A 72,089-nucleotide genomic window follows, 5' to 3' on the forward strand; every position below is an offset into this window, starting at 1 on the left:
CCCACGACCCACCGACCCTGTGTCCTCGTCGCCTGCCGTCGTCACTCAAACCACTCAGGAACAGCCGTGTCAGAACTCGTCCTTCGACCCCTCAGAAAGCCCCCACATAGCAGGTACCAAACCCCCACCTGAGGTTTATTTCTTATAGCCTCGTCTTAGCTTGTGAATGGAAAGCGATCATATTTCACATTGATCTTTCAAGCTTAGATAGATGCTCACCCTTGAAAAGTCCTGCCTCTCCATCGTGTCTCCATAGAAACCGTCTCTCTGGAAATCAGGAAAGATCAGCTAATTGTGTGGAATGTATTCCTGGCATGGGAAGAAGTCGTCAAAACACACGGTACGCCATCGCTTCTGAGTGTATTGTTTAGTTTTATTTACAGCTTGCTGCTAGCTTGTTGTTGTTGCAGATCAAAGCAAAGCGCAAGATAACATCCTGTCTTCCAGCTTAGTGGCATTTTAAGTGGACCAGTCAGTCAGAAAAGAGCTGCAGTCCTATTTTAGTTGTGTGTGTGTGCACGCATGTGTGTGTAAAAGGGGCAGGGGTGTACGATGACCCCTCAGACTTTTGATAAATGTGCGGTCAAGATGATGACAAGAGTTTAGGGTGTCCCGAATAAATAGCGCACATTAATCTATTGGAGCATCATGTTTCTACACTCTTTGTCACTAGGCTCTGCTACCACACATGAGACCAATAATAGATTGTATCATACAGTCAGTGGTTTTCCTTTAGTAATTTGTTCTAAGGATCAGAAGAAAACCAAATCGTACAAAACGGGAATGTGCCGATTGATCCAGTATGGGACGGTTTTCTTGAAATTGTACATGATCGTCATTGTCAATTGTTGCCTTTCAATGCCGATCACAAACGCAAATCCTCTCTGGCCATACTTGCCAACCCTCACGATTTTCCCGGGAGAGTCTTGAATTTCAGTGCCCCTCCCCAAAATCTCCTGGGGCAACCATTCTCGCGAATTTCTCCCGATTTCCACCCGGACAACATTATTAGGTGCGTGCCTTTAGCGTCCTCTCTCACCTAAAACCTTCACCCTTTAACGGCCGCATGCTGTCCTCAGTCACGTCCGCTTTTCCTCCATATAAACAACGTGCCGGCCCAGTCACATAACATCTATGGCTTTTGGAACTCAGTGCACACACAAGGCGCACACACAAGACGCACACACAACAACCTATCTGGATTCCATAAGAGATTCGATAAGGAATCGGTTCGATAAGAGGATTCGCTAATGGCATCAACATCGATAATTTCTTAACGAACATCATCCCTATCCTCCTTCTTTTATTAATATATATATATATATATATATATATATATATATATATATATATATATATATATATATATATATATATATATATATATATATAATATATATATGTATATGTATATATATATATATATATATATATATATGTATATATATATATATATATATATATATACATACTGTATATATACATATATATATATATATAAGAAATACTTGAGTTTCAGTGAATTACAGCTATATATATATATGTATATATATATATATATATATATATATATATATATAATATATATATATATATGTATATATATATATATATATATATATATATATGTATATATATATATATATATATATATATATACATACTGTATATATACATATATATATATATATATAAGAAATACTTGAGTTTCAGTGAATTACAGCTATATATATATATGTATATATATATATATATATATATATATATATATATATATATATATATATATATATATATATTAGGGATGTCCAATAATATCTGACCGCCGATATTATCGGCCGATAAATGCTTTAAAAAGTAATATCGGAAATTATTGGTTTCAAGATTATCGGTATCGGTTTCCAAAAGTAAAATTTGTGACTTTCTAAAACGCCGTTGTGTACACGGACGCAGGAAGATGTACAGAGCGCCAATTAATCCTTGAAGGCGCTGCCTTTGCGTACTGGCCCAGTCACATACTATCTATGGCTTGACACACGCACTAGCGAATGCAAGCATACTTGATCAACAGCCATACAGGTCACACTGATGGTGGCCGTATAAAAAAACTTTAACACTGATACAAATATGCACCACACTGTGAACCCACACCAAACAAGAATGACAAACACATTTCGGGAGAACATCCGCACCGTAACACAACAGAACAAATACCCAGAACCCCTTGCAGATGCTTGTTTTCATTCAGAAAAAACTACCTCTCACACGTGATGACAAGGAGAAAAAGAATTAGCCCACTCTTTGAGCTTCATCTGTTGCACAAATAGACTAATAGTCTGGACTGAGTGAAGCTGTTTTATTTATGTTTTGTGCCTTTTTTCCCCATGCACTTTAAAGGATGGCTGTGTTATCTACTAGTCTAGACTCAAGCAGTTTTATTAATGTTCATGCACTTTAAAGGATGGCTGTGTTATCTACGAGTCTAGACTGAAGCAGTTTTTTATTTTTGTGCCGTTCTTGTTTTTATTTGCACATTTTTGTTACTCATACGAATACGTTAAGAACAGGGCAGATTGAGCCCAGTTTATAGTATACTCTGGACTGAAGCTGTGTGCCTTCATTGTTTTTGTAGCTGTTGTTTTGAGGCATGTTTAAAAAAAAAAAAAAAAAAAAGCACTTTGTGAAAGTCAAAGTACAGTGTTTCCCATAGTTGTAGTGGGTATCAGGATTATTTCAGGGAGAGCATGTCCCACATTCCAAGCTGCTGTTTTGAGTCATGTTAACAAAATAATGCACTTTGTGACTTAAATAATAAATATGGCAGTGCCATGTTGGCACTTTTTTCCATAACTTTAGTTGATTTATTTTGGAAAAACTTGTTACATTGTTTAATGCATCCAGCGGGGCATCAAAACAAAATTAGGCATAATAATGTGTTCATTCCACGACTATATATATCGGTATCGGTTGATATCGGTATCTGTAATTAAGAGTTGGACAATATCGAAATATCGGATATCGGCAAAAAGGCCATTATCAGAAATCCCTAATATATATATATACACCCCCTCCCCAGCGGGCCTTTTGAATACCTCCCTAATTCTGAGGTCTCAAGGTTGGCAAGTATGTCTCTGGCTAATATTGTATTTATTTTTAGTCCCCTGGCTGACAAGCTAGCACATAATTATACACAATTACACAGTGTGGAGCCACTCCCTTAAGCTAATAATAATCACCTCCATTACTACAAATAAAAAGCATGTCTTAGTATCTTAAGTATCATTGTCAAGTATTATTATCAAGATTTAGAATGAGGCTCATAATGTTACACACCGAGAACAAGCAGGAGTAGGCATGCTAATAGCTAAGCTAGCTAGAAACAACACCAAGAAATAAGTGCTCAGAAAAGTTTAAGAAGTGTAGATGGAATCGCATTACAGCAGAAAGTAAGCAGTTATTAGCAGGAAATTGACAAGTAGATTCATAAGAGTCGAGAGAGACGATAATATGACAACTGTTTGTGTTTCAGCATCGTCACCGTCAGTACACGAAACGTAAGAGAAGGGCGGATTAACCCATAAATTGGTGGTGTAAATACCCAGGTTAATATACATTTTTATGATCGATATTAGAGTGATTAGATCAGTATTGTTATTTACTCCAAATCATGTTTGATTGTTTTTGTTAATGTTTACAAACTCAGAGAATAATTATTGTCCCTGGATACATGAGGGGATGATTTCAATTAGTAATATATTTAGATTTTTGTTTTGGTTTTTGCTTAGTTATTGTTTATTGTTGAGAGAATAAGGAAGAAGTATAAAATGTTGTGTTGATATTAGGGATGTCCGATAATGGCTTTTTTGCCGATATCCGATATTCCGATATTGTCCAACTCTTAATTACCGATACCGATATCAACCGATACCGATATATACAGTCGTGGAATTAACACATTATTATGCCTAATTTGGACAACCAGGTATGGTGAAGATAAGGTCCTTTTTAAAAAAATTAATTGAATAAAATAAGATAAATAAATTAAAAACATTTTCTTGAATAAAAAAGAAAGTCAAACAATATAAAAACAGTTACATAGAAACTAGTTATTAATGAAAATGAGTAAAATTAACTGTTAAAGGTTAGTACTATTAGTGGACCAGCAGCACGCACAATCATGTGTGCTTACGGACTGTATCCCTTGCAGACTGTATTGATATATAATGTATTAACCAGAATATTAATAACAGAAAGAAACAACCCTTTTTTTGGGTTGGTGCACTAATTGTAAGTGTATTTTGTGTTTTTTATGTTGATTTAATAAAAAACAAAAAAACAATACCAATAATTAAAAAAAAGATGCCGATAATTTCCGATATTACATTTTAAAGCATTTATCGGCCGATAATATCGGCAGGCCGATATTGTTAACTGTCAATAGCACTCACCATAAATACCATAAATATAAGTACAGTTAATACATGTAATTGGTATCGGCCAATCTCACTCATGGATAATCGGAATCGGCAGCATAAATTACTGATCGGAACTTCTCTAGTTCAAAACGCATAAGAAATAATGTTAATCCAATAAATCCATTTATCTGCCCTCAAATTTTACCACACAACACATTTTATTGGATAATTCTGGTCTTACATGCATGAAACGATGTGAAGTAAATGATTAATTAAATAGATAAATGAACATTTAACATCACTTATTGAAGGATCCTGTGGGCAAAGATGGTGACGACGGGAGAAGGAGGATGAGAGAGCCAAGCAAACGCCACCTTCTTGCTTTGCTACAAGTTCGTTCTTAAATACAATCGTGTTTCTCACATTCTTTATCAAAGTGCCTTCACTTGTAAAAACGTTTGTCCCACTAGTGGCTTATTTTGCAGCTATACTCTGTAAAAATGTGTATCACAACCATTTAAAATATCCAAAAATGTATTTTTGATATAATAAATGATTTAATATACTTTCAGTTGATGTTCGGTAAATTTAAACAATATATTTGCCTTGTTTTCGGCTAATTGTTAAAATGGGTTCACATGGTGACACAATTTAACTCCGCTTCTCATCGGGCAAAACAACACTAAGCATTTTCCTGCTGCACTTTTAAGTAACAGAGGCTTTCGTGATCGTCTGAGCAATTTGCCACTGTAGTGTCTTCACGCGTAACATCCCCCTCCCACACTTCTTCAGTGTAGACGTGGTGGCTGTGGGCGGACCTGCAGGAAAAAAAAATTTATTTTTGGGCTCTCTCAGCTTGGGGCTGCTGATCAGGCAGGGGCTGGCCAAAAACAGCTCTCAGGGGGCGCTCGAGGGGAACACGGTGGCACAAGAGAGGGTGTAAGGGGAAGCGCCTGAAGCGGCTACCAAGATGGCCAGCAAAGGTGAGAAAAAAGCAGAAGTAGTAGTAGTTACTGTTATTAATTATTACTTAGAGCTGTTTTCAGCAGGTGGAAAGAGAGAAACTTCTAGTCGTCTTGACTGTTTGGCATGAATGTGTGTGGAATTAGTCAGGAAACAGCTGCTCCCTCAACTAGGGAGCTATGTAGATATGTCTGCAATTTACAGTTTCACCATGTATTCATTCATTCAACAAATTTTAACGTGGCAGCAGTTGCTGAAATAGGAATGATGTCATGTAGCGTGTGCACCATGGTGTTGTGTTGCTATGTTGACTTGGCTATATACATTTTATTTATTTACATCTGATTATATTGCATTGCCCTAACTAGTTATAGGCAGGTTACTTACATGCTTACATTATTTCCTTTAAAATCTGTGACAGTTTTGCGGATTAGGAAAAGGTAGCTATTGGTTTCAGATGCATCTGTATTGAATGCGGTGGAAAAGTTGCATTCAAGCGAGCTACTTTGCAACATATTCACTACAAAGCTGGCTTGGCATCAGGACTGCAGAGTGGATTTTGTCCCAAAATGAGTTGTCATCTGCTGTGACACACACACACACATCGCGCTGTGATACTTTGGATTTATCCACTCTGCTGTCAGGCCAGTCCATTCTAGGAGCCCAATGTTTTATTCTACAGCCGTTAAGACTTAAGAGTGTGGCAATTATCAGACCATTTCATTAGGTATCGTCAGAATTGAGCATCGGTTGTACCAGTGGTTTATTTTGGACATGTTGAAAACAAAACAAAAAAAATAATATTGAGGGGAAAATTATGGGAGTAGGAGTTTATTTTGAACATGCTTACAAAGTTACATCAAAATCAAAATTGATGACAGTTCAACATGTCCGAAAGGGGGTAGGAAGAAGCAAAGCTTATTTACTACTACCCCTAGTAACAATACAATGAAGTGCAGATACAGAAACCAATACTTCACAATAAAAACACTTAAAAACCGAAAACAATACCTATCCCACTCCTTCGTGAATGAACCACCTAGCTTTCTTGCCATTATCATCTACAGCAGTGGTTCTCAAATGGGGGTACGCGTACCCCTGGGGGTACTTGAAGGTATGCCAAGGGGTACGTGAGATTTTTTTTAAATGTCTGTCAAAAAGAACTGTGAAAACAAATGCAATATTCAGTGTTGACAACTAGATTTTTTGTGGAAATGTTCCATAAATATTGATGTTAAAGATTTCTTTTTTTTGCGAAGAAATGTTTAGAATTAAGTTCATGAATCCAGATGGATCTCTATTACAATCCCCAAAGAGGGCACATTAAGTTGATGATTACTTCTATGTTTAGAAATCTTTATTTATAATTGAATCACTTGTTTATTTTTCAACAAGTTTTTAGTTTTTTTTTTTTTTTTTTTTCCAAATAGTTCAAGAAAGACCACAACAAATTAGCAATATTTTGCACTGTTATACACTTTAATAAATCAGAAACTGATGACATAGTTCTGTATTTTACTTCTTTATCTCTTTTTTTCAACCAAAAATGCTTTGCTCTGATTAGGGGGTACTTGAATTAAAAAAATGTTCACAGGGGGTACATCACTGAAAAAAGGTTGAGAACTATTGATCTACAGTATACCAGTGTTTCTTAACCATGGAGCCCATTGTTGGGCCGCGAGCGCTGCCAACAAATACCGTATTTTTCGGAGTATAAGTCGCTCCGTAGTATAAGTCGCACCGGCCGAAAATGCATAATAAAGAAGGAAAAAAACATATATATTAGTCGCACTGGAGTATAAGTCGCATTTTTTGGGGAAAATTTTTTGATAAATCTCAACACCAAGAATAGACATTTGAAAGGCAATTTAAAATAAATAAAGAATAGTGAACAACAGGCTGAATAAGTGTACGTAATATGACGCATAAATAACCAACTGAGAACGTGCCTGGTATGTTAACGTAACATATTATGGTAAGAGTCATTCAAATAACTATAACATATAGAACATGCTATACGTTTACCAAACAATCTGTCACTCCTAATCGCTAAATCCCATGAAATCTTATACGTCTAGTCTCTTACGTGAATGAGCTAAATAATATTATTTGATATTTTACGGTAATGTGTTAATAATTCCACACATAAGTCGCTCCTGAGTATAAGTCGCACCCCCGGCCAAACTATGAAAAAAACTGCAACTTATAGTCCGAAAAATACGGTATGTGTTTGTGGTACTCAGTTGTAATACACGTTTCCACCACTTGTGGCAGTAATGACAATATCAAACAAACAGAAGAAGTCTGGAGCTGAAATCTTAGAGAAGTTTCTTATGCTCAAAAATATGACTTTAGTGGTTAAGCTGTATTGTCATTTGCACTTTAATTTTATTGACAGTTTAGTTAAGAAATATATATATATATTATCATTTATTCATTTAGTTAGAATTTATTTATTTTAGCACTGTGTAATTTTATGTAAATTTATTTTACCTCAGTTTCTGAGTCCTTTCCTTTTTAGTATATTTGATTAGGATTTATTTCTGTAATCAGCCTGACCTAAGCCTTGATAATAATTTTTGTGATCCACACATTCTTTCCTTTCATTTTACAAGGTTTATGCTGTTAAACTGTAACTGAATATTGAATATGATTCAAATCAAGAGTAAGATTACTAATTCAGTGTTAATATTTGAGTGGGTCCCGGGCCCCTCTGTAGTGGCCCCGGAGTCAAAAGGTTGAGAACTCCTGATCTGTACAATGATTTATTCACTGCTCTTATTCTAATATGTTATAAATAACCTTTATCGAACACATTTTTTGCCACAACCATACACATATATTGGCACATACGAATACAAGTAACCCGTTTCCTCTTTGTGAATAATTATCTGAGATAAGATTTCAAGTGTATTTATTTAAAATACACAGAGTTTAGATGACACATGCAGTATTATGGTGTACCATGACTGTAAAGACGCTGCCTACACTGCAAAAAGTCAGTGTTCAAAAACAAGAAAAAAAATACAAAAATTAGGGGTATTTTATTTCAACTAAGCGAAATTATCTGCCAATGGAACAAGAAAATTCGGCTTGTCAAGACTTTCCAAAACAAGTAAAATTAGCTAACCTCAGTGAACCCAAAAATACCTTAAAATAAGTATATTCTCACTAATAACAAGTGCACTTTTCTTGGTAGAAAAAAAAGAGACCTTTTTGCTCAATATGTTGAAAAATATTCTTAAATTAAGTAAATGCTAGTGCCATTATCTTGACATAATAATATGCATTCGGCATCATGATTTTTTTTTTCATGCTTGAAGTAAGAAATTATTACTTTAAAAAAGTAGTTTTATACTTGTGAGTGTTGATGACACAGCTTTGCAACAGTTGATATTCTAGTTTCAAGCATGTTTTACTCAATATAGGTCATAAAATCTCAGCAACAAGCTGTAATATCTTACTGAGATCATTTAGAACCAAAACCCTTAAAACAAATAAAACACTCTAACATAAAATCTGCTTAGTGAGAAGAATTGTCTTATCAGACAGAAAATAAGCATATATCACCCTTATTTGAGATATTTAATCTTACTTAGATTTCAGTTTTTGCAGTGTATAGTCTCCACGGCAGCTGTTGCCCGGTGACGACGAAGACTGGGGAAACCAAGCCGGTGTCAGGGTGGGAGAAAAAAAGTGGGTGCCGCTCACGGCTTGACGCCTGGCAGCAGGTGCTGTGAAAAGGCTACATTTAAATTCTCGTCCGTCGCTTGCTCCGCTCCGTCATCTGAGGGCTAATTTTAGCCCCAGCTCAAGCCTGATGTGTCCTCTCAGCTTGCTCTGGGGTTCTCATGTTGGAGTCTTCCTCACTTCGCCCCCTGCTGTTTCTATAGCTTGCTTCCCACATACTCGATGTCACTTAAAAGACAGCTGTGTTATGGGGCTGCAGCCACGACATGTCCCAGCATCCTTTGCATGAACTTACTGTAATAACAAAGCAGTGTGGCGGAGACTAGGGTCCAGGTCTCACACCCAGAGGTCTGAGGTAGGGGTGAGATTTAATTGATTCAGGCGCGCAATATAGAGGCGCCTTTAAGCACTTCCTGTTAAGCATTCTTATGTTAGCAGTTCACCATTAGGGACGTGTTTGGAAAAGCAACCGAGTGTTTCCTCAAACCGCCGCATTGGTAGCATCCGCATATGCCACATTGGTGACCCTGACGTGATCTGAACACGCACGCAACCTTCTGATTTGGAATCAGCAGCATGTTAAAAATGAATTGTCTTCCCTTCTCTTTCCAGTGATGGACTTGATCTACTGGAAGGACACGGAGCGAACGGGCATAGTGCTGACGGGCTTAGTGGTGGTTCTACTGAGCTTGTTCCAGCTCAACGTCATCACAGTGGTCTCCACGTTGTCCCTGATCATCATGTGTGTCACCATCCCAGTGCGCTTCTACTACAGAATACTCTACACCCTCAATTGGGGCGACGGAGTACACCCCTTCAAGTAAGTCATTGAAGGGGACCAGAAGTTGGGTTTTGGTGTGGGCTTGGGACCTACACTATACTTAATTGAGTCAATTGTATATTTTTAAATATATTCAATATTATAGGATTGAAATGCAGTCCAGTAAAGGTGTGTTTAAAATATAAAACACGTCAACATATTTGAAATCCGTCTGCTACGCAACCAGTTATTGCACGAGTTGATAGATGGAACAAGTTGTTGCACATTAGCTAAATATGTTAGGCTAAATAAATTCACCAGTGAAGCAGCAGTAAAAACACTGTAAGCTAATTAAGACTAATTCAGTGGCCTGGATTCTAGCTAAAATAACTTTGCCTATAATTATACTATTACACTCTGTTTTTGGTAGTAATCCGTTCCAAAAAGTCAGATGAAAACCACATTTCCCATAAGTTAAAGTTAAATTACCAATGATTCTCACACACACTAGATGTGGTGGAATTTGTCCTCTGCATTTGACCCATCCCCTTGTCACCCCCTGGGAATCATTTTTGGTGATTTAACCCCCAATTCCCACCCTTGATGCTGAGTGCCAAGCAGGGAGGTAATGGGTCCCATTTTTATAGTCTTTGGTATGACTCGGCCGGGGTTTGAACTCACAACCTACCGATCTCAGGGCGGACACTCTAACCACTAGGCCACTGAGTAGGGTAAGAAATTAAATGCATACAATTAATCCTTTTCCAGACCTCGGATGTATTACCCACATATTTTATAGAGAATAATCATAGTTTTACATGCAGAAAACAATGTGAAATACTTATAAATGACGAAGGAAATTAATAAATTAACATTCAACATCCCTTTTAACATTTTATTTAAAATCCACACAGATGCAACTGTTGCAACTGAGTTCTTTCTTGAATTCAGTAGTGTTTCTCGCCTTCTTTATCAAAATGATGTTTAAGGCACATAGAAAAATTCTACCAAAAATGTTCAAAACAGATTTGTAAAAAAGAAAGTAGGTACAGTCGTTCCTCTTTAATTGCTGTTAATTGGTTGCGGACATGACTGCGATAAATTAATTTCCGCAAAGTAAGAATCATTAATTATAAATAAATATTTAAAATATTGTCATAGCTAAAGCATAATAACCCGGTTTGTTCCCGACTTTCAAAATATGTTTCTCTTAACATTATGAGAGCCCTTTAGACATAGAATAACACCCTTTAGTCACCTTTGCACTCTTTCAATACAATATAGTAGTGCTGCCTGATGCTGTGCCAATCGGTGGCCACGATACTGTACAGTGTGCCGAGATTGGTTTGGACTCTTCTAGTGGCCAATATGTAGAGTTGATATTTCTAGTTCATTCAGTCGTTTTTATGCTTGAACATTATTGATTTGGGGCCAAAATATTGTACAATATGTTTAAAAAAATACAAAAATACCCCAAAGGAATCAAGCAATGTGGTGAAGCCGCATTTGATGCATGATGTGGCAAGGTATGACTGTATAACCTAAAAGGAACTGAGATATATAATTTTAATCTAGTTTTAAAACAGAAAATTTGACAGTACAGCAAAACAATGTAAATCTATTTCTGTATTTTTTTTTTAAATTATAATGATAAAAACATATGACTTTGAGTAAGCTGATGTTTTCTAGACATTGGCCTCCATAGTCTTCTTAGTTAAATAACTAATGTTGTATTTGTGTGAATAGGGCGCAGAGATTATACATTTACTCTTATTTCTGCTCCTTTTCATTCATTTATTTTAATCTTGCATTATTTGTATTTAATATTGAGTGAATGAAATGAAAATGGAATGGACATCGAAGTGCTGGATGACAAATGTCTTTGGTCCCATGGTGGGTTATTTTTCAGTCATACTAAAACCGACTCAACATGTGGGATTCTTCGTATACAAAAACAGGTACAAACTTTTGGCAAACAATTTTCTTTGAAAGCCGAATCCCACAACAAATGAGGCATAGAAAAATAGAAGTACTTCTGTGCTATGTATAGTTTGTGATGATGTCATTCTCTTGCATGTGTGTGTCAGGTCCTACTTGGACATGGACATCAGCCTGAGCGGAGAGCACGCTGACCTGGTCATGCAGAAACTCATCGTCATGACTCTGTCTGCCGTGGACAGTCTGAAAAGACTCGTCTTTGTCGGAAACCTATTTGACTCTCTCAAGGTGAGCAAAGACAATCTCTCTAAATTCAGTCGGTCTCTCGCATTCTTTCATTTCCCACGCCATCCATCCTGACTCCCTCCATCATCGGCTGTGATGGTAGTGGCCTTCTGATTATACTTGCTAAATGTGTCCGCTATTACTGGCGGCAACTGTCACTCACCTTGACATATTTATGCTCATCATGTGGCACAAGGAGATTTACAAAGTCATTTGTTCATCACAGGACTTAAGATCCAAACATGTGTCAAAAATGGTGTCCTTCAACTTTTTATGACTTTTGTTATGATAAAACAAATGTACTAACTTACCCACTAGATGGAGTCCTTACTCCAAGTACTGTATTGACCCAAATTAGTGCGAAAAGATGTGTCAGCTCATATACATGCAAACCACCAACGTCTTCTTCACAAGCCAGTCAGAGCTTTTCCTCCTGTCACTCACAAAGAAACTCACTGGGAAAAGTGTGCCAAAGCTTATAAAAGTACAGAGGAGTTATGGTTATTTTAGGATAAAGCTGATTAATGAAGCAGCCGTCAAACAACTGTGGTACAGTTTGGTCTCCCTCACAAGTCACTTCACAAACTTCAGCTTCTCCAGAACTCTGCAGCCCGGATAATCACCAGAACTCCTTCAATCCAGCACATCACCCCTGTTCTGCAGCAACTCCACTGGCTACCCATCAAACACCGTATCCACTTTAAAATAATTCTCCTCACTTTCAAAGCTATCCATAACCTCTCTCCGTCATATTTCTCTGACCTGCTCCATGTCGCCATGCCCTCACGTTCCCTAAGATCTTCTTCATCCATCCATCTCACTGTCCCCTTATTTAAACTGTCCACCGTGGGTGCCCAAGCTTTCAGCCGCTCTGCCACTCATCTTTGGAACTCATTACTTCCAGACCTCTGTAACTTAGACTCAATATCCCTCTTCAAATCAAGACTCAAAACACACCTATTCCTGACTGCTTATTCATTGTAAATCTTATCGATCTTTGTTGTTGTTTTTGTTGTTTTTATCCAATTGATTTTATTGTTTTGATTTTGTACGCTGTCCTTGAGTGCCCAGAAAGGCGCCTTATAAGTAAAATGTATTATTATTATTATTACAGCTAAGAATTACATATAGTATATAGTTTTTTACTGCACTGTACTTGATTTTGCCTTTAAAAGTGCGGAAGCTACTTGTTAACGCAAAAGCAACACAGGTGATTTTTACAACATGTATTGCAGGTCGGCACAACGGAACCGCTCCATGTGCTTTAGAATGCAAATGGTGGAGTCCTGTCAGTCATTCTCCATGAACCAGGAAGTAGATTACCAACTAACAAAAAGATGGACAAACACATTCTTACAGGGGTTTGTTTACTTGTTTGCGTATGAGTCACAAAGGAATAATTCCCAAAGCACAATAACAAACAACTCCAGGCACTTGTAGTCCTCAGTGGAGATCTTGTTCTACTGAGACTATTCTAGCTATGTTCTTTATTTGAATAGTCGTCCCTCTTTTATCACGGCCAATTTTTTCCAGGCCTGACCGTGGTGAAAGAATGTCTACTATTAATAAATATTTTTATAGCAGAAAAACAAACTGTTTACAGTCTTCTTAATACAGTTTTGGCCCTCTAAAGATGAAATAATACCCATATATTCACTCGTTTTACTCAATATAGTAGCCTTAAGTTTGTTCTACTGTACATTACAGTACTCAATGGTAGGCCAGAGATCCTTCAAGCGTCATTGCTATGGCTGTCACCCGGCCATTACAAAATGGAAACAACGTGAAAATACTTTCACATCCTGGATTATCCCTCTTAGTGTGTTCTTTGGCAAAAACTTGGTCACCTTGACAGTCTCAGCGACCATCATTAGCTGTGTTGTTAGCATTCCGTGTTAGCGTTGCATGTACTGCATTGTCATACCAGATCAATCACCTAAAAAGCTGTGTTATCGATGTCCAAGATGAAGTGCATCAACAGAGTTCATCTCCTCTGTGCATTGCCCAGACTGCTGCTGATAGCAATCTTGTTGGCATTAACTGATACGTCTCGTGCCAAAGCCTCACCAATGTGGAGAGAGATGTTATTGATGAGGGGGGAGTAGGAGATGAAGTCCATCAAAAAGTTGTTTGCCAAAAGTTGGACAACATTATTATAGCGGTGAAGATAGAGTAGCACAAATATTAGATGCTGTTGTTGTTAGCAACCTTAACCTGGAAACAGAAGTCCTGCTTGGTGAATATCTTTATCAATCACCTCAACATAATAATTAGAGATGTCCGATAATATCGGACTGCCGATATTATCGGCTGATAAATGCTTTAAAATGTAATATCGGAAATTATCGGTATCGGTGTGGTACACGGACGTAGGGAGAAGTACAGAGCGCCAATAAACCTTAAAGGCACTGCCTTTGCGTGCCGGCCCAATCACATAATATCTACGGCTTTTCACACACACAAGTGAATGCAACGCATACTTGGTCAACAGCCATACAGGTCACACTGAGGGTAGCCGTATAAACAACTTTAACACTGTTACAAATATGCGCCACATTGTGAACCCACACCAAACAAGAATGACAAACACATTTCGGGAGAACATCCGCACCGTAACACAACAGAACAAATACCCCCAACCCCGCCCACCTCAACCTCCGCATGTCCCAAATTCCAAGATGCTGTTTAGAGGCATGTTAAAAAAAATAACGCACTTTGTGACTTCAATAATAAATATGGCAGTGCCATGTTGCTATTTTCTCCCATTACTTGAGTTGATTTATTTTGGAAAACCTTGTTACATTGTTTAATGCATCCAGCGGGGCATCACAACAAAATTAGGCATAATAATGTGTTAATTCCACGACTGTATATATCGGTATTGGTTGATATCGGAATCGGTAATTAAGAGTTGGACATTATCGGAATATCGGATATCGGCAAAAAAGCCATTATCGGACATCTCTAATAATAATATAAGATAAATACTGCACTGTAATACATATAGGACTTCCTTTAATACTTAATTTAGGCCAAAATATGCAGCATATGCTTAATTGTTTTTCTTATCCGCAGTGTTGCGAAGCCGCCACATTGTACTAAATTGTACAATATATCCATTTGAATACACTGTGGTCGTCTACAACCAACGCATTTCTAGCCGGAGTTAATAGAGAGTGTTCCGTCTTTCTTTGCTGTGTTTCCAGCATCAGACATGTACATAGAGATGGCTGCAGGACATTAGCAGTAATTAAAGTGTGTGTGAGCTAGAAGTGGGGGAAATATTTGATTTTTAGATGCATCGCAATTCGGACATGGACGAGTAAAAAATCAATTAGTAAACGTCGATAATCGATTTATTTATTATAAATAACGTAATGCAGGCAGTTCTAAAGTTTGGCTGACTGCAGCGAGCCACCTCAACCAGAGATTCGAACAGTTACTTCATTATAGGGCACTTATGTTCCAGTGTTGCTCACATCTCCATTAATCCCATCACCATAAATGGTGATGGGAATTAACTTAGCTTTTTTTTAAATTACAAATGCACTGTTTTTGACAGTTGCAAGTGATAAACGCTTATTTAGTGAAAATAAAATTAAAAAAAGTAAATCTGTATCAATATACCGTATTTTTCGGAGTATAAGTCACTCCGGAGTATAACTTGCACCGGCCGAAAATGCATAATAAAGAAGGAAAAAAACATGTATAAGTCGCACTGGAGTATAAATTGCATTTTTTGGGGAAATTTATTTGATAAAACCCAACACCAAGAATAGACATTTGAAAGGCAATTTAAAATAAATAAAGAATAGTGAACAACAGGCTGAATAAGTGTACGTTATATGACGCATAAATAACTAACTGAGAACGTGCCTGGTATGTTAACGTAACATATTATGGTAAGAGTCAATCAAATAACTATAACATATAGAACATGCTATATGTTTACCAAACAATCTGTCACTCCTAATCGCTAAATCCCATGAAATCTTATACGTCTAGTCTCTTACGTGAATGAGCTAAATAATATAATTTGGTATTTTACGGTAATATGTTAATAATTTCACACATAAGTCGCTCCTGAGTATAAGTCGCACCCCCGGCCAAACTATGAAAAAAACTGCGACTTATAGTCCGAAAAATACGGTACATAAAATAAAGATGCACCAATAATTGATTTTTAATCAAATTGTAGCTCCTGAATCGTAATCGTAATCGGATTGTGAGGTGGCCAAAGATTCCCACCTCTAGTGTGAGTTACATGATCCTAAACCTGAGGACCTTCTGGTCAACCCTGACTTGTTTGGAATGTGAGATGACACACAGCAGCAAGAGCGGGAGGAGCTATGCATAGATGGAGTCTATATGTGACTGTGGCGTATTAAGGGAGACACCATCACCATTGATGCTGCTGCTATTTTTGTCTCACTAAAAAAACTTTTAGAAGTCCAACTAAACACTTTGTTTCTCTTTTAGTTGCTGTTTCTGCTGTACCTTGTCACGTACATTGGAGATCTGTGCAATGGCCTCACCCTCCTCATCATAGGTAGCACATCACGCCAGGCACTTGTTTATTCATTGATGGTTGGGTTTGTCACGTTTGTCTTTTTCTCCTCTGTGCAGGAGTGATCGCTCTCTTTTCTTTGCCGCTTTTCTACCGACAGCGTCAGGTAACCCCTACTACCCTTACTGTCACATTCTTAATTTGCTGACTCAACACATTTCCCTTGTTGTGTGTTTATTTTTGTTTTCATTATATCCTAGGAGCAAGTGGACCGGGTGATAGCAAAAATCCAGGCCCGAATTGACAACATTAAGGACTTGTGAGTATAGCGCTTTCTTGTGGCAAAATGGAGGAAAACCCCCTTTGTTTGTCTGCTTTAACCCTTGTGTACCCCGAAGGCTTAAAGGGGCATGGCATGTGTTCCTTATGTCAGAGGTCTTCATCAGGGGATTTGTGACCCCGAAAAGGTCCGCAGAGGTACTGTAAGGGGGTTCAGAAAAAGTTTTGGTGCTTAAGACGTTTTGGTTTTTTTTATATAGTTTTTTAAATTTCCCCCACAATTTTTCTACAAATTTAAATGTTTTTAAATACATATTAACATTAATCCAACACGTTGGAATGTAGTTATAAATGGCAGAGGCATGGTCCCCCAACTTAATGTATTTTGCATGTTTTAAAAAAACACATGAATACATAATTATGTTTATGTTAGCATTTAAGATAGCTAGCGATTAGCGCAATTGCCAGCGAGCGATTTAGCATGGTAGTTGCCAGCTAGCATTTAGCATGCTAGTTGCCAGCTAGCTATTAGCGCGCTAGTTGCCGGCCAGCTATATACTGTAGTATTTGAATATTTTTGTATTGCTCAAAAACAAGGTAGACCAATTTAGTTTAAAACATAATTTTATCAAATATATTTAAGTAGGAGGTCCCTGCTCCATCTCTATCAGTTGAAAAGACCCCTACCTTATATGATATTGTGGAGCTGTGCGATCGATGAGGCAGGAGTCGAAAGAAAAAGTCCATCAAACCTTTACTTTCCATTTTGACAGTTACAGCAGGAAGATATCAGCGGCCCCGACTGGTGACTTCCTTGTCACACGCAAACCCAGAACCGTAATCACCTTTTGGTTAATAGCCCTCTATATATATATACTATATATATATATACCTATAGTGATCACTCCACACCCCCACCAATAATTCACCAAGATTAACAGAGAGAAACAGACCCCCACAGAAATCTACACATTTAAAAGTCCACGCCGCGAAGAGCGGTTCTGGCAGCCAAAACAGCTGCGCTTTCTTGCAGGGGCGTCTTAGGTTGACTCAGGTCCTGGAGGAAAGCCAAAAGTGAAGTTTCGGCCTGCTCCAAGGTTATTAAAGTTGAACGCGTTATTAAAGGTCTGTGCTTTCGGTGGAGTGGTCCCCTTGGGTAAAAAGGTATGGAAAATCCTGTCTGCCTCTTTAGCCAGAGCCCGGTAATCTTTGGTTGAACAGAGAAGAGAGTTGGCTAGCGGGGTGCGCACCGGTGCCGGAAGCTGACGCAAGAAGATATGCACAAACAGGAACGAGGGATCATCAGAGCCCAGCACAGTCAGCATTCTTTCCATCAACTCAGAAGGTTTGCTATCGCCGAGGCCATTCAGGGACAGCAGGTGGTCTGCCTTCTCGCTCTCCGACAGCTCAAAAAGCTGCAAAAGGAACGCCTTGAGCGCGTCGTACTTGCCGTCCTCTGGAGGATGCTCCAACAGCGCCATTGCTTTGGACTTTGTAGATGCATCCAGCACGGCCACAACATGGAAATATTTTGTCACATCCTGTGTAATCCCTCCCAGCTGGAACTGGGCTTCGATATGTTGAAACCACGAGCGTGGATGATCCTGCCAAAAGTCGGGCAACTTGATTGCATTTATGGCGCCGACATTAGCCGCACCGCCAATATCGGGCGGTGCGCGTCCAGCTGCGTTGTACCCGCTGTTGTCGTTTGGCATCGCTCACGTCAGGGTCACCAATGTGGAGCTGTGCGATCAGTGAGGCAGGAGTCGAAGATAAAGTGTATCAATCCTTTACTTTCCACTTTAACAGTTACAACAGGAACATATCAACGCCCAACTGGCAACTTCCTTGTCACGCCCTGACCCGAAACAGGTGTTGTGCCAAAAAGTGACTCACTGCCAAAAATTAATTACACCTTTTGTTAAAGCTGGACTACTAGTTCTTTGTCTGTAATTAAAAGTGATTCAAAGTAATATTTTTTTTACTTAAAGTGAAAAAAAGTATTACTTAAAATCACTTAATTCCAGGCACCACGTTGTCCATTGAGGGTAATTTCAACACTTTAAAGGGTACTTCAACAAGTAAACAGTACAGTATATACTTTGTTATGATTTTATGTAACTCTCTTAAGGGTATTTAAGTCATGTATGCTCAGAAATGTTGTGTCAACTTTAAAATAATAACTGGAATCACTTTTTGCCAGGCCCCAAGTTGTAGTTTGGGGTTGATTAGACAAAACAAATAAAATAGGCATGGTAAAAGTACTTATAGCATGAAATTATAGATGATCTAACACAGTGCATTTAAAACCTAAAATAAATTGATTTAGGGTTAAAAGCAATTATATTGAACGCAGTGTAGCAGGCTACTAGAAGAATACATTTATTGTATACATTTTATAAATATTTATGTGCTTGAACAGCGAACAATTAATATTGTATGTAGCTTCTAAACAAGAAAGAGATTTTAGCACACCAACGTCGACTGAGTAAGAGTCCCCTTGTTTGTTTGTCTGCTTTAATCCTTGTGCACCCCTAATACCAACAGGGGCGTTGTATGTGTTCCTTATGTCAGATGTATTCATGAACCCTAGGGGGGTCCACAGAGGTGTTGTAAGGAGGTTTGGGAAATTTTGGGTGATTAGACTTTTTTTTAATACATTTTTCAATTTCCCCAACAATTTTTCCACAAATTCAAATGTCTTTAGATACATATTAACATTAATCCAACACACTGTAGTGTAGTTAGAAATGGCGATGTAATGGTCCCCCTACTCAATATATTTAGCAGGATTAAAATAAACACGTGAATAAATAACTATGTTCATGTTAGCATTTAGGATAGCTAGCGATTAGCGTCCCCAGCTGCCAGTTGGCGATTAGGGCACTAGTTGCCAGCTAGTGATTTGCATGCTAGTTGCCAGATAGCTATTAGCGCACTAGTTGCCGGCCAGCTATATACTGTAGTATTTGAATATTTTTGTATCGCACAAAAACAAGGTATCTTTAGGACCAGTTTAGTTGAAAACATAATTTTATCAAATATATTTAAGTAGGAGGTCCCTGCTCCATCTCTATCAGTTTGAGGGTCCTTGGCTTGGAAAACATTGAAAAGACCCCTACCTTATATGATATTGTGGAGCTGTGCGATCGATGAGACAGGAGTCGAAAGAAAAAGTTAATCAATCATTTACTTTCCATTTTGACAGTTACAACAGGAAGATATCAGTGGCCCGACTGGTGACTTCTTTGTCACACTCAAACCCATAAAAATAATCACCTTTTGGTTAATAGCCCTCTATACATACTGTATATACACCTATAGTCCATGCCGCAAAGAAGGGTGGCTCCAGCTCTGAGGTTTCGGCCAGCTCCAGGGTTAACCAAACGTGAGCCCGGTATTGAAGGTCTGTAACTTCAGTGGAGAGGTCCCCTTGGGTAAAAACACATGGAAAATTCTGTCTGCCTCCATAGCCCCCCCCCCCCCCCCCCCCCCCCCACCACCACCACCACTGAGAATTCACCAAGATTAACAGAACAAATGGGAATGTAGCGGAGAAGCGGTACTATATCTGAGCCCGGTAAAAGCTGGCTGTAACTTCAGTGCAGTGGTCCCCTGGGGTAAAAAGGTATGGAAAATCCTGTCTGCCTCCATAGCCAGAGCCCAGTAATCTTTGGTTGAACAGAGAGGAGAGTTGGCTAGCATGGTGCGCACCGGTGCCGGAAGCTGACGCAAGAAGATATGCACAAACAGGAACGAGGGATCATCAGAGCCCAGCACAGTCAGCATTCTTTCCATCAACTCAGAAGGTTTGCTATCGCCAAGGCCATTCAGGGACAGCAGGCGGTCTGCCTTCTCGCTCTCCGACAGCTCAAAAATCCGCAAAAGGAACGCCTTGAGCGCGTCGTACTTGCCGTCCTCTGGAGGATCCACCAACAGCGCCATTGCTTTGGACGTCGTAGATGCATCCAGCACGGCCACAACATGGAAGTATTTTGTCACATCCTGTGTAATCCCTCCCAGCTGGAACTGGGCTTCGATATGTTGAAACCACGATCGTGGATGATCCTGCCAAAAGTCGGGCAACTTAATTGCATTTGTGGCACCGACATTAGCCGCACCGCCAGCATCGGGCGGTGCGCGTCCAGCTGCGTTGTACCCGCTGTTGTCGTTTGGCATCGCTCACGTCAGGGTCACCAATGTGGAGCTGTGCGATCAGTGAGGCAGGAGTCGAAGATAAAGTGTATCAATCCTTTACTTTCCACTTTAACAGTTACAACAGGAACATATCAAAGCCCGACTGGCAACTTCCTTGTCACGCCCTGACCCGAAACGGGTGTTGTGCCAAAAAGTGACTCACTGCCAAAAATGTATTCTCGCCAAGGGAGCACAGACCTCTTGTAAAGCTGCACAACCAGTTATTTGTCTGTAATAAAAAGTGATTCAGAATAATATTTCTTTCACTCTAGGAAAAAAAAAATGAAGAAATAAAAAGTAAAAAATTATTACTTTGAATAATTTTGGGCCTGCTCAGTGGCCTTGTGGTTAGAGTGTCCGCCCTGAGATCAGTAGGTCCGAGTTCAAACCCCGGCCGAGTCATAACAAAGACTATAAAAATGGGACCCATTACCTCTCCTGCTTGGCACTCAGCATCAAGGGTTGGAATTGGGGGTTAAATCACAAAAATGATTCCTGAGCGCGGCCACCACTGCTGCTCACTGCTCCCCTCACCTCCCAGGGGGTGGAACAAGGGGATGGGTCAAATGCAGAGGGTAATTTCACCACACCTAGTGTGTGTGTGACTATCAGTGGTACTTTTTGGCATGCACCACGTTGTGGTTTAAGGAGGATTTCAACTTTTTAAAGGGTACTTCAACAAGTAAACAGTACAATATGTACTTTATGCTCAGAAAATATGTCAATATTAAATCATTGCTATTTTTCAATCTGGTGAAACTAGATGGAAAATACTATTACTAATCCTGGTGTATTACTATGCTGTTTTCATGACAATCGAATCCATCTTATTTTTTGCCGATTGACAAACAATGTTTTATTGTTTTGGTGTAATTATGCTCCTTAACCACCAAATGGCGCCAGAAAACAAGCATAATTCAATTGGATACGACATGGCAGATATGTATATATAAATATATACTTGTGTGAATTCAAAAAACTCAACTAACTCAACAGCCACAGACAGTAGTGGACTTTACGATGAGGACAGCTTTAACCTCCTTTGTTATTAGGGTAGCACCGAACAGTCTTAGCAGTGCAGGTCACGTCTATGCAGAAGTTGAGGTAATCCGTGAGTCAGCCCATCAATGTCCTCACCATGTGGAAGCAGCACATCCCAGTCTGTGGTGTTGTAGCAGTCCCTGAGGGCATCTTCCATTTCAGGGGACCGCCTCCTCACAGAGCAAGTGTTAACAGGCTGTCTTTGGACCAGGGGGGTGTATTTTGGCTGCAAATGAACAAGATTGTGGTCAGACTTCCCTAGTGGGGCGGGGGGTGTGACCTTGTATGCATCCCTGACATTAGCATACAGCAGATCAATTGTCCTGTTGTTTCTCGTGGATGGTGAAAGCCCTAATTTCCTTGCAATAGCTCGTTGAGGAATGTTGTTCTTAAACTGTTGGAGTTTGCTCACGCATTTGTTGACAAAGAGGCGACCCTCGCCCCATCCTTGTTTGTGAATGACTGAGCATTCCATGGAAGCTGCTTTTATACCCAATCATGGCACCCACCTGTTCCCAATTAGCCTGTTCACCTGTGGGATGTTCCAAATGAGTGTTTGATGAGCATTCCTCAACTTTCTCAGTCTTTTTTGCCACTCGCGCCAGCTTTTTCGAAACATGTTGCAGGCATCAAATTCCAAATGAGCTAATATTTGCAAAAAATTAACAAAGTTTTCCACTTCGAACGTTAAGTATCTTGTCTTTGAAGTCTATTCAATTGAATATAAGTTGAAAAGGATTTGCAACGTCACTAGTTTTGGGATTTTGTAGTAAAAACACTTTTAATGTAGTTTATTTCCCAACATAGTTCTCTAACCCTGAAAAGCAGATAAAGGGTTTATTTGAACCGCAAGCTATTTTTTCTGTCTAGAATGACTCGATAGCTCCACTGATACTACTACATGTCCCAAAATGCATTTCAGTAATGGTGCGACTTCACTGAGCTGTCCTCATCGACAGTAACTTGTTTGTATCAATGTTTAGATGTTAACTTTATGACATCAATAAGTTGCCTCGAATGTATATACTGTATTTAAAGCAAACCTTAACAGCTGTCCTATGTAGACTTTGGGCATGAATTGATGAGAGGCTAAACATCTTCGAAGACAACCTGGACTGTCTGTTGGCAATTGATTCAATGTCCTGAGAACACAAGGAGGTAAATGATGTCATAGTCTAATTTGCATAATTGTTCATGACACAAAAGTTAGTGTTTGACAGGTAAAACCAAGCCTTTTTGTTTGTTTATTAAGAAAATTTTGACTTTATCTCATGATTTTAAACTTTATTTCACAACAGACATTAATGATTGAAGGGTGTTGGTTTTGTTCCGAGCAGTGGTAGGCCTGTGTGCATGTCGGCTGATTAGATAATACTGTAAGTCAGTTAAGGTAAGGACAAAAGAAAATCAAAGCAGTAACTTAGCCGACATCGATAAATTACCATGTCTGATTGATTGATTGAAACTTTTATTAGTAGATTGTACAGTACATATTCCGTACAATTGACCACTAAATGGTAACACCCGAATACGTTTTTCAACTTGTTTAAGTCGGGGTCCACGTTAATCAATTCATGGTACAAATACATACTATCAGCATAATACAGACATCACACAAGTTAATCATCAGAGTATATACATTGAATTATTTACATTATTTACAATCCGGGAGGTGGGATGTGGAGGGGGTTGGGGCAGGGGGGTTAGGTTTGGTTGATATCAGCACTTCAGTCATCAACAAGTACCGTAATTTCCGGACTATAAGCCGCACCTGACTATAAGCCGCACCAGCTAAATTTAGGGGAAAATACAGATTGCTCCATATATAAGCCGCACCCGACTATAAGCCGCAGGGTTTTGATGTGTAATTAGCGTAGTATATAGGGGTTCCTGCTACCACGGAGTGGATTGTCGGGACAGAGATGACTGTTTGGGAACGCAAAGCGTCCCATTTATTAACAATAAATCTTTCAATCATTCAATCAAACTTTCACATCTTTGACATGGCGAACAGCATTCGTGCAGAGTACAAATAATACAACGGTGCAAAGTAATACAAAGTGCTCGCCTGTACGTTATCAAAATAACCAGCCTACCGGTATATGAAAAGTCAGTCTTTAATCATTGTGTCATCGTCTTCCTCATGCGTACTAAAACCACTGAAATCCTCTTCGTCGGTGTCGGAGAAGAACAGGCCGCATATAAGCCGCACCCTTGTATAAGCCGCAGGGACCAGAATGAGGGGAAAAAGTAGCGGCTTATAGTCCGGAAATTACGGTATATAATCTGAGAAATGGACATTGAAACAGTGTAGGTCTGACTTCCTAGGATATGTACAGCGAGCAGAGAACATAGTGAGCTCAGAAAGCATAAGAACAAGTAAATACATTTGATTATTTACAATCCGGGAAGGTGGGATGTGGAGGGGGGAGGGTGTTAGTCTAGGGTTGTAGTTGCCTGGAGGTGTTCTTTTAGTGCGGTTTTGAGGGAGGATAGAGATGCACTTTCTTTTACACCTGTTGGGAGTGCATTCCATATTGATGTGGCATAGAAGGAGAATGAGTTAAGACCTTCTTAGATCGGAATCTGGGTTTAACGGGGTTTGTGGAGCTCCCCCTGGTGTTGTGGTTACGGCGGTCATTTACGTTATGGAAGTAGTTTGTTTTCTTTGTTTCTTGCTTTCAATCAGGATGCAAGAGGGTTCACTCTGTGCATCGCCCTCAGCTCCTGAACGCGTTTATCCATGAGCAAGAATTAAATGAACAGAGTAAACCCTCTTGTCAGTCACCCACAATCTTTGTCTCTGTGAGTGGAGGCGGGACTGCAAGGTAACAAAAATCAGGAGAGGAAAAAAAGATGATCGCAAACCCAAATGTCTCGTTGTGGGAATATTTTGGTTTCAAAAACGAATGAGAAAGATCCCAGCAGGCAGAAAATGTTAAAAAAAAACGTTGAGAGCTTGATAAATTCGGTCCTGACATTGAGCAACTCAATTTTAACGTTGAAACAACATGCTTTTTGAACGTTTATTCAATGTCAGGTTGTGACGTTGATTTGACCGTTGAAATTTGGTCATTTCCCAACCGACAACGTGGATCCAACGTTGGACATCAACATTGTCTCCGTTTACACATACAACTATTTTGTTTCAAAGTCACTTTTAAAGGACATGTGTGTACAATCAACGTTGTATCAATGTCTTGTGCCTGTGAGGGTTAGCCTTTCAACACAGACATTGTCGGTCTTCAACACAAAGACGCGGGGACGGCTGGCATAGTGCAGGTGAACATATTTGTTGTCAAAAACACAAATGAATAGTGCAGCTCGGAAGTGCACAGGAAATCTAAACCCGAGCAAAACAATGACGTAGCCCTGTCTGCAGGCTGATGCCTGATTGGCAAACTGAACCAGGTGGAACAGCGCTAAGACCAGAGGAGCGGTGGAGCCAGACAGGAATTGGCGCTGAAAAGGAAACAATACAAAACATTTAAATATACAAAGAAAGTCCAAACCGGTCAGATGGTAGAGCGGCCGACCAGAAACTTAAGAGGTCCCGGTTCGAACCCTCATCATTACCCTTGTGTCCTTGGGCAATACACTTTGATTGATTGATTGAAACTTTTATTAGAAGATTGCACCGTACAGTACAATTGACCACTAAATGGTAACACCCGAATAAGTTTTTCAACTTGTTTAAGTCGGGGTCCACTTTTAATCAATTCATGGCTCCCATTTCCACCCACACTGGTGTAATTGTAAGCTTAAATGTAGATAATGGATTTCTTAATACAAAGTGCTTTGAGTCACTAGAGAAAAATCGCTATATAAATACTATAATCACTCCACATGACAGTCATGACAAGTATGCCGAAAGTGATGGCAACAAAAAAAGCTCCCTACTCAGTTTTCTAACTGTGGTTAAAAAAAATACTGTACTTCAAGGTGCAAATTTTGCTAACAGAGATTTAAAGTCCTTTTTTTGTTTTTTTGTTTACCTATTTAGTATAATCTAAAGTTATTGACTTTCAATTTACAATGGCAAAAAAATACCAATGAGAAATGTTAAAAGGGTTACTTGCATTATTATTATTATATATTCTATGATTACTTTAGTGCTCAAATTGGACTCAAAATAATGCTGACATTAATATCCATTTTTGGCAATAATTTGTGGGACAATTTTTCACGTTCTTATTGTGCATGTCATATTTTACTGTATTGATATATAATGCGCAACCAAGTCAGCTGTGGTTTGTGTGTAATGATGAGATAACGAAATAAATAAAATCAAAAAGACTGGACGGAGGATTTTCCTTCATGACGTCTTTAAAAGTCATATCTCTCCCGCAGTCTGCAAAGATTGGCCCAAGGTGGCGGCCCTCCACCCGACACGACCCCGTCTGCTGCCAAACCTGAAGGCCAATAAACTCCGGATGTCAGGTTGAAGAAGAAGAAGCTGCAGGCGGTCACTGCGATGTCTTACCAGCAGTCTGAGAGCTCCACCAAACCAGGAGAAGAAGACGAGGGACGTTTACTTAACTGGAGGGTTTACATGCGGCACTTTATGTGCTGTTCAGTGTGTGTGTAAGTTATTGGCCTACTAACTTCGAAGTGGTTTTAAATGTCTGTTGACAAGCTGTCGTCCAAATGGAAGGAAATGGAAACAAAGTGAGGAAAGGGAGGTGAGAGGTCAGGGTGAAAAAAAAAAACCAGGGGTCATCGTTACTCATGGCATCGAGTCTTCATTGTCATGACTGAATCGTGTGAGTGTGTGTGTGTGTGTGTGTGTGTGTGCGTATGTGTGTGAGGTAAATGAAGTGTAACAATCAATTAAAGTCACTTCATCTTTCTTTTTCAAGCTTTTTATTTCCCTTTTTTCCTTCACATCTTGCAATTTGACCATGAACAAACATGTTTAACTGTAGTTACGAGGAAAATCATTGATGTGTTTACTTATGAGGAATTGGAAGAGCCGGTGCCTTTTCTTACTGTGTATGATGGTAATAATAACTCTTGTGGCTAATGATAATGATTGCTGCCCCTCCTCATAAGGAACCACCTCCCTTGTATTAGCCATGCACTTTTATATACCTGTATGATGCCTTTGTGATGACATGACAATGGCTATCTTGTAAGTAAATATCACTTTTAGATTGAATAAACATTGTTCAGGATAGTTTCCCAACAAGTACAAGTCTTGTTTTAGTTTGCAATATGACAAACTGACATATTTAGCTGCTATTGCAGTATAGTACAAATGTGAACACATATTAATAGTATAATTCTTGATTAATCAAATTAACATCCCAATTCTGTCCTATGCTTAAAGGTAGAGAAACTTTGAAAATGTGATGTATCTTGACCCTAATTTTATATATTTAAAAAAAAACCTACAATTGTATATAATGAAATGTTTGTCGTTTGGACATTTACCGCACTAAAAAGCGTCACCCAATCAGAAAATAATAAATAATATTCTAAATAAATGAATAATTTACTAAATTATACACTATTTTGTATGAGTACAATTTCAGTTAAAACGTTTTCACAATAATTTCAAAGATATATACATACAATACAATACATTTGCTAATAGATATAATATTATATATATATATATATATATATATATATATATATATATCTTAAACTGATAATAGTATATTTTAGTTCGATTTTTAGAAAGTGGTACATTACAGTATTTTTTGTTTTCTTCAAAAAAAAAAGTTTAGCTTTTATTTGATCAAAAACTAATAGTTTGAAATAACGCGCATACACAGCATCTTTTTCTTAGCAAAGTCCAAATTTGTATAATGTTCTTTAAAAAAAAAAAAAAACATTTGCTTATTGGAATTTTGATGTATACAGTCCAGAAATACAATACAGCACATGTCAAATGTTCTTTTTTTCTGAGTATTTTTGGAGATTTAACATGAAAACTAGCACTTCTACGTTTCAGCCACAAGATGGCGACAAAAATCCTATCTTGAATTCGTGTTACCGGTTAAATAACTCCATTAAAAATGGGTATTGAATTTAAAACATATATTTCATAAAATATTAGTTTACTAATACATCATTGCATATGTTAGATTATTGTTTAAAGACTGTTCCTATTCTAAATGTGGTATTTTGCTTAAACATGTCACTATTAGTGATTAATCAGTTCTCACGTTTAACCACTAGAGGGCAACAAAGGTGAAGTATCAACACGCCAAGCAAGGTCGTCATTGACAAAACTGACTTCAAAAACTTGCAACGATATGAAGAGGAAGTTGATCCATATACATTATATATATTTTTTGTATTTACATTTTAAAGTAGTTCAGAGGGATTTAGAATCTAATGTAGAGCACGTTCAAAACGGTAATTCGAGACGTTCCTGCGCGCACAGGCCTGCGTCGAAACAATCAAGATGTCAGTTGGATATTAACATTGGCAGCACACCAGCAAACAATGGTGGCCTATCACAAAATGTTCTGTACTGCAGTACTTCTTTACCACTCTTGCTGCGATTTAATAACAGTGATTCAAAACGTGACTTCTTCCACGACCCTTGCACTGCACGGCATTGGGTAAGTGGGCGGGGCTTAGCCCGGTGTAAAGGCAGGCCTGGCCCCGCCCCCTTATAGTATACAGACTCCCGGTTTGCGTCGGCATTTATTGAACAGAGACGGTTTAGCTTCAAAAATATCGAATAAGTAACTTTTTAAAAGGAACCAAGTTGCTTTCAGCGGTTCTCATGGTGGAGTTTGGGTGTAGTGGAAGAGCTGGCTGATGAATTGAATGCCACTCGCTGACAAGTCTCCATGGATTACCCAGCAAGGACCACCACCATGGCCCCACCGGTGCCGCCGCACAAAGCCCAGCCAGACCGGCCGGGGCAGGGGCAAGAGCGGCTACTGAAGTGCGTGCTGCTCGGAGACGGAGCGGTGGGCAAGACGAGCCTGGTGGTGAGCTACACCACCAATGGCTACCCTACCAAATATGTCCCCACTGCTTTTGACGACTTTTCCGGTAAGTAAGCCGAACACATGAAATAAATGGAAATACTACGATAAAGTGAACTTGTTTTGTATTATTAGCATGGGTATGCTAAGCTAATATTCCCTAAAAGCAGTGTCCAAAGTGGCAACCCCAGCTCGTTTTTAATTTTTATTGTAAAAAAAAACATTCATTATTAATTACAAATGCAGCTGAGATAGGCTCCAGCAGCGACCCCGAAAGGGACAAGCGGTAAAAAATGGACGGATTATATATACTGTATAATGATTACATATTACCCTAGTTTGTTGGTCACCTACAACACAAACTAACTTATACTTAGACAAACTTTAATGATCCACAAGGGAAATTGTTCTAAACTAAGATGTATTGACCTACATTAAGTTGCTTTAGAATCTTTAAAGTCCAAAAGTATTCAAAATATTTATATATACTGCACATTGAATATTGTTGTGGGTTTTGTATTTTTTGTTGGTTTTGTTTTATTATGCTGCTTGTATTGCTTTTATGTGTTTTATTGTTGTTATTGTTGTAGGTGTTGTGCTGTTTTTTCTGTGCTATGAATTTCCCTGGGTTTGAAATAAATGACTAATGTATGATGTATATGTATGTATGAGTATATGAATGTATGTATATATGTGTATGCATTTATGTATGTATATATATATATATATATATATATATATATATATATATATATATATATATATATATATATATATTAGGGCTGCAACTACGATTAATTTGATAATCGATTAATCTGTCGATTATTAATTCGATTAATCGATTAATAATCGGATAAAAGAGACAAACTACATTTCTATACTTTCCAGTATTTTATTGAAAAAAAACAGCATACTGGCACCATACTTATTTTGATTATTGTTTCTCAGCTGTTTGTACATGTTGCAGTTTATAAATAAAGGCTTATAAAAAAAATTTAAAAATTCGAAAAAAATAAATAAATAAATTGCCTCTGCGCATAGCATAGATCCAACGAATCGATGACTAAATTAATCGCCAACTATTTTATAATCGATTTAAATAGATTTAATCGATTAGTTGTTGCAGCCCTAATATATATATATATATATATATATATATATATATATATATATATATATATATATATATATATATATATATATATATATATATATGTGTGTGTGTGTGTGTGTGTGTGTGTGTGTGTGTGTGTGTGTGTGTGTGTGTGTGTGTGTGTGTGTGTGTGTGTTTGTTTACATATCAGGGTTGTCCCGATACTAATATTTTGGTAATGTATTTCGATACTTTTGTAAATAAGGGGGACCACAACATTTTTTGTAAATGTTTGTCTTCCGTGTTTATAGCATCATCTTTATTGATATTTTTGAAGCACAAATACCTCCATATTGCTCTTCATGCACCCTCTTTATTAACCAGTAGAATTGTGTTTATTTGCCATTTCTCTTCTCCACACTGTTTCTCCTTGTGTGCTTTGTGAGGGTTCGTTTGTCACTGAAGGCATCAAAACTATGATACCTGTGAAGTGAAAACCCTTTCAGGTGACTACCTCTTGAAGCTCATCGAGAGAATGCCAAGAGTGTGCGAAAAAGTAATCAGAGCTAAGGGTGGCTATTTTGAATAAACTAGAATATAAAACATGTTTTCATTTATTTCACCTTTTTTTGTTAAGTACATAACTCCACATGTGTTCATTCATAGTTTTGATGCCTTCAGTGACAATCTACAATGTAAATAGTCATGAAAATAAAGAAAACACATTAAATGAGAAGGTGTGTCCAAACTTTTTGCCTGTACTATATATGTGGCCCTCAATGGAAAAGGTTTGGGCATACATACTTTAAGATCCACTTTTTAGAGATTGTGGTGCAATAAAGCTCCCAAAAGAATGTTCCTCCATCTCATTGAGGTTAATGAATGTGTTTGTACCTGTCTGATGCCATCAGAGCACCCACCCATTTTTGTTCCCTGTCCCATAACAACAACATTAATAATAACATTAGTAATAAGGTGTGTTTGTCCTCCCTGATGTGGTTGCCTTGTTTCTAATTAGAATCTTCTTTTCCATCCTCAATCAGTTGACTTTGGCTTACTTTGTCAAATTCGGGGCCCACTTTTTCCTATAGGTAAGGTGTGGAAATGAAAATAATCTGTTTCACAGTCCAGCTGTTGACTCTAATAATTGTCATGCAAGGGTAAAAAGAAGTGAACCACTGTAAAACTGTAATAGCACTGCAATAAGGGTAGGGAATAAGCTAAAAAAAACAACTCTAAACTAAATCTACATTTGCAAAAGTAAGAAGAAGTAAGAAAAGCAGTTGAATAAATGTGGCAAGAAACCTAAAGAAAAAGTATGCCTGTGGGATTACGGCAATAAAAGCATCAAGAAAGCAGGACAAAAGCAAAAAGTATGCACATAGTTAATTAGACTTCTTATATTACATTTTAAAACTGCAATACATCATTAACTGTGATCATTTGTGGTGAAGCACATGGTGACCCTTACTTTCTGTGTATATTCTTCTATTCAGGAATAAGTGTCTACAAAAAGCCAAAGAAAAAGCATATCTTTTTTTTTTTTGTCCTGTCAGGCAAATCATATAGTTGATGTAGATGCCCATATCAGCTGTACAGATTTACTTTACAAAAGAGAAGTGTAGGATACTTCTCTTGTTGTCTTATTTGTATTTGACTTTATTAAATGTATTTATATTATTATTTGGTGCAGCCGGGCAGGAGCAGGAGGGGATAGAAAGAGGGAAAAAAAGGAAGACAGAGGGGGAAATTGCGGGGACAAGAGGGGGATAAGACAAAGAGACAACAACAATAATAACAATAACAACAATAGAACAACATCAGCAAATACGATATGTACAAATGTGATGGTAAAAGTGATAGCAAAGAAGCAGTTAGTGAAATAAATAATAATACAGAAATGACAATGAACATTATTACACTACAAATGGAGCAATACAAATAGAAATAGCACTATTGATAATGAATAATAACAATAATTCCCTCTATTATCAACAATACAATTGTTCAAATGCAACAATACATATACGTAATGAAAGCATTGAATTTATTGAATGCAAGTTTTTTATGACTTAAGAAAGTTAGTATATTCTTCCAGAAACGAACATCCCCTGCAGTTGTTTGTGTTTTGCATTTGTTTGACTCTTACACAAAACAGACGTGTCCATAAATGTGTGTCGCCATGCAAATGGGCTTTCAAACCAACAAATCCCATAAAGAACACTAAAGTGTGGGAACGTACACCACAAAGACACTCTGTGGTTTCCCTCTCAGCCTGGTTTGGCTCGCACAACTCGGCCTTGTTGTTGTCAGCCATGACACAGTGGGCTCTCTCCTCCTCTGCATCTGTCCCACAAGCACATTTTGTCTTTCTTTGACGTTCCGTCTGACAGAGAGGGTTTGTGCACTTGGTGGTGATGTCACTTCGCGCAATGAATGGGAGTATCTTTTTTTCCCCCTGAAGTTGAGAGGAGTTACGCAACACCACAGGTGGCAGAAAGGCAAGGAAGTGCTAAAGCGCGAGATGGAGATGACAAGAAGGAGCAGTTTTTCAAAGAGTATCAGATGTCGACGGTTAGGAAATAATGACACAATAGAAGCAGTACTGTGGGGCACCGTGGTACCATTTCTATCCAATCTCTGTCTTGTTTAGGCATGCGGTTTGTTTGTAATCTTCCCACCAGTTTATTTAATGATAAACAATAAGAAATGAACAATAACCCTAAACCTACAATAATCCACAAAATAAAATAAAACCCAGGTGCATGCACTTTCTCATTCCCGTTCTATAATTCCTAAATCACTCCTCCCTCCTGTTAATGACAACGGTCACCCTACATCACAGAAATCAATAGAAAGATTCATCATAATCCACAAAGTCAAAGTTTACAGTACCTTTGATAAGGCACAAGCATACCCCATAGGTCATATGATGAATGAATTTGCGTTCCTGGTCAGTTTTTAACAACAACCGCCAACTTCCACGATAGCGGTGAATAGAAAGACTCAAAATAATCCACAAAATCAAAGTACACTCTTATTCATGCGCATGATAAATACACTGTATATGTTGTATAAGTGCAGCAAATGTAATCGCCCCGTCCGGCCAGTCATACATGATATCCAACACATTGCATAATAGAAATGAATATATTTAAAGCTGTAGGAGGCCACATTGGTGTAGATATCAACGATATCAGAATCAGAGACTGATCTTAAAGCCTCGTATCAGTTTGGAAGGAGATAGGATAGGATACTCTGATCAGCTAAAGTGAAGTAACGACAGTTTGATGTTTGATGGCGAGGAGCAGTTTTCGCCGACAGGCTCGGGCCACCATGAATTGGTACTAAAAGGGACTGAGCCATCTGACACTTCAAGATGACATCATCATCATTTCTACCAATTCTGATCAAGATCTGAATTTGTGCAGCCGAGTTATTAATGTTGAAAGTTTTGTGGCGAACCACCAATGATAATAATAATAATAGATTTTTATTTGTAAAAAGCACTTTCTATTGAGCAAACAACCTCAAAGTGCTACAGTATATTAAAAAATAAATACAAATGGAATAAAATAAATAACAATAAAAACTACAACTAGCACGCATATATCTAAAAAAAGGCCTTTTTAAAAAGAAGGGTTTTTAAGCCTTTTTTAAAAGCAACCACAGTCTGTGGTGCCCTCAGGTGGTCAGGGAGAGCGTTCCACAGACGGGGAGCGGTGGAGCAGAAAGCCCGGTCTCCCATTGTTCGTAGCTTTGTCCTCTGAGGTTGGAGGAGGTTAGTCTGTCCGGAGCGGAGGTGTCGTGTGAAGGATTTGGGATCAGATCAAAGTTTGGCGCCATGCCACGCCCACATCCTATGTCGTTCATTCGCAATTTATCATCGACCATCAGTTTAGTATGTTATTTTAACCGCCGCTCATTTAGTCAAAGTCCCTAGGAGGAGTGTGTTAATGTAGGACGGAGACCAAGATGGCCGACTTCCTGTTCGTTTTTTTAGGAATGGGTTCTTGTGACTTTTGCATGCGTCCCAGCACGAGAGATGTCTCTAGCGACTTTTATGACGATACGGGAATCTGGTAGCAGCGACTAATTTTCTCTAACTTTAAAAGGGGGCGCCAGAGAGTCAATTTGGAGATTTTGTGTTCGGGACCCCCAAAATTATGATAATTTTTTTGTAGACTTAATGCACTTACAACATTTTGTGAGTTTTAGTGCATGTTAAGGGCCTCAAAAATGTGATCAGAGTAGGAGAATATCAATATACAAAACAATTTCAATAGGGCTGCTCCGGCCCTAATAACTCAAAATAATCCGTAAATCAAATCTAACGGTACAACTGCTTGCTCGTGCACACGCAACTGTTCTAAATGATAACTGCCACCTTACATTATTGAAATAAAAATAATTAGACTCCTAATACTCCACAAAGTCAAAGCCCACAGTACGTTCGCCTATGCACAAGCATGGGCATGCAATACATACATGTCATATAATGAATGCAGTCCTTTTTCTGGCCATTTAATAAAGATAACCGACAACTTTCATAATAAAAAGACTTAAAGGCCTACTGAAATGAATTTTTTTTATTTAAACGGGGATAGCAGATCTATTCTATGTGTCATACTTGATCATTTCGCGATATTGCCATATTTTTGCTGAAAGGATTTAGTATAGAACAACGACGATAAAGATTGCAACTTTTGGTATCTGATAAAAAAAAGGCTTGCACCTACCGGAAGTAGCGTGACGTAGTCAGTTGAACATATACGCAAAGTTCCCTATTGTTTACAATGATGGCCGCATGAAGTGAGAGAGATTCGGACCGAGAAAGCGACAATTTCCCCATTAATTTGAGCGAGGATGAAAGATTTGTGGATGAGTAAAGTGCAAGTGAAGGACTAGTGGGGAGTTGAAGCTATTCAGATAGGGAAGATGCTGTGAGAGCCGGGGGTGACCTGATATTCAGCTGGGAATGACTACAACAGTAAATAAACACAAGACATATATATACTCTATTAGCCACAACACAACCAGGCTTATATTTAATATGCCACAAATTAATCCTGCATAAAAACACCTGCGTGTTTGTTATGCTAGCTCCTAGCTCCTCTGCTAGCTCCTAGCTCCATAGAACACGCCAATACAATTCAAACACCTGATCAACACACACAATCACTCAGCCCAAAAGACCGTTTACCTAACCCAAGGTTCATAAAGCTTATATATTTTTAAAAAGTTACGTACGTGACGCGCACATACGGTCAAGTTATCGAATGTTTAGCAGCCAAGGCTGCATACTCACGGTACCTGATATTCAGCTGGGAATGACTACAACAGTAAATAAACACAAGACATATATATACTCTATTAGCCACAACACAACCAGGCTTATATTTAATATGCCACAAATTAATCCTGCATAATAACACCTGCGTGTTTGTTATGCTAGCTCCTAGCTCCTCTGCTAGCTCCTAGCTCCATAGAACACGCCAATACAATTCAAACACCTGATCAACACACACAATCACTCAGCCCAAAAGACCGTTCACCTAACCCAAGGTTCATAAAGCTTATATATTTTTAAAAAGTTACGTACGTGACGCGCACTTACGGTACGGTACGTGTTATGCTAGCTCCTAGCTCCTCTGCTAGCTCCTAGCTCCATAGAACACGCCAATACAATTCAAACACATGATCAACACACACAATCACTCAGCCCAAAAGACCGTTCACCTAACCCAAGGTTCATAAAGCTTATATATTTTAAAAAAGTTACGTACATACGCAAAAAAAAGCCAAAGCTGCATACTCACAGTAGCACGTCTGCGTCTTTGTCATCCAAATCAAAGTAATCCTGGTAAGAGTCTGTGTTGTCCCAGTTCTCTACAGGCGTCTGTGTATCCAAATCAAAAGTCCTCCTGGTTAGAGTCTCTGTTATCCGAGTTCTTCCATCTTGACTGCATCTTTCGGGAATGTAAACAAAGAAGCGCCGGCTGTGTACTGTTGTGGCTGACTACGTTCGAAAAATACGTCCATTTCGCACCGACAACTTTCTTCTTTGCTTGCTTGGCTTCCTTCTCCATAATGCAATGAACATGATTGAAACAGATTCACGAACACAGATGTCCAGAATACTGTGGAATTATGAAATGAAAACAGAGCTTTTTCGTATCGGCTTCAATGTGGAAGGCATACCCGTGTTCGCCGGTCTACGTCACGCGCATACGTCATCCTCAGAGGCGTTTCGAACCGGAAGTTTAGCGGCAAATTTAAAATGTCACTTTATAAGTTAACCCGGCCGTATTGGCATGTGTTATAATGTTAAGATTTCATCATTGATATATAAACTATCAGACTGCGTGGTCGGTAGTAGTGGGTTTCAGTAGGCCTTTAAAATAATCCCCAAAATCAAAAGCCCACGGTATAGTCTCATTCATGCGCATGATAAATAAATACACTGTCATATAACAGTGTTTCCCACACATCCATTTATTTGTGGCGGCCCGCCACGAAAGAATTAAGGCCGGCACAAAAAAACAAAAACTTTATTTTTTTTGTTTTTTTAAAAAAAAAATGTTGTGTCCTGTCAAGCTTCTCAGGCAAATCATATAGTTGATGTAGATGCCCATATCGGCTGTTCAGATTTACTTTACAAAAGAGAAGTGTAGGATCAAGATTTTTGGAGCTCTTTGTTCAATGGATCAGATGTTTGATGAAGCTTTGTGTCTATCTACCACCACTACTGTTTTCTGTTTATTTGTTACTGACTGTGGCAGGACACCTCTTCCTCTGTTTCACTTTATGTTGCTGGTAAATAATATGGTTGTAGTAGTAGGCTAAAGTTAAATTATTTAGTATGCACTAATTAAAGGGGCAGAGCTTTAAGAGACATTTTAGCTTTTATATTTTTATAAGATATATTTTTTGTAAGAACCACAATTAATAAATATATTTCAGTGAATAACTTATTGTTCAAATCTGTATATAAATATGTACATAAAGTGTTGTAATTATATTGTAAAATGGATGGATGGATGGATGGATGGATGGACGTTTAAAACAAAACTGTTATTATTAATTAGTAAGTATACATTTTTTTAGCCTTTTTAGAGAAAATCATATCATTGTAGTAAATTATGCAAATTACTCGATGATGTCATGGTGACCACGCCCATAGCCACACCCCCACCGCCACAGGTATCTTGGCAGTTTATGGGAAACACTGTATAAGTACAGGAAATGCAGTCGTCCCCTCTGGCCAGTTATAAATAATAGCCACATATCTTGCATTAAATAACTATATACAACAACTCAAAAATAATCCATGAAGTCAAAAAGACTGCTTGCTCGTAGACATGTCATATAATTAATGGGATCACTCCTTCCTCCTGATAGAAATGATAACTGTCACATATTTGAAACAAAAATAGATACTCATACTTGACAAAGTCAAAGCCCATGGTACGTTTGCTTATGTATGACATACAGTACATACATACATACATATCATGCAATAAATGCAATCCGATTCCGGCTGAATAACAACAAGTGTAATATTTGTGTAATGTAAATAAACAGTAAGACTCAAAATAATCCGTAGAGTTAACATGCACACCGTAGACGTGTTATATAACTAATGTGATCACGCCACCTGCCAGTGGCAATGGCAGCCCTGCATAATGGAAAAAAGAAGAATGACTTAAAATAATCCTCAGCGTCAAATAATTTTTCTAAATGCTCTGAACTCCTGTTTGCATGCCGGTTTTGTAGTGGCTGGTTTGTGTAGATGTTAACTTCCCATAGCTGCAGAATTAATCAACAGCGCCTCTGCTGTTTGCAGCCAAGTACTGCACTTTATTTGATCTGTATTGCTTCAATGATGCAATTAATCAACAATTAATTCCACACAATGGACAGAATTCTTAACCGAAGCAGGAAGTGAATGATGAGTGGTTCTATGCCAAGGCTTTGATCCGGTTCTGATCTGGCGTTACATGCAACCACACCCCCTATGGTTATGGACACATGCTAAATATTTCCATATGCATGTTGATCTTTGCACTGCGCTCCCTTCCTTCCTCCTCTCCAAAAAGAACAAACAACCCCATCGTGCAACTCTGGTGACTCATGCACTTTTTCCAATGTGAAAAAACGAGGCCCGGTCAGTGGAAGAGTCGGTGAAAGCACAAAAATCTGCTTTTGTTTTGAACCTTTACTGCACGACTAAGGAATGGCCTCTGTCAAAACATGGCGGAGGAGAACAAAGTGATCCCAGCCACCGACACAACAGTCGTAACTTGCAAGCTGGGTGGGCGAGACGCTGCTTTCTGTGCTTTTTTTAACTGGCAGCCTTTTGTTTACACCAGAGAATATTCTCCTGTGTGTGTTTGAAACAGGTGGGGCTTAGTCTAATTTATGTTCCCTTTTTATTCCCGCAGCTGTGGTTCAAGTGGACGGAAGCCCGGTTCGACTACAGTTGTGCGACACCGCAGGACAAGTGAGTTTGATGGCTGGAATACACTCACTGACCACTTCATTAAGGATGTCTAATTAAAGCAAAAGCTTATGGAACTTTGGGAAAACGTCTGCAGCTACTGTGACTGTGTCATGCAGCATCAGTACTTCCCTTTAATGGCTCTTCTTCGTCGTCATCATCAGCATCCTGGGTTGTCATTGTGAAGATTATTCACGTATACAGCCCCTTTCATACAGTAGCGCTTCCTTACTGTACATAAAAGAGCAAAATAAGAAAATAGAAAGAGCATTGATCCTCTCCTCCTCTCCCAAAGTACACTTGGGACCTCCCCTACTCACCAAATACTCAAAATCACATAAAATAGTGTCATTAATAACAATATATATACCGGTATTAACTATATATTTTTATATATATATATATATATATATATATATATATATGATAAATAGAGATATATTCTAATCAACCACACATTTATATATGTGTATTGAGAAGGAGTATTGTCAAATGTAAATAAAAAAAATTACATTTGTTTTTAAAAAAAAATGCAATAATTGAAGAATGTAAAGTGAACTTTTTTCTAGTGGGATTATATTAGTATAATGAATTAGTGTATGAATATATTACTATGTATAAAGTATATATTACATATATATTAGATATATATGTATACATATATATGTATACTATATACTATTTTAAATATATATATAATATATAGTATATACTACGTATATACTATATATTTATATTATATATATTTATATATGTATATATATACATATATATATATATATTATAAACAATATATATACTATATATTTATATTATATATATATGATAAATAGAGCTATATTCTAATCAACTATACATTTACATATTTTGTATGTGTATTGAGGAGGAGTATTGTCAAAGGTAAATAAAGAAAAATAACTTGTTTTTTAAATGCAATAATAATTGCAGAATTTAAAGAGTGGGATTATTTTTAGTTTAATTAATTAAAAACGACAAAATGTTTTAAAAAAAAACAAAACCATTCATTCAAATGTGTCTAGATTTAGAATAATTTTGTGGTTAACTGCATAGATGTAACTGTATATTAAATATTAGATTTAATGACATTTGAGGTACAATTCTAAGTTATAAGTGCTAGTTTGATATGTCATAATTTCACACATCTTTGTGTCAGTCTAAACGTTGCGCCACAAATATGGAAAAACTCTCTGCGTCATCATGCCACCATACCACAATCTAGCAATCACCACAATCTAGCAATCATGCTTGTGATTTTTATGTTCTCAGGAACAAGCAGGCTTGTTTCATAATCCAACTTCAACGAACCCTGCCCTGGGAGCAGCATTTGATATTCACAAAGCCTGCCAGGCATCGTCAGTTGTGTATTGAGCCGCTAATGCGCCCCCAAAGCTCACAACACAAGCTGCAACACACACATTGACATGTACGGGCCAATGCCAGAAGATTAAAGTCGACAAACATTTGCTGTCTTTATGCAGTTTCATGCTGTAGGGGACAGGTGGGCGGAAGTTGCCAGAAATGACTCGGAGTGTCTCCATGCACTCTGCAGATCACATCATCTAAACTGCAGCTTGAGACTAAGAAGACTGGGGATAGATTGTAGGAAAAGAGGGATTAGTGAGAGGAGGTGTGGTTTATGTCAAGTTAAAGGAGCTTCTCATAGAGACAGGCAGACTCCTAAGTGCGCATTGTGTGCATTATTTCTCATGATTCTATTCATTTCTTATCACACAAAGTGGTTATCATTGATAACTGGTGGAAGGAGCGATTGCAGCAATATATATGTTGCATGTGTGCATGGGGCTGGACAAGTTAACTGCGGGCTTTTTGCCTTTGTAAATGGTTTCTTGGGTTTATACTTGGGCTGTCAAAGGATTAAACATTCTGTAATCGAGGACTATCAACCAGAACATGTTATACAAGTATATGCACTTTGTTTCAATGTGGCAGAAAATGTCCACCACTAGCATTTGTTTAGGTAGAAATATCACAGATTACATTACAAAACTGGCAGCACGGTGGAACAGGGGTTAGTACGTGTGCCAAACAATACAAAGGTTGTGGGTTCGATCCCGGGCTCGGGATCTTTCTGTTGGGAGTTTGCATGTTCTCCCCGTGACTGCGTGGGTTCCCTCCGGGTACTCCGGCTTCCTCCCACCACCAAAGACATGCACCTGGGGATAATTTGATTGGCAACACTGAAATTGGCCCTAGTGTGTGAATGTGAGTGTGAATGTTGTCTGTCTATCTGTGTTGGCCCTGCGATGAGGTGGCGACTTGTCCAGGGTGTACCCCGCCTTCCGCCCGAATGCAGCTGAGATAAGCTCCAGCACCCCCCGCAACCCCGTAAGGGACAAGCGGTAGAAAATGGATGGATGGATGGATGGACATTACAAAACTTTTTTTGACAAAGCAAGATTGTAATGCAAGACGTTTTTTTCGTTGTTTAAATGTAGTCAGACAGGATGTGACGTACAGCGCTATTATTGTGAAGCCCAAAGTGTGTGATTGGTTTGAGAAGAACTGTCTTGAGCAGTTAAAGTAACAATCTACATTTTATGTTATCAGTGTGGACTAAACTGTAATCTAAACAAAGAAGTTTCTCCAGTGATGACGTCTCACTGCGATAGTGGATAGCACATTACTCTTGTCTTGTCGGGAGAATAACCCGCCAAAAGAATATTAGCGCTGTTAAAGCGTTATCGTGTTTTGACAGCCCTAATTTATGCTATGCAAGGTGGCGGTTATCATTGATAACTGGTGGAAGGAGTGATGGCAGTAATTATATGCCATGTCTACAATGCCTGAGTGAGCGCACTTGGAGGGATTGTTTCTAGTCTGCTTATTTCTATTATGCAAGGTGGAGGTTATCCCTAATAACTGATGGGAGGAGTTTTTGCGTGTACTTCTATAGCATGTCAACATTGCACGCATGCATGTTCTCGTGTGTGAGTTCGTGGACACAACAGTAGGCTTTGTGGATTGTTTCTAGTCTATTTGTATTATGCAAAGTGGAGGTTATCATTGATAACTGGTGGAAGGAGTGGTGGCAGCAATAATTATGTTGCCTGTGCCCGAGTAAGCATACTGCATGCTTCCACAAGTTATCACTGATAACTGGTGGAAGGAGTAACTGCAGCAATATTTGTTGCATGTGTGTGGTCATGCCTGAGTGAGTTCACCGTGGGCTTTTTTCACATTGGGGATTAACTTGTAGTGTTCTTTTCTATTCTGCAAGGTGCCGGATACCATTAATAACTGGTGGGAGGAGTAACTGCAGCAATATTTGTTGGATGTGTGTGGTCATGCCTGAGCGAGTTCACTGTGGGCTTTTTGTCACTTTGGGGATTAACTTGTAGTGTTCATTTCTATTCTGCAAGGTGCCGGATATCATTAATAACTGGTGGGAGGAGTACCTGCAGCAATATCTGTTGGATGTGTGGTCATGCCTGAGTGAGTTCACTGTGGGCTTTTTTCACTTTGGGGATTAACTTGTAGTGTTCTTTTCTATTCTGCAAGGTGCCGGATATCATTAATAACTGGTGGGACGAGTAACTGCAGCAATATTTGTTGGATGTGAGTGGTCATGCCTGAGCGAGTTTACTGTGGGTTTTTTTCACTTTGGGGATTAACTTGTAGTGTTTTTTTCTATTCTGCAATGTGGCGGATATAATTATTAACTGGTGGGACGAGTAACTGCAGCAATATTTGTTACATGTGTGTGGTCATGCCTGAGCGAGTTCACTGTGGGCTTTTTTCACTTTGGGGATTAACTTGTAGTGTTCTTTTCTAATCTGCAAGGTGGCGGATGTCATTAATAACTGGTGGGAGGAGTAACTGCAGCAATATTTGTTGGATGTGTGTGGTCATGCCTGTGTGAGTTCACTGTGGGCGTTTTGTCACTTCGGGGATTAATTTGTAGTGTTAATTTCTATTCTGCAAGGTGCCGGATATCATTAATAACTGGTGGGAGGAGAGATCGCAGTAATTATACGACACATCTACATTGCTTCCATGCATGTGCTCGTGAGTGAGCTTGTTGCATTTTAACAGGGTTGTCTATTTCTTCTGTATGCAGTAGATTATGTATGCTAGTATGTAAGGTGACGGCTGTCATCAATAACTGGTGGGAGGAGCAACGGCAGTTAATTTATTGACACATTATTTACGCACATGTGCCTTTTTTCACGTTTTTTCTGTGTTTATATTATGCAAGGTAGCAGTTATCATTGATAACTGTCGGGAGGAGCAATCTCATTGATTGATACACCATGTCCAGGTGCAGGGGCCCAAGTTATTTAACTGATATTCATTGCAATACAAGTAAATAAGAATCATAAGAAGTGCTGATGCTTACCTTTTGTCTGTGTCCCCACCAGGACGAGTTTGACAAACTCCGCCACTTCTGCTACAGTCGCACGGACGCCTTGCTGCTGTGCTTCAGCGTAGTCAGCCCCGCGTCCTTCCAAAACGTCTGGGAGAAGTGGGTCCCGGAAATCCGCCGCCGCTGCCCCCTCACGCCCGTCCTCCTGGTGGGCACGCAGTGCGACCTGCGGCAGGACGTCAAGGTCCTCATCGAGCTGGCCAGGCGGAAGGAGAGGCCCGTGGCTGAGGAGGACGCCAGAGCGCTGGCCGAGAAAATGGGGGCGGTGACGTACGTGGAATGTTCGGCCCTGACGCAGAAGAACCTGAAGGAGGTGTTCGACGCCGCCATCGCCGTGGGGTTGAGGAATTCGGATAGGAGAGTGCGGCGGGAGAAGGTGCGGAGTACGGCGGATAAGATGAAGATGCTCTCCAAGTCGTGGTGGAAGAAGTATGTGTGCGTCCAGTAGAACTTCCTGTGGGACAATGGAGCAACAATACGAACAATTACTCGGCGCCAAGCTCCTCTGTTGTCACCATGACTTTAACCAGCCTTCAACCAAAAACTATGCAGCTCATTTTATTCCACAGTGACTGCATACACAAATGTGAACTGGAGTTGGATGAGGGGACATGAACTCAGACTATATTCCCTTCTTGCAAACTATATCATCTATATGTGGTGTACACTGTAATTCAACTGTAACAGATTTATACTGTATATGTATGTGTTTGGCCAAAATCCCAACAGGATTCATGTTGTGTCCTATTGAATGATATACAAAAACAACATTCACATTGAGCAATGATTTAGATTTTTAATTGAAAAAAATCGAAAAAGTTTTTATTTGTCCTAAAAAAAAATATATTTCGTAAAAAACACCACAATTTTGAAGGTTTTTGATTTTTAAAACCGAGATAAAAGCGTGGTTTAGCGTTTTAATTTTAAGCTTTAAAAAAATGAAGCTATTTCAGGGGTGCACAATACGTCGATCGCATGCCATTAAAAATAATAGACTTCAGCATCAGCCCTGACGTCACACCACTGACTGCGCATGCGCAAACAACTAGGCGAGACGCGGCAAAACTATCAAGCCAGCTAGCAGGTACCAAGTTAGCCTCCATTTTATACCCTTCGTTTTTTTTCTCTAAACTTAAGAAAGGGAATAAAAATGAGTGGAGGAGCTGGACCAAGCAAAAAGCCAAAAACATATCACCTTCTTACGGAATGGGAGGACTTTTCTTTTTTTTCACGACGTCTTTTTCGAAGTGCATATACCTTACCAAAGAAGGGAAATGTGGAGCGGCATTTTCGGACTGTTCATAAAAACTACATCACCGACTTCCCACCGACAAGCTAACTGAGGAGGAGAAAGGTGAAGGAACTAAAATGTCAGTTGTCATTTTTCCTCACAGTTAACGTCGAAAGCGAGAGCCGTCATCGTTCAGCGTGAGTCATTTCATTCCATCCAGTGCAAGTCATCAGAGTAAGGGAATGACAAAAAAAGTGACAGTTAATTGTGTTGTGCAATATGGACTCATTCGGTTTCGCAAGGTACACTAAAATACATTGTACATATAAAGAATTCTCAATACATTCATAAATAAATGTATGTTTTGCATTTTTTGTCGTAGGTAGATCATTTTGGCTTGGTCATTTTGTAAGTATCTCGCGTGGTGAAAAAGTGTGTGCACCCCTGGATTAGATATTGAACAAATGACGCAATTAATCTCTAAAAAGTGTCTTAAAAGGCAAATAAATCCGGTGCTCCGGTGTTGCTGTCCAGTAAAAAGCATGTTTCTCCATATTTTGCATTTTGAAAACATTTTTATTCCAGAACTTGCTTGATTTGAATCTATTTCAAAAGTGGTAAACATCCATCCATCCATCAATTTCCTACCGCTTGTCCCTTTCGGGAATGCAGCTGATATATAAATAAATAAATGTGTTTTAAAAAGCAAATGCATCCATTAATCAGGTTGCTTTCTGGTGAAAAGCCTTTATCTCAAAACACAATGAAAAGCATTTCTTTTAAAAATTTCGTTATTGTACTTTTCCAAAATTTAGAGAAATACTGATTTACATTTTTTTTTTTTTTGAGACATTTATATATAAAAAAAACAAAAATTAAAATTGTCAAATCAATATTGGAAACTGGTAATAAAAAAATAAAACAAGAAAATGCTTTTATATAATTGTTTGCACAAAAATATATATTAAAAATCAAATGGTCGCTGTTTGATAAAAAGCATGTATCTGCTAATAATTGATTTAAAGTTGGATGAATAGGACGGTGACATTTATGCTACAAATCCGTGAAATGGCTTTTGGACCAGCCGTGTTTAGCGCACCAGCCATACAAATACCTCTAGCATATTCCTTTAAATATGATGCCAAAAACAGCGAAAGAGGTTGTGTTTGCACTGCAACACAACACTAGTTTGGATACCAACTTTCACTACACTCTTCTGTAATGAAATCACCAAAGAGACTCGATACATGTTTGCTTCTTATTTTTCAGAAGCCTGTTATTCACGCTCTGTTATCTGTTCCCAACAACTGATGTAACGAATCGCAACAAAGCAGATGCATGAATGTGCCATGTCTTTATGTATGTTACATAGTCCGATATGTCCTCTATGATGTTTGTAATGTCACCATACTTGTTTGTGTGAGTGGCTCAGTCACAAATGGTACAAAACAGTGGGGGTTGAAATGGAGCTAAATAAAATGTGAAACAAAATATGTTTTTGTTTTGCTTATGACTTTGCGTCGATACACCATCACAATGTGTTTGAACTACGACAATCAAGATGTGAATAAAGTGTAGACTTTCAGAGGTTGCACGCAAATATGGCGTGTACCGTTTTGGAAGTACAGTACAGCCATTTTTCGTAGAGAGGGCCCCAAATTTGATACATATTAAGTCAAATAACTTGGATTAGTGGGATAGAAAATAGATAATTGAAATGTGAAATAATGTAACCCTCCATTTTATTGGGAACTTTTTTTTACTGTATAATTGTGTGAATGCTCCAAAGCATTCACACATGGTTTTCTTTATATTCTTCTTCTTCTCCAGATTTTGGCGCGCTCTACCTTCCACATTTTTCATCCGGTTCCAACTTCAAACTGTTCAGCCTATTCTGTAATTGTGGGCTTTCCCTTGACAAGTTCCAAAAATTCCCCGATTTCCAGGTTTTCCGGGACATTTTTCCCATTCAAAATGAATTGGCCATTTTTCAAACTTTCAACCGTTTCCACCTTTTTCAACCTCTTCAAACCATTCCACCTTCAACATATTACAGCATCCTTGACATTCAAACAATCCTTTTTCCAAGTTCAAAAACTTTCCAATAATTCCCGTCTATTTCCACCCTGTTTTTTGTCAACTATGCCTTCGACATTTTTCAACCCACTTCAACCGTTCCACCATCAAATAATTCCTCTTAATCTGGACAAAAAACTAAAATTCCCTGTTTTCCCGAAATTCAAGGAATTCTGTAATACCATCCATCCCATCCATTTTTTACCGCTTGTCCCGTTCGGGGTCGCGGGGGTGCTGGAGCTTATCTCAGCTACAATCGGGCGGAAGGCGGGGTTCACCCTGGACAAGTCGCAACCTCATCGCAGGGCCAACACAGATAGACAGACAACATTCACACTCACATTCACACACTATGGACCATTTAGTGTTGCCAATCAACATATCCAATACCATTTCTCAATTAAAAATGTTACTACTTCAACATTTCTCAACCGATTTGAAAACTTCCAACACCAACCATTTAACTCGTTCCACAACTCCCACATTTTCATCCGATTCAAACCGTTCCAACTTCAAAATATTCAGCCTGTTCAGGAATTGTGTGCTCCCTTTCAACAATTATAAAAACAATTCCCGGATTTCCTAGAATTCCCAGTTTTTAAGGACATTTTCCCCATTCAAAATGAATTATCAATTTTTCAAACTTCAACATTTAAACCATTCCAACATTCAAACTATCCTTTTCCAAGTTCAAAAACTTTCCAGGAATTCCCAGAATTCCTGTTTTTTTCAAACCCTATTTCCACCCTCTGTTTTTGTTGACTACTCCTTCCACATTTTTCTACCCACTTCAACCGTTCCACCGTCAAATAATTCCTCTTAAAGGCCTACTGAAACCCACTACTACCGACCACGCAGTCTGATAGTTTATATATCAATGATGAAATCTTAACATTATAACACATGCCAATACGGCCGGGTTAACTTATAAAGTGACATTTTAAATTTGCCGCTAAACTTCCGGTTCGAAACGCCTCTGAGCATGACGTATGCGCGTGACGTAGACCGGCGAACACGGGTATGCCTTCCACATTGAAGCCAATACGAAAAAGCTCTGTTTTCATTTCATAATTCCACAGTATTCTGGACATCTGTGTTCGTGAATCTGTTGCAATCATGTTCATTGCATTATGGAGAAGGAAGCTGAGCAAGCAAAGAAGAAAGTTGTCGGTGCGAAATGGACGTATTTTTCGAACGTAGTCAGCAACAACAGTACACAGCCGGCGCTTCTTTGTTTACATTCCCGGAAGATGCAGTCAAGATGGAAGAACTCGGATAACAGAGACTCTAACCAGGAGGACTTTTGACTTCGATACACAGACGCCTGTAGAGAACTGGGACAACACAGACTCTTACCAGGATTACTTTGATTTGGATGACAAAGACGCAGACGTGCTACTGTGAGTATGCAGCTTTGGCTTCTAAACATTTGATCGCTTGACCGTATGTGCGCAACTTTTTTTTGCGTATGTACGTAACTTTTTAAAAATATATAAGCTTTATGAACCTTGGGTTAGGTGAACGGTCTTTTGGGCTGAGTGATTGTGTGTGTTGATCAGGTGTTTGAATTGTATTGGCGTGTTCTATGGAGCTAGGAGCTAGCAGAGGAGCTAGGAGCTAGCGTAACAAACACGCAGGTGTTTTTATGCAGGATTAATTTGTGGCATATTAAATATAAGCCTGGTTGTGTTGTGGCTAATAGAATATATATATGTCTTGTGTTTATTTACTGTTGTAGTCATTCCCAGCTGAATATCAGGTCACCCCCGGCTCTCACAGCATCTTCCCTATCTGAATAGCTTCAACTCCCCACTAGTCCTTCACTTGCACTTTACTCATCCACAAATCTTTCATCCTCGCTCAAATTAATGGGGAAATTGTCGCTTTCTCGGTCCGAATCTCTCTCACTTCATGCGGCCATCATTGTAAACAATAGGGAACTTTGCGTATATGTTCAACTGACTACGTCACGCTACTTCCGGTAGGGGCAAGCCTTTTTTTTATCAGATACCAAAAGTTGCAATCTTTATCGTCGTTGTTCTATACTAAATCCTTTCAGCAAAAATATGGCAATATCGCGAAATGATCAAGTATGACACATAGAATAGATCTGCTATCCCCGTTTAAATAAAAAAAATTCATTTCAGTAGGCCTTTAATCAGGACAAAAACCAAAAATTCCCCGTTTTCCCGAAATTCCAGGAATTCTGCAATACCATTTCTGAATTATAAATGTTACTACTTCAACATTTTTCGACCGATTTGAAAACTTCCAACACCAACCATTTAAACTAAATCAGAACATTATAGTTTTTTAGCATTTTCAAAAAATTCCCGCTTTCCCCGAAATTTCAATGAAATTCCCATTGAAAAGAATGGGACCTTTTTCAAAGTTCCACAACTCCCACATTTTTCATCCAATTCAAACCGTTCCAACTTCAAAATATTCAGCCTGTTTAGGAATTGTGTGCTCCTTTCGACAATTTTTTTTTTTAAATGCCCGGATTTCCTAGAATTCCCAGTTTTTAGGGACATTTTCCTCATTCAAAATTAATTATAAATTTTTCAAACTTCAACATTCAAACCATTCCAACATTCAAACTATTCTTACATTCATACTCCATTCTGTCAGCATTTCAGTTCAACTTCAGCATTGGAGCAATCACACGCAATTCCTTCAGGAATTGCCTCATCTAGTTAGTAATACATTTATATATTTTGCAGATTTTATTGTTTAATTACATTTGTGTTTTTTAAGGAAATTATTAATTATTAAATTATAATTTATTTCAATGACCACAGTATTTATTTCATGAATAATGTATATATTTTGTGGCCATTTTAACATTTTGGTTCAACGAGTCAGGTCATTGTCTTTGACGGGTGACTTTGACAGATTTATTCAATGCACTTACGGCATCATGATATAAAAGGACATTAAACTAAAACATTTGTCATTGGATGTATTTTTTTAAATCAAGGAAATCAATTTATAAATTAAAGATAACTGAATAATAATTGTAAAAATTCAATGAAATATATATAGATAACAGTAAATAAATATACGTGTCTTTAAACAGTTAAAAAGTGCTTGAAGTATGTCAATTAAATATGAAATAAATAAATTGGCCATGAAATAAATCAGTAGTATGTAGTTTTAGTATGAATATATAATTCACCACTGAATAATTAATGGAGACTTTAATTAATTATTTGGCCTTTTAATGAACTATTAAATTTTTTTTAGTCTTTTTTTAATTCTGAAACAAAAAACTCCATATAAAAGTATTTTGGCCGTTTGACATGCCTGTAATTGTATTTGTTTTGTTTTTAGAGCCATATTTTTATTAAAATGGCTCACAACTGCAAATCGGCTCCCATCGTTCACTTAAAAGAGCCGTTCAAAAACCTCTACTCGTTCGCGAACGTCACATCTCTATTAAAAGACCTTCAAGCAAATAAGCCCAAAATGATTAGTTGTCATACTTAGCTTTAACGTGCACTTTGATTGGTGAATGTGTATCTTTGAACTGGAAATTATTTTGTCAACATGTTAAAAAATAAATACTAATCTGGCCAATACTTAGTCCTGTGAGATACACTAAATTGAAGGCCAGAAATAGTGTCGATGTTGTTTAACGTGAATTCAAAGATTTAGTGGCCAAGGTCTTTCTGGTACTAACACTTGGAACTATGCGAGCTCAAATCGCTTACAAAAGGCTTTACCTGCTATTCCTAGCTACAGTATGGCAAAACATCCAACATTAGGCTGTGATATGTCCTGTATGTAGCCTGTTGTCTTTGTTTATATGACTAAAATAATGTGTGTTCTCTGGCAGACGACGCATTACCACATTGTCTAAAAGTACACGTGTTGCCAAGTGGTCTAATCAAGACGCGGTCACATTCATGGCTCCACTTTCGGGCAGACACACTGTTGTTATGAAACCATTGTAGCCATAGTGTGTCATTGATCACCTGTCTGACTGACAGAGTAGAAATGTGTTCATGTCTTCCCGCTAATTTCAAGTAAAGCTGTGAAATAGTGGAAGAATGCCCCATGAAACATTGAATGGCCTTCCAATTCTTTTTATGACAATATAATTGGGGACAAGCTTTGGCAGTCATTAGTATTCACCGTTAAATCTGCGGTTGGTGGTTAAAAGTACACCAAATTTTCCAAAGTTTTAACACATCATCACCTCTGCCAGTTGGATTTATGTTGCCAACATCTTTGTTTTGTCCTCAGCTGGGATAGGCTCCATCAGCCACAATGACCCTGAACAGAATAAATGGTAGACAATGAATGAATGCATTGCAATGTGCTTGTTTTTCTTACCAATGTGCTTGTTTGTACATCAGCAAAATAACAAAAAAATGCAATAATTTAAAAAAAAATTAATTTCACTGTCGCTAGACTTTTTTGTGATTTAAATTATCATTATCTTAAGATTTGCACAATAAATCCTCATCTGTTGTTTGCTAACAACCCTTGACACACTTTTTTCCCTGAATCTCTTCAGGTCAATGGCGTGTGTGTGAGTGACAGGAAGAAAAGCTCTGAGAAGGCATCTTTTTCAAATTCTTATCTAGGGTAAGAAAAAAAATGTATACACACACACACACATATATATATTTGGTGCTGTTTACTGGTGTCATCTTGCAGTCTACACATATCCCCTATGTGTGACTGCCATCTACTGGTCACATTTATCATTACACCATGTATCAAATAAAACTACAACCAGAATTATTCCGTACATTAGGCGCACCGAGTTATAAGGCGCACTGACAATTTTTCAGAAAATGAAAGGATTTTAAGTGCGCATTATAGTCAGAAAAATACGGTGTATATATATGTGGTACATGCATAATACAAAAGCCTCATTTTTACCAAGTACTTAGATTGAGTTCAGTATCATACACATAATTTAGCATTTTGATTGTAAAAAGTTCCCAAAAGTTCAACATGCTTTTGGTAACTTCACGTTACATTGTAAGAATTACACGATATCTCTTCTAACAGATTAAGGTTCCATAAGGTTCTGGAAGCGTGTTTGAAATATAGTACTAACAAAACCTTAATTGAAATCCATAGCGCTCATGATCCTCGATGCTAGCTATGGCTGTTAGCAGTTACTGCTGAACTCTTTCCCCCCATCTGACATAAACCATCAGTTTTACGTAACTTCTGAGAAGGGTTTCAGGGACGACCGTACCTCGACTCTTTGGCATGAAAGAGCTGCTTGGTAATCTGCTTTGACGTTTGAGAGTCGCCGAGGGATTTCTTGCAGAACCCCCCTTAGATAATTGCCAGCATAATGACTCACTGGGTGGGATTATTGAGGGACATGAACTATAGACTCAGACTGTAGTCCACTTTGTACATTGTATTTAGAATTAAGGTTTACCCAAGCTCTTTGTAATGCGATGCCATGTGTCTGGGGCTCGGATTAAAGACAGCTACGCAGTGTGAATATTTAATGTAAATAACCTTTCCAATATATTTAGGATATTTGCCTGTCTTTTAGGGAAATGATGCTAATGTAATGTAATGTGTTGCTCTACAGTAGTTGTTGTTGACTATTTGCTGCTAGCAAAGCATGGCAATCCTGTCTGTAGAGTGTTGCTAGCAGGATTATGTTTTAATAAGCTTATATAAACACCCCCTACCGTTCAGTCTCATTACTGGAGGTGAAGTAAGTCAGCTGGACCTCCTTTACAACAGCTCTTTCTTTTTAAAAAAAAATTGTTTAGTGTGTTTCCTCTTGTCTTTGTATTTCCTGACTGCTTCATGCTACACTTGCTAACAAAAACAGTAGTTGTCCATATAGTTGAAAGATGTTACACTATCTTATCTTTTAAATGGTAATTAGAAATGTTAACTTATATGTTTATACTATCTGGAGTCATTCTATCGTCTAAACTTTGAACAAAATGAATTTTACAACAAAAAAAATAGTTTTGCCAACTGACGACTAAGCTGTTCAGTGCTAACCAGCAATGTTAGCTTAACTTGTGTTACTGTATATTTTCACATTAAGCCTCTGAGATATACATCATTTGATAGCTTTTAATTGCTTATTAGAAATGTTATCTTATGCCATCCATCCATTTTCTACCGCTTGTCCCTTACGGGGTCGCGGGGGCTGCTGGAGCCTATCTCAGCTGCATTCGGGCGTAAGGCGGGGTACACCCTGGACAAGTCGCCACCTCATACATTTATACTAATTGGAGTCATTGGGTAATATAAATCTTAAACAAAATAAACAATTTTGCAAGAAAGTGAGTAATTTTACCTACCTACCTCCAAGCTGTTCAGTGCTAACCAGGAATGTTAGCTTAAACTGCGTTACTACATACAGTATGTTTAAGTTCATAAGTTAAGTTTAAGTTCATAAGTTCATCGCAGTTAAATAGCAATAAAGTCTTTGGAGAGTTTAGAAGAGTACTGTATATAAAAATATTGGATTCATATTTTGTTTAAATTTTTTGCTCAATCAACTTGAGTCCTAAATAAGAGTAGCTATATGTAACTATGTCAGTACTTTTATTTTGAAAGAATTAAATAAAACTATGTATAATTAGTTTTATTACTAATCTTATGTATATTCAGCAACCCATCCCTTTAACATTTACTATATGGATAATAACTCATTTTATGCATTTTTTTTTTTCAAAATAAAAACATTGACATAATTAGGTAAAATGGGAATTCAAGGGGTTAAAATAATAAACAAAACCTTGACATGTTGGCTGTTTTTTTAGGACTGATGTAAATAATTAATGTTATTTCCCAGTAAGAATCTAAAATTAAAATATTAAAATAGAAAATAATAACCCCTCGTAGGGAAAAAATAATGATTAAATAAAGGGTTAACTACTTTAGTTTTAGTGATCTGTTGACCTTTACAAAAGCAATTATGTAAGGAAAAATAACAATGTAAGACATATATTTACTTAATATAGGTACTATCACTTAAGGCAGTGGTTCTCAAATGGGGGTACGCATACCCCTGGGGGTACTTGAAGGTATGCCAGGGGGTACGTGAGATTTTTAAAAAAGAAATGTAACAATGCAATATTCAGTGTTGACAGCTAGATTTTTTGTGGACATGTTCCATAAATATTGATGTTAAAGATTTATTTTTTTGTGAAGAAATGTTTAGAATTAAGTTCATGAATCCAGATGGATCTCTTTTACAATCCCCAAAGAGGGCACTTTAAGTTGATGATTACTTCTATGTGTAGAAATCTTTATTTATAATTGAATCACTTGTTTATTTTTCAACAAGTTTTTAGTTATTTTTATATCTTTTTTTCCAAATAGTTCAAGAAAGACCGCAACAAATGAGCAATATTTTGCACTGTTATACAATTTAATAAATCAGAAACTGATGACATAGTGCTGCATTTTACTTCTTTATCTCTTTTTTTCAACCAAAAATGCTTTGCTCTGATTAGGGGGTACTTGAATTTAAAAAAAATTCACAGGGGGTACATCACTGAAAAAAGATTGAGAACCACTGACTTAAGGTAACTGCCTTCTGGCAGGACGTAGCTCTTCAATGATAAATAGCAAAGTTATCTTAGCTGTTAATAACAACATGTTTTAATTTAGTTGTATTTTCAAATTAGGTTTTGTGATCCCCTGTCCTTTATAAAGCAGATTATGTTACCTTTAGGCATCCATTAAAATAAATATGTGTCAAGGTAGGAAGTGGCTGGCCTCCGGTGAACTTAATTCCTCAATGCTAATTAGCAATGTTAGATTTACTATGTTATTGTTTCCCATTAGTAATATGTAATCAAAATCATGTGAAAACTATCTCTTAGTTGTAGTTTTGATGCGTTATTATATCATACGACAAGCTAAATTAGCAGGGCTTTTGCGAAAACTTGTTATCAGCAGAAAAAAGCAGTTGTTTTTTATTGTTCCATTCACAAATCACATGTATCCCATATTGTTTATAAAATCAGCGGAAACGAGTGTCATTTCCTCTTCATCTCCCACTCTGACGTGTAATAGAAACTCTCTCTGTTGAGATTATAGTTAATACATAACTTGATTTATGTCAGAATTCTGTCTGTTCTCTTGAAGCTTTGGCTGGACATTAACCACACGCTTCTTGATAAGAAAAGTACCCGCTGTTTGCAAAGTGCAGTACAGAACTCAGTTTCGGTGTTAAGAGCCACATTGTATATTGGGCATGTTATTCAGCAACCGTATCCAAGGAAAGTGTGAAAAACAAGCCACATGAACACCTCTGTCTGAATGAGACATGTAGAGGTGGGCAATACTATGAATTTTTGTATCAATCCGATACCAAGTAAATCTAGGGATGGTATCACTGAAACTGCTATTTTTCAATAACATTTAATGATTTTTGTCTTTAATTTGTTAATCATGATTATAATCAAAATGAACCAACTGACAAATATTTTAGAGTAAAAAAAATTAAATTCTACATCTTACAAACATTGTGGTAACAAACTGGTTTTCTATTGGGTATGACTGCAAAAGAACCCACCAAGACCAAAGAAAGCTGTTTGTCACTGTTAAAGCTGTTGGTCACTGTTAGTTGGTTTAGGGCGGTGGTCAGCAACCCATGGCTCTCGAGCCGCATGCGGCTCTTTAGTGCCGCCCTAGTGGCTCCCTGGAGCATTTTTAAAAAAGGATTAAAAATGGAAAAAGATGGGGGAGTAATAATTTTTTTGTTTTAGTATGTTTTTTTTTTTGAGGACAAACATGACACAAACCTTCCCAATTGTTAGAAAGCCCACTGTTTAATATGTTTGTGTGTATGCTTCACTGATGAGAGTATTTGGTGAACATAGTTTTGTCCTAATAATTTCGGCGGTTCTTGAACTCACCATAGTGTGGACTGAGACGCAACAGTTTGTTTACATGTAAAATCTTCCACTCCTTCTTTGTCTCATTTTGTCCACCAAACGTTTCATGCTGTGCGTGAATGCACAAAAGTGCGCTTTGTTGATGTTACTGACTTGTTGGAGTGCTAATCAGGCATATTTGGTCAGTGCATGACTGCAAGCTAATCAATGCTAACATGCTATTTAGGCTAGCTTTATGTACATATTGCATCATTATGCCTCATTTGTAGGTATATTTGAGATAATTTAATTTCCTTTACTTTTGTCCTCTTTGTATATAATTTATATTTGCATGTCTCATGACACATTATCTGTATTTAATATTGGCTGCATTTCAGATAGTTGTTTGTGTGCCATGTTGTTCCAGACCACAGCAAACATTACCTAGCTTGCAAAAGATTGTAATAAATATATTAAAAGAAGACAGCCTGCCGTTTCCTTAAACCACTAATTTCCAGGAGTTATCTCACCTTCTGAGTAGCCTCTGATTTACTAATGGTTTCTAATGTTGTAAAAATGTGTAGAATAAATATTACATTTCAACGTTTCTGTCAACGAAGATTTGCTTTAGCCTGCGACACATAGCCATTTTGATAGTAGGCTATTATAGCTAATATAGACACTTACGTCATGTGTTGCCTTCTCTATACCACTTACAGTATATATGGATTTTCTTTTTTTGCGGCTCCAGACAGATTTGTTTTTTGTATTTTTGGTCCAATATGGCTCTTTCAATGTTGTTGGTTCCCGACCCCTGGTTTAGGGCCTGACCGTGGTGAATTAATTTCCGTAAAGTAGGAATTATTAATTACAAATTATAGCCCAATAATTTAAAAAAAATACTTACAAACTTTTAGATATGGCCATTAACAATATGAGAGCTCTCGAGACATGAAATGACACACATATAGTGTCACCTTCACGCTCCTCTAATCTAATATAGTAATGCTGCCTGAAACTGAGCCAATCAGTGACCACGATATTGAACATCGCTGTAGTACAATGTAAACTAAAACAATCAAAGCTAAGGTATTGCAACAGGGTAAGCTAATGTTAGCAGGCAAATTGTGTGTTGTTGTTGTCAAGACTAAAAAAGCAAATTTACTTTCTCAGCTTCAAATCAGCTGTATTAGAAAACAGCGTGCATTTCTTGAAATTTCCTAGTACACCTAAATGTGTCACAGCCAGTCAGGTGACATTGCTCTTTTCTCTTATTGGTCAGCAGTGGGCACAAGTACAGAAACCAGGAAGCAGGTAAAAGTGCTGAACTAAACTAATAAACACAACATGGAGTTGTAGTAGTCCTTTTTTAATAACAATAACAACAATCTAGCAGTACAATCAGCACTTTTAAGCGACGTTACAAGCTATTTGTCTTATTAACATGGTGCTTTTCAGAGCCATGCTAACTCATCGGCGGTCACTCGAACGAGTATGACGATCCTCCTGGTAGGGGTGTATCCCTTTATGGAGGATGCCTGTGCGTGATTTTGTTTAACGTGGGGAGACTGGTGCACAGACAGTCACCACCCGATCCTTGACAGAATCGGGTCAGGGTCCAGTGGCATGGGGTCCAAGACGGGACCCTTTTCTGCTGTAGCCTTCTTCCGCCATCGCAGCCGTTGTTGTAGTTCTTAAATCTACCGTCTTCCGCCTGCTCCGCCGTTGAGGTCTTCACCGTATCCCTGGCTAGGGGGCAGTCAGGTACTAGGCCTTTGCCAAGAGCCACCTGGGGTAACAGTAGTAAAGGGGTTAACCTCCTAGGGCCCCAAGACTCCATAGAGGAGCCTCCACTGCCGGATGCACTTTAATGTCATGCCCAGGACAAAATGCTAACTACATGCTAAACAAAGGTACCACCGGTAAGCCATCTTTCTACTAGCTGTAAGCATGTCAACATTTGGCTGTTTAGGAATAGTAAGTAGTTGCTGTTTAAGTTTATTTCAAACATGCATACAGTTACATTATTGTACATCTAGGGCTGGGCGATATATCGAGTTTGTAAGATATATCGATATATTTTAAAACAAGATATGAATTAAGAAAATATCGTAATATCGATATAGTTTATTTCACGTTAAAATTCTGTTCTTTGTTCTCCCCCGCTTCCCCTCCATGGGCTATAAGCCCCTCCCCTTCCTCCTTCCAAAACGTGCTTGCACGTATAAGAACATCCATGATTGGTTGGTTGTTTACTATGATGAGTCACGATTGGTTAGGGACAGGCCAATCAGAGGCAAGATAGGGCGGGTCATCGAACCAGGAAGGGAAATCACAAAGTGTCTGCCTGCAAATGTTTTTTTTTTTATCTGAGTGATACGTTTTGTATTATTTGCACAGCTATATTATTTGTTTACGTAGAAATAATATTTTTCTATTTTATTTATGTTATGTAATTCTGTACTACTTAAACAGTTTCTTTTCTGTGCTGTTAATACCCATTCTGACTAACTGGGTTAATAAAAGTGCCACTGACTGTTTACAGTACAGTTGTCATTCACTTCAATTTCACTGAATATCGCTCAAAAATGAATAACTTTATGTATACTTTCACCGAAAAATATATTGAGATGTATATCGAGTTTAAGTAAAAATATATCGAAATATACTTTTTCGTCCATATCGCCCAGCCCTAGGTACATCACATATTTCCAATTTTTCATTACAACATGTCTGAAAAAGAGTAGAAAGAAGCAGAGCAATCCTACAACTTTTCCACTTCATCGCAATTACTAACACATTTGTTCACTTCCTGTTCTGAATTTGTAACCCAATTTAAATGAATGACTGATAAATAATACATACAACAGTTATCATAAATAAATAGTTTAAAAAAAAAGCTATGTTTCACATAGTCGAGATTATTTAATTTTCAATAAGCTTCAGAATGTTTATCAGGATTGTTCTTCTTTTTACTTTGTAAACACTTTGAGTTTGAACAGTTTCTTAAAGTGGATTGTATTAGTTCTTTGTTTGACTTCTGTGCTTAATCCGTTCGATAATTTAGTTCCATATACAAATATGCTAAATGTGTTGTACGTGCATACAAATGTTTTTAGTTAGATTTTTCCCCAAAAATATATTTATCCTCTTTTATTGAGAAGAATTCTTGTACATTCTTGGGTAGCAGGTTATAGTTTGCTTAATTTTGTACATAATTTTAGCTGTTTGCAAATGCACCAACTCATTGATTTAAAATTTTTGAGTCATTAGATAAAGTTGTTTACAATAGTGTAAAAGGAGCAGAATAAGCATAAAACATTGTTAGTATTCTGTTATTTTCTTTTTTAAGCATTAAATAAACTATATTTTGAAGCGAAGTCTGCCTTCCTCGAATGTATCACCTTTTCAATCAAGGACACATTTAGTTTGCATGGCTTTTCTTTATGGCGCTTTCATTTTCTTCGTCAGTCTTTATCAGTTTATTTTCCCTCGCTCTGTTTGATTGCTGGCAGCTTGCTGTGCTTTCATCTCATATGGGACAGATAAGCCGACAAAGAAGTCTGCATGGCGTTGTTTGTGCTGTGGGATCCATACGCATACAGACACAGCTCCATAAGTCCTCCTTCCCTGTTTGGACACGTCAGATAATTCTAGAGACTCACTCATAGGTCAAGTCACGGCAATCATCAACAAAGAGTGATTTTTATTCAGGGAGTAAACAGATGCCATCGAAATCGGTCCGAGGTTTAGAGGTCGTTGATAATGTCAGAGGTGCAAAGCTGATTATTTACTCTGCCATGTGACTTGTGTGACAACACTGCCGACGGGCCAAAGTACTTTAAACACAGGCAACAACAATATACTTATAGTTAGAATGAAGACTTTGTCCAAAGAACATCTTCTGGACATAGACCATGGCACAACATATCAATATTTTTAAATTATATTTGCTCAATCCTCCTACCTCATGATACCATGTAGAAAAGCAGGCTTTGCTACACATCTTCAAATAAAGCGACTATCTGTTAGTAAGCTACAGATGTAGAATCGTATGTTTGATCACTTTGTTTTTCTTAAGCGACTCAGTTAAGCTAGCATGATGTTGCTGTTAAAATGTGGGTGTAATGTTAGCAATGTAGCTGACATTGCTACGCTAGTGTTGCTAACATTTGTGTCCTCCTGACCTTCTCCTCAAAGGACCCATAACGTCCAGATGACTAAACTTCTCTTTATGCATGTGTTACTCCTGAAAACTAACCTGGCAGTCATTTCCCATATTTGAGTAATCGATAGATACTGTAACTAAGTGCAGTTGGACTCGACATGCCGCCCTCTATGTGTGATGTCAGGGTTTGCCCTTAATGTAATTGAATGTGGCGCGCCGCCACGGCAATTTTATTACCGCCACACCTTGAAAATAAGATTTAAAAAAAAAAAAAAAAAAAAATTTAAAATAATATAATGCCCCCAGAAGAAATCCCACAAAGTCTGACGCTATTTTTATCATGTATTACCAATCTTATGATAACAAATGGCACAACTCCAACAGGTTATACTTCCCGTGCAAACACTTTCGTCTACGCGCTTCCCCGGACACACAACAACACTTCCTCATTCTCTGCCAATCACCTTTCAGGCACGGACGATGTGTTTGCAAACGTGGGAAAAACTGACATCAAATACAAGCCACACGAACATAAAACATTAACTCCTGCTGGTCGTTACAGTATGAATTTATATATAAAGCCTATTATTTGCGCACTATTGACAAGTGATGTAGCAAAACTCGACCACTGAAAAAAGACTTTGATTACGGAGAACCGCGCTGCCGAAACCAGATGTAAATAAAACGCACGCCATTGTGTCTGGAGCGTTGTCAGCATGTCTGGAACACTGATGTCATTTCAGTATACCCGTGGACAGCCATCTACAAAAAGTGCAAATATTAAGAGGGCGGTGGCAGCTTTTAAAGAGGGAAAGCAGCGCGAAGCAAGTGTGACGTCATGCTCGCTGCAGCTCACCTTTTGTCAGGGACATGGAAGGACAGAAGTAGAGTCTCTAAACACGACCACATTTTCTAATAACACCATAAAAAGATACTGTATTTGTTGCTAGTTGTTTTTAATTGAAAAACAACTCATTGGGTGGATAATTTACAATGAATGAACGTATTGTGCGTCGATACAGCCATCTGCTGCCCACCACAACAGGGGCAGCTGATTGCTTGCACCTGCGCTGATTGGAGTGGCGGCAGCCAATCCAGAGGGCGCTCAAAGTCGGCTGACATGTCATCTTTGTGTGTGTTTTGGACATTGCTCAGAGTTTCAAGTTGCATGTGTTGGCCACCATAGTGTTAAATTACCTGACATTTGTTGTTGTTCGGGTCTAGTGTGCACATTTTTAAGCTCTTTTCAATGTATACTTTTTTTTAAAAATCAACACAGCTGATGAATAAGTTAGGTAGATAAATAGACGTTGTTGTGACGATCGGTCACTTCATTTCTGTTTGTTTCCTTGTTTTTGAATGTACTTCCTATCAGTGCTCTTATTTTGGTTTCCACTTCCTGTTTGTTCCGCTGAGCTGCCAATCAGCATATGTGTGAATGAATGATGAATGAATGATAGGTGGTGGTTGGAGGAGCCGTAGACCCAAACTGGCAGCCTCGCTTCCATCAGTCTACCCCAGGGCAGCTGTGGCTATAAATGTAGCTTACCACCACCAGGTGTGAATGAATGATGGGTTCCCACTTCTCTGTGAGCGCTTTGAGTATCTAATAATAGAAAAGCGCGATATAAAATCTAATCCATTATTATTATTATTATTATCTTTAAAGATGTCATGTGTGACGTAGGTTGCTATTGTGACATCCAGTGGACACATTTAGAACAAGCAGTTTCTTTCATTAAAAAAATGCAGCTAATTTTTATATTTAGCAAACTGATCTTGCGGGCCGCGAGCCAGATTAAATTTGTTCATGGGCCGTACGTTTCACATCCCTGGTCTAATGATCTCATTGGTCATATTCCAGGTGCGTTTTGTACTCTAAGGAGACTTATTTCCTTTTAGCGCAGATTAATCTATTGTTTTTCTGGTTGACGTATGCGTCACACCACAACAAGGCATCTGTTCGGCTCCTCACTAGTCAACAGCCCAGGTCTTGCTGTACCTGATGTCGGCTGTAATATTGGCACAGATAAGAAATATTATGTCTCTAATAGCTATTTGGATGTTAAATAGCAGACAGCATCAAGAAATGAACCTAGGGGGCGCCACGAACATGACATTACTACCAAGAAGGTCCTTTCAGAGTTGCTGCATGCGGCTCGGAATCAAAGACTGGTGGGAGAGTGTTGTTTTGAAGAACATTTTAAATGTTCTGAAGTTCATTCAATTAGATCTGTGGATTAATGGAAGGGGTTTTAAGTCCGAAGGACAAGACCGGTGGGTTGTCCGTGCCCCGATATCGCTTCAAATGAGGGTTGCTATTGTTCTGTACAAGCTTGCCATTTGTGCGGAATACAGAGTTACTGCTAATCAGTTTTGAGTGCACAAATCACTGCACGTAAGCAGCTAAGCCCGTGACCTTCGATCCCTCAGGCTGTACTGCATCAACAAGCGACATCAGTGTGTAAAGGATATCACCATATGGGCTCAGGATCACTTCAGAAACCCACTGTCAGTAACTACAGTTGGTCGCTACATCTGTAAGTGCAAGTTAAAACTGTCCTATGCAAGGCGAAAACAGTTTATCAACAACACCCAGAAACGCTGTCGGCTTCGCTGGGCCTGAGATCATCTAAGATGGACTGATACAAAGTGGAAAAGTGTTCTGTGGTCTGACGAGTCCACATTTCAAATTGTTTTTGGAAACTGTGGACGTCATGTCCTCCGGACCAAAGAGGAATAGAACCATCCGGATTGGTATAGGCGCAAAGTTGAAAAGCCACCATCTTTGATGGTATGGGGGTGTATTAGTGCCCAAGACATGGGTAACTTACACATCTGTGAAGGCACCATTAATGCTGAAAGGTACATGCAGGTTTTGGAGCAACATATGTTGCCATCCAAGCAACGTTACCATGGACGCCCCTGCTTTTTTCAGCAAGACAATGCCAAGCCACGTGTTACATCAACGTGGCTTCATAGTAAAAGAGTGCGGGTACTAGACTGGCCTGCCTGTAGTCCAGACCTGTCTCCCATTGAAAATGTGTGGCGCATTATGAAGCCTAAAATACCACAACGGAGACCCCCGGACTGTTGAACAACTTAAGCTGTACATCAAGCAAGAATGGCAAAGAATTCCACCTGAGAAGCTTAAAAAATGTGTCTCCTCAGTTCCCAAACGTTTACTGAGTGTTGTTAGAAGGAAAGGCCATGTAACACAGTGGTGAACATGCCCTTTCCCCACTACTTTGGCATGTGTTGCAGCCATGAAATTCTAAGTTAATTATTATTTGCAAAAAAAAAATAACGTTTATGAGTTTGAACATCAAATATGTTGTCTTTGTAGTGCATTCAACTGAATATGGGTTGAAAAGGATTTGCAAATCATTGTATTCCGTTTATATTTACATCTAACACAATTTCCCAACTCATATGGAAACGGGGTTTGTAGAATAATATGGCACTTTAGGATCTATAAAGCTATGGTTCATGTTCAATTTTGTACAATGCACAACAATTCAGTGTAAAGGAGGTCTATAAAGATTAGTATTAGGGATGCCCGATAAAATCAGACTGACGATATTTTCGGCCGATAAATGCTTTAAAATGTAATATCGGAAATTATCGGTATAGGTTTCAAAATTATCGGTATCGGTTTCAAAAAGTAAAATTTAAGACATTTTTTAAACGCCGCTGTGTACACGGACGTAGGGAGAAGTACAGAGCGCCAATGAATCTTAAAGGCACTGCCTTTGCGTGCCGGCCCAGTCACATAATACCTACGGCTTTTCACACACACAAGTGAATGCAAGGCATACTTGGTCAACAGCCATACAGGTCACACTGAGGGTGGCTGTATAAACAACTTTAACACTGTTACAAATATGCGCCACATTGTGAACCCACACCAAACAAGAATGACAAACACATTTCGGGAGAACATCCGCACCGTAACACAACATAAACACAACAGAACAAATACCCAGAACCCCTTGCAGCACTAACTCTTCCGAGACGCTACAATATGTATGAGCATGTCCCAAATTCCAAGCTGCTGTTTTGAGGCATGTTAAAAAAAATAATGCACTTTGTGACTTCAATAATAAATATGGCAGTGCCATGTTGGCATTTTTTTCCATAGCTTGAGTTGATTTATTTTGGAAAACCTTGTTACATTGTTTAATGCATCCAGCGGGGCATCACAACAAAATTAGGCATAATAATGTGTTAATTCCACGACTGTATATATCGGTATCGGTTGATATCGCAATCGGTAATTAAGATTTGGACCATATCGGAATATCGGATATCGGCAAAAAAGCCATTATCGGACATCTCTAATTAGTATGATTTCTAATGTGTTGTTTTGGCATTGTTAAATTGTTGGGTTAGTTTTGGTTGTTTTGTTCTGTTACTGCTGTGTAAAGTGTTCATAGGATTATGAACGGAAAAATCCATAAGCCTTTCATATAACGCTATAAGCCAAATGACAGTACTGTAGTTGAAGGCAAAAAAACCTGTTGTCCATATACGGTAAACCGACACTGACCATTACATTAATAAGTGACAGAATCCTTTCATCCACAACATTTTAAGGGAGATGGTGTATTAATCATGTGCTTTGTATGATTTTCTACTTATTTGCCCGTTTTGAACCTGCACTTTTTCCACATCTTTAACCCTTTATCTTGCAATGACGTATTCAAGAAACACAGTTTACCTCATGCTGATAAATGGTAATGAGCGGTCACAGTCTCCAAAGTGTTCCATTCCATCATCACTTGTTTAATTCAAACTGTTTGAAATGACTAAGTGGATCAGTGTGAGTGAATGTGGCTTTTTTTTTCTCCCTCTTGGCCTTGGATCAGAACACAAGTTCAGCACAGGGGAGATTCATTATGATGGGAAACAGAACCGGTCGTGTCCAGGGTCTCTCAGTCCTTCTCAAGTGCTTACCGACAGACACATGACATCTGGATCGGCACCCAGAGAGGCTTTAGCTCGGACCCCGCCAGCTGTTGGCAGTTTGTGGAGCCAGTTATGTAAGCCTGACCCGCTCTCCTTTCTGCCTCACGCCATGCTGTGCACTTTATCAGTAAGTGAGATAACACCTGTAGAAGTGCTGCACTTCTCTGATCCAGGCACACACACAGACATAAACACACGTCAACATGATCCAACTTGAATCTTTCAGAACTCTTCAGAACATTTTGTTACAGGCTTGTAACTTTCACGTCTTTGTCTCGCTTCACACTCTTGGCAGCGTACTCTTTTGTTTTGTCCACACCCACGCTAAATCTCTTTCTTTTCACAGAGTTGCTCTTTTCTCCCACTATATAACTACATTCACTTTCTCAATGTGAAAGCCCCACACAATTACTTATTCTTAGGGCCCGGAGCCAAAAGATTGACCTGAGACACCAATGGGGTGTTTTCGTTTTTATCATGTACTGCAAAACCAAGTTTTATTACCTGTTGGTACATGTTTTTGAGCATTTGGGATCCCTACCTGTACCGAAAATTTTAAAATCATGTTGGAGATATTTATAAGACAATCGCGCCTTCTTCCAAACTTGCCCCAATGGAGCCGTTTGGAATTTGAGACTTCAGTGATGTATTTTACCTTAGTTATATCAGTGGGTATCTCGCCATGTATGGTTGAGGTTTACCAAAATAGCTTTGCACGAGTCCGCCATTTTAAAATGTTGCTAGCATTACTAATTAGTTGGAAACATCCAAGTTGCACCTTAAACATTGGTACTTATTCTATATTTCTGGACCTAAAAATATGTCTACAAGTAAAATTCCCCTCAAAATAGACACAGTAGTGATTTTGGTGCGTTTCTATTGTATTTTAAAAAGCCTACTTTTAGCTCCAAAATGTGGGCGGGCCTGCATCACCCTGCTGACGTCACCTACAGAAGATGTTTTGGTAGCATTTTCATCCGTGATCATGATATTTTCGCATAGAATTTGAAGAAATTATCAAATATTCCTGCCAGATCTGTTGTTGCAGGTTGTAGCAATGATGGGAATATGAGGAAAGTATGGACCTCTTGCGCAAAATGGGACGGACCAAGCAAGAGGAGTGTAATTTTAATGATTGTGACTTTGAAGAAGGGTTTTGATTTGAGTTTGGATTGGAAAAAATGTAAAAGACTCAAACTAAATGTCATCCCAAAAATCAGGAGCACCCTTGATGGGAGGAAGACTGAGTAGGAACCTGCGGCCAAATGGAAAAAGAAGAGCAGGGTTGACGCTCAAAAATAAGAGAAAAAGAAGGTATTTATTCTGTATTTTGCGTCCTCTTCTACTGATGTCTTTCTCCAGAGCATGAGGAAAAAAGCTATGGTGTCTGTGAAAGAGGAAATAGAGAAGCAGAGAAGTCAGCATCAGTTTTGAGATGATCATGGACATGCAAATAAGTGATCAAAATTCTAGTTTTGCCTTGCCTTTATCCACACTGTCTATGCTTGGAAAAGGGCTTCAGTTCTGTTGATGATGATACACGCGCATCTCAAGTCTGCTGATGGAAAAGGTCTACCGATTACTCAAAAACTATTTGATATTATGGGAAATGACTGCCAGATGCAGTTTCAGGGGCCAAAAATACATAAAGAAAACTTGTTAGGGACATTTCAGTCATCTAACCCTTTAAAGCAGACGATAAGACTATGTAAGTCTTATGATTGTTCCTCTGCTATCAATCATTGGTGTTTGATAAAAATAGAACATGAAGGGTTAGTTGTGTTCAGTTATAAATGTTTATTGTTGGAAAAGCGGATCGTTTGACTTTGAAGTTGATGGTACTCTTGACGCTTGTAAAGCTTTTTTATTATCAGGGAACTGATTACGAAACAATTCCATTACTTTGGTGTGTTTACAGTTGAAGGTGCCTTCAAGGTAATCTTTTTACATTGTTGCATTCAAGCAAATCTGTGCAATTCAATCATTTTGACCCAAAAGCTGCAGCATGTCAAGAAAGTACGAAGGCACTCAAGTAGCTGCTTTTCTGTAATGTGTCAAACTCAGCATTTCATAGCCAGAGTATAGTTGTTTAGCACTGCATTCCTTCTTTTTGGTGTTTGGAAAATGCAGTAATTTATCAGATATGGGTTACTGAACATGGTAAATGGTCCAAAAGAAATTGTATCTCTCCTGCACCGTTCTCAATAGTGGTCCTGTGGTGTTGCCTCCATAAACTACAAGGGCCTTTTCCGCTCCACCATCCATCTTCCACAGTCAGTTGCACTTCCACACACACACCCTAACTCACACTCCTCAAGCACTTTTATTCCAGTGAGCTCATACTGAGGTTGTGTTTGTCCACTCGGGCTGAAAAAGCTAAGCTGCCCTCAATTGTTGATTGCCGAGAAAGAAAACATTCTTCGATGTGCTGCACCACACAGCAGGTAAGGAGGCCCTAAAGAAGGGGATTCGATCATGTGAATGGACATCATCACTGCCCCCCCCCCCCCGACAATCTTCCACTTTAACAAGAGGTTATAACTGCTTCCATTTTTAGTGTTTAATTGCGGAAGCCATTACCGTGATGTGCAACGACACAGCGGCCCTAACTAGAGCTAAACTACCCACAGTAACCCCCACGACCTCGGCCCCCGAGCAAGCTTTGAAACCTGAGAAAGCTGTCCCGACCTTTGACATTCAGCCTCCCGCCTCTCACGGTAAAAGGAGCCCACCGGCCCCTCCCGTTCTCCAACCCTTTCGGACAGGATGTGACCTATGAGGAGGGCTCTGCAGGAGGGCCTTGACCCCAGACACTGTCCAGACTACGTGTCTGGATCCAACCTGGGTCGATCAAACCTGATAACAAGATGTATGAGTTGGAAAAAAATACATATATATATATATATATATATATATATATATATATATATATATATATATATATATATATATATATATATATATATATATATATATATATATATATATATATATATATATATATATATACACACATATATATATATATATATGTGTGTATATATATATATATATATATATATATATATATATATATATATATATATATATATATATATATATATATATATATGTATGTATGTGTATATATATGTATGTGTATATATATACCGTTTTAGGTCTGTCAAACAATTATTAAAAAAAAAAATCATATTAATGGTTAATCACGGGTTATTATTTGCTTGCATAAATTAAATTTGCTGAAGAAAATACCCTAATATTTGCATACAAATGCAATTGTGTAGTAAAAATGTCAAACAGGAACATTTAAAAAAATATTTTACTGAACTGCAAGTCAAAACTATTAGGCTGTTTTAGTTTTTATTTTTAGTTTTATTTTTTTATTATCTTTTGCTAAAAAAATTCCAGGATTTCAGTTCATCTTCAGCATTGGAGCATTCACACGCAATTGCTTCAGGAATTGCCTCATCTAGTTTTAAATGTTAAATAAAAAAGGAATAAACTACAAAAAAGATACAACAATTTTATTTATTTATTCCTTTCCTTTCCCTTCTTTCCTTTCTTCCCCTCCCTTTCCCGAGGGGGGTGGGGGGGGGGAATGTCTATAAGTTATGATTCAATTTATGTCAGTAAAGGCTTCCAGGTTAGTTCCCATTTGTTCATATTTGTAGAGTTTATAAATCTTATTTTTTCAAGAGTCATTACGTCCACAAGTTCATTTAACCAGTTCCTGAAGTTCGGTGCAGATGGGGTTTTCCGCTCTTTGAGATGGAGCCTTTTGGCCAAAACCGTCCCGAGAAGCAACACAGCTGTAATATATTTTGGAAGTTTTTATGTTTGCACTTTGCTTTATTGTGTGAATGCTCCAAACATTCACACATATGGTTTTCTACATCAAAATTCATCTATTTTTTCTTCTTCTTCTTATTCTTCTCCATCTCCAGATTTTGGCGTGCTCTACCTTCCACATTTTTCACCCGATTCAAACCGTTCCAACTTCAAACTGTTCAGCCTATTCGGGAATCGTGGGCTTTCCCTTGTCAAATTCCAAAAATGTCCAGATTTCCCAGAATTCCAGGTTTTCCTGGACATTTTTCCCATTCAAAATGAATTGGCCACTTTTAAAACTTCCACCATTTCCACATTTTTCAACCTATTCAAACCACTCTACCTTCAACACATTCCACTATTCTGGAAATTCAAACTTCCCCTTTTCCAAGTTAAAAAAAAGTCCAGGATTTTCCCGAATTGCTGCTTTTCCAAAGCCCTATGTGCACCCTTTTTTCTGGCGACTACTCCTCCCACATTTTTCAACACATTTCAACCGTTCCACCATCAAAACATTCCTCTTAATCAGGACCAAAAACAAAGTTGTTTTTTGAACTGGAAAAATTCCCGGTTTCGTTTCCCTGCAATTCCAGGAATTCCGTAATACCATTTCTCATTTCAACATGTTACTACTTTAACATTTCTCCACCGATTTGAAAAATGTCAACACCAACCATTTCAACTCATTCAGACCATTCAAGTTTTTCACCATTTTCAAAAAAATTCCCACTTTTCCTGAAATTCCCAAATGTTTTGGAAATGTTAGCATGTTAATGTTTTATGCTAGCATTTTTCCCTAGTTTCCTATTGTTTTACCTAGTGAACATGTATTTCGTTACTTGCCTCCTTCTTAGAAGTATGTTAGCTCTTCATTTATTTGCATTTTTCTTTTCAAGCATTTTGGCTAATATTGTACATTGTAAACCTAATACTCATGGATTTCATTACTTGGCGCCATGTTACAAGTAGGCTCGCTGTTAGTCTGTTAGCATGCTGAGTTTTTATGCCAGCTAATGTGATACAGTTACAACTAAAATATATAGATTATGTTACCTTGTTCCCCACATTCTACCATCCTAGTCACGTCCGTTGTGTCCTTGGGTAAGACACTTCACCCTTGCTCCTGATGGCTGCTGGTTAGCGCCTTGCATGGCAGCTCCCGTCATCAGTGTGTGAATGGGTGAATGTGGAAATACTGTCAAAGCGCTTTGAGTACCTTGAAGGTAGAAAAGCGCTATACAAGTATAACCCATTTATCATTTATTATAACCTCTTGGAGTATGTTAACTCTCCTAACTATACCAAGATTCATAGTACATTTCAGTACAGCTTCTGCTTTTCACCTCTCAAACCATTTTAACATTCTATTTCAACTTTCAAACTATTTATACATTTCACTAGTATTTCAGTTTAGCGTCAGCTTTTCAACATTCAAACCATTTCAGCATTTAACAATTTCGACATTCAAACCATTTCAACAATTAAACAATTGTAACATTCAAACCATTTCTTCATTCATCCTACATACCATTAGCATTTCAGTTCAGCGTCAGCTCTTCAACATTCAAACCATTCCAACATTCAATCTATTCTTACATTCATACTACATTCTGTCAGCATTTCAGTTTAGTTCAACTTCAGCATTGGACGCGTTGAACGCCGCTGGAACTGGCGAGGTGGGCGACCACGGAACGGCCACATTAGTGGCCGACGAGGAGGAAGTCGCGCAGCTGGCGGCGACAATGATGACAACGTCGTCGGTGGATCCGCTGCCAACGATGAAGATGCAGAGTGCAGAGTCCCTCCGGTGACGCGGAAGATGTCCGCGCCGTGCGAAGGCGCGCCAGAGAAGTGGAAGGTGGCGGTGCCGTGGGAAGAGACGCTGGCGGGGATGACAGCGGACCGGCTGCCAATCAACGGCAGGTCAGTGAACGAACAGTGCTCAGCGGAACAAACAGGAAACCAAAATAAGAGCACTGATAGGAAGTACATTCAAAAACAAGGAAACAAACAGAAATTAAGTGACCGATCGTCACAACGTCTATTTATCTACCTAACCTATCCATCTAATTTAGCTATGCTGTGTTGATTTAAAAAAAAAAAGTATACTTTGAAAAGAGCTTAAAAATGTGCACACTAGACCCGAACAACGACAAATGTCAGGTAATTTAACACTATGGTGGCCAACACATGCAACTTGAAACTCTGAGCAAAGTCCAAAACACACACAAACAGTTGTAGCTCTTTAATGCTGTTTAAAAGTATGTTAAATATATACCACCTCAATCCCACATACACGTCTTCCTATGAGGAGGCAGTGCCTGGGGAATCTGTGGTGGACTGTCCTCTTTCTGGGGCTGAGGTTGCCGAGGTAGTTAAAAAGCTTCTCGGTGGCAGGGCCCCAGAGGTGGATGTAAGGCTCTAGATGATGTGGGGCTGTCTTGGTTGACAGGACTCTGCAACATTGCGTGGACGTCGGGGGCAGTGCCAATTACTTTCTTTAAGAAGGGTTACCGGGGTTTGTTCCAACTATCGTGGGATCACACCCCTCAGTCTTCCCGGTAAGGTCTATTCAGGTGTACTGAAGAGGAGGCTACGCCGGATAGCCGAACCTCGGATCCAGGAAGAGCAGTGTTGTTTTTGTCCTGGTCATGGAACTGTGGACGGTTCTGTTTATAACTTTTATGGACAGAATTTCTAGTTGCAGCCAGAGCTTTGAGGGGATCGGGTTTGGTGGCTCCAGGATTAGGTCTCTGCTTTTTGCAGATGATTCAGTCCAGCTGGCTTTATCTGGCCAGTATCTTCAGTTTACACTGGATCGTTTCGCAGCTGAGTGTGAAGCGACTGGGTTGAGAATCAGTATCTTCAAGTCCCAGTCTATAGTTCTTGCAAGGAAAAGGGTGGAGTGCCATATCTGGATTGGGGAGGAGATCCTGCCCCAAGTGGAGGAGTTAAAGTACCTTAGGGTTTTGTTCACGAGTGAGGGAAGAGTAGATTATGAGATCGACAGGCGGATCACTGCAGCAGCTGCGGTGTTGCAGACACTGTAATGATCCGTCGTGGTGAAGAAGGAGCTAGGACGAAAGGCAAAGTTCTCAATTTACGGGTCGATCTACGTTCCCATGAGCTTTAGGGTTATGACCAAAAAGACAAGATCACGGGTACAAAATGAGTTTCCTCTGTCGGGTGGTGGGGCTCTCCCTTAGAGATAGGGTGAACTCTTTCGAGCTCAGAGTAAAGCCGCTGCTCTTCCACATTGAGAGGAGCCAGATGAGGTGGTTCGGGCATCTGGTCAGAATGCCCCCCGAACGCTTCCCTATAGAGGTGTTTAGGGCATGTCTGACCGGTAGAAGACCACGGGGAAGACCCAGGACACGTTGGGGGGACTATGTCTCCCAGCTGGCCTGGAAACAACTCAAGAACCCCCGGGAGTAGCTGGATGAAGTAGCTGGGGATAGGGAAGTCTAGGCTTCTTTCCTTGGGCTGCTGACCTGGCGACCTGACTTGGATAAGTGGAAGAAAATGGATGGATGGAAATACAAAAAAATGACCTTTTTACTCCAGTATCCGCTCATGTATTTGTACATCCCTCTGATTTCCTACTAGCATGCTAACTACGGAAGGCCAAATGGGACACAATTAAATAAAAATAAAGAATTTTGAAATAATTACTTAAATGTGTCATTAATTAATTAAATCATGAAATAATTAAATCAATAGTTAAAATTATTAAATATATTTTATATTGAATACATTATTGACACACAATACATTATTATACAACACATGTATGTATTTAATTCCAATTATAATCAATTACCCACACATATAAAGGTCAATATAATGATTTTATTCTACTTTTAAATCCCTTCCTTGTGGTGTACATAAAATGGAATGGTGGTTATCTGGTCAAATGTTGCAAAGATTATGTTTTACAGACCATCTTCAAGCCGCTTTCTGACTG

The 72,089-nt window shown here is 38.5% G+C and overlaps 3 protein-coding genes across 4 annotated transcripts in view; all 3 read left to right on the forward strand.

Moving 5' to 3' along the window:
• Positions 1 to 107, forward strand: part of LOC133658265 (reticulon-2-like) — a 7,897-nt gene extending 7,790 nt beyond the window's left edge. For both annotated transcript variants that reach the window (XM_062060110.1, XM_062060111.1), the window contains exon 5: positions 1 to 107. This exon is cut by the window's left edge. The gene's annotated coding sequence lies outside the window, so the exon portion shown is untranslated.
• Positions 108 to 5,297: 5,190 nt separating this feature from the next.
• On the forward strand, positions 5,298 to 26,927 carry LOC133658264 (reticulon-2-like). The gene is made up of 7 exons (XM_062060109.1): positions 5,298 to 5,398; positions 9,681 to 9,888; positions 11,916 to 12,054; positions 16,531 to 16,600; positions 16,678 to 16,724; positions 16,819 to 16,877; positions 26,426 to 26,927. Exons 1-7 carry the CDS (start codon positions 5,386 to 5,388, stop codon positions 26,499 to 26,501), a joined length of 612 nt encoding a protein of 203 aa, XP_061916093.1. The 5' UTR covers positions 5,298 to 5,385; the 3' UTR covers positions 26,502 to 26,927.
• Positions 26,928 to 28,696: 1,769 nt separating this feature from the next.
• Positions 28,697 to 45,756, forward strand: rhoub (ras homolog family member Ub). The gene is made up of 3 exons (XM_062060102.1): positions 28,697 to 29,092; positions 38,563 to 38,621; positions 43,019 to 45,756. Exons 1-3 carry the CDS (start codon positions 28,885 to 28,887, stop codon positions 43,469 to 43,471), a joined length of 720 nt encoding a protein of 239 aa, XP_061916086.1. The 5' UTR covers positions 28,697 to 28,884; the 3' UTR covers positions 43,472 to 45,756.
• The last annotated feature ends 26,333 nt before the right edge of the window (positions 45,757 to 72,089 follow it).

This window comes from Entelurus aequoreus, linkage group LG10 (genome assembly GCF_033978785.1).
Source record: "Entelurus aequoreus isolate RoL-2023_Sb linkage group LG10, RoL_Eaeq_v1.1, whole genome shotgun sequence".
Taxonomy (NCBI): Eukaryota; Metazoa; Chordata; class Actinopteri; order Syngnathiformes; family Syngnathidae; genus Entelurus; species Entelurus aequoreus.

Bases quoted from the DNA above. Each gene is read 5' to 3' on its own strand.
- LOC133658264 (XM_062060109.1), top strand. The intron at 12,055-16,530 runs GTGAGCAAAGAC...TTTCTCTTTTAG, and splicing joins ACCTATTTGACTCTCTCAAG to TTGCTGTTTCTGCTGTACCT. The intron at 16,725-16,818 runs GTAACCCCTACT...ATTATATCCTAG, and splicing joins TTTTCTACCGACAGCGTCAG to GAGCAAGTGGACCGGGTGAT.
- rhoub (XM_062060102.1), top strand. From the start codon at position 28,885: ATGGATTACCCAGCAAGGACCACCACCATGGCCCCACCGGTGCCGCCG. The intron at 29,093-38,562 runs GTAAGTAAGCCG...TTATTCCCGCAG, and splicing joins TGCTTTTGACGACTTTTCCG to CTGTGGTTCAAGTGGACGGA. The intron at 38,622-43,018 runs GTGAGTTTGATG...TGTCCCCACCAG, and splicing joins TGTGCGACACCGCAGGACAA to GACGAGTTTGACAAACTCCG.